Source organism: Nicotiana tabacum, chromosome 19 (assembly GCF_000715075.1).
Source record: "Nicotiana tabacum cultivar K326 chromosome 19, ASM71507v2, whole genome shotgun sequence".
NCBI lineage: Eukaryota > Viridiplantae > Streptophyta > Magnoliopsida > Solanales > Solanaceae > Nicotiana > Nicotiana tabacum.
In genome coordinates, this window is record NC_134098.1 from 15588586 (window position 1) to 15660674 (window position 72089).

At 38.3% G+C, this 72089-nt stretch overlaps 2 protein-coding genes across 6 annotated transcripts; one reads left to right on the plus strand and one right to left on the minus strand.

Moving 5' to 3' along the window:
- The first annotated feature begins 3635 nt into the window (after positions 1–3635).
- LOC107814816 (putative RING-type E3 ubiquitin transferase C3H69) lies at positions 3636–10450 on the plus strand. 2 transcript variants are annotated; one of them, XM_016640279.2, is made up of 5 exons: positions 3636–3777; positions 4908–4995; positions 5083–5615; positions 6175–6244; positions 10020–10450. In XM_016640279.2, the coding sequence occupies exons 1-5, from the start codon at positions 3767–3769 to the stop codon at positions 10209–10211; spliced, it is 894 nt and encodes a 297-aa protein (XP_016495765.1). In that variant the 5' UTR covers positions 3636–3766; the 3' UTR covers positions 10212–10450. The 2 variants fall into 2 exon arrangements, with proteins under 2 accessions (XP_016495765.1, XP_016495764.1); XM_016640278.2 differs by having other exon boundaries at positions 3651–3777; positions 4874–4995.
- Positions 10451–13807: 3357 nt separating this feature from the next.
- On the minus strand, positions 13808–35763 carry LOC107795010 (DNA polymerase eta). Of its 4 annotated transcripts, none has more exons than XM_075239702.1 (18): positions 35529–35763; positions 34823–34943; positions 34607–34718; positions 34362–34526; positions 33747–33911; positions 33507–33610; positions 33135–33254; positions 31387–31510; positions 31057–31170; positions 30734–30949; positions 28898–29006; positions 28681–28805; positions 25757–25814; positions 24839–24927; positions 16679–16739; positions 16429–16571; positions 15266–15371; positions 13808–14634 (listed from the first exon to the last, which is right to left on the minus strand). In XM_075239702.1, the coding sequence occupies exons 1-18, from the start codon at positions 35722–35724 to the stop codon at positions 14381–14383; spliced, it is 2382 nt and encodes a 793-aa protein (XP_075095803.1). In that variant the 5' UTR covers positions 35725–35763; the 3' UTR covers positions 13808–14380. The 4 variants fall into 4 exon arrangements, with proteins under 4 accessions (XP_075095803.1, XP_075095802.1, XP_075095805.1 ...); XM_075239701.1 differs by having other exon boundaries at positions 16429–16580; XM_075239704.1 differs by lacking the exons at positions 24839–24927; positions 25757–25814.
- Positions 35764–72089: the final 36326 nt, after the last annotated feature.

Sequence of the window (72089 nt, forward strand, 5' to 3'; positions counted from 1 at the left end):
TCTGATTAGTCCTCGAAAGATCTGAGGCCGATACAGTCGTATGAGGTGGTTCAGAGAAAAATCCAACCCCCCGGCTTTGATAGAGAAGAAACGCAATAAGATCACTATACGCCATATAGAGGGATGAATTTGGCCAAGGGTAACTTGATACCTTTTACAGTAATCAATAATCACCAGGTCGACGGGTCCCAGTATGAAGGGATAAGTATAAACACTTAAAAACCCCTCCACGTAAGTGGTAACACTCTCATCGAAAGATGGAATTTGCAACACGACCTCGGAATCCCAGTTGCAGTCTTTTCGGACGGCCTCGAGGTGATCCTCCGTTATAGAGCACGTATACATCGATACGTGTTCACATCGACCCGGAACGGAGGAAGGATTCTCCACCTTAAAATCGGTCTTCAGAGTGCACGGGCCAGGAACATAGTCATGAACTGACGGCTCCACCAGTGCCTTATCATCAGACGACCGTGAGGAAGAAGCTTTCTCCTTCTGAGGTACGGCTTTGGAAGTTTTCGCCATTGATATGAAAGGAAAGAGTGCAAAGGAAGGTGAAGAAATAGACATCACCAAAATTCTGGTATGGGCAGCCCCGTAGCAGCGAAATAGAGAGGATAGATAAGAAAGTTTGGAAGAAGAGAAGGCGCAAAAGTAGTAAAGGTTGTATGGAAAGACTATTTATAGACTGAGGCATGATGGTTCGGTATCAGCGGTGGCCGACCACCGTCTGACACACATTAAATGCTTCGGTAAAATCGAGTCGATGGGATAGCTATCACATGCGTCAAGATCGGGTTCGATAGAAACGTCAGCATAAATTTGATCGAGCCGCAGGGAAATTATATCGTTCCTCGCCACATCCTTTCCGAGAAACGAGGGGACTATCTGTGTACGGTCAAAACCGATTCTCAGTCATAATGACCGGTCGAGACAATGACGTTTCAATCGAAGGGTATCCACATGACAAGCTCGGATGAATTCCGAAGTAGGGACGTCGAGCTTCGCGCTATAAACGGCAAAACTCGATATCATTATCAAGCCCGTGTCCGAATCGGGCTACGGGACAACACCGATCGATACAGGCCCCGAATATCGATACCCCAAGGCAGAACCGAGCTCGAACCAAGACTGGGGGTTCGACCTAACACCGAGCTCCAGCCAGTGCCAAGCTCGTAGACAAGAGCCGTTACAACCGCACCGAGGGAGAGAATCTTAGCGAGAATCAAGGAAGAGACAAACCATCATGGGTCCTCCACTATATGTATTATTTTATTATGTTGTTATAGATAAAGCAGTGATCCTCTACTATAAAAAGGGGGATAGACTGCAATAGAGAAAAGTTCTCTAAGATACATTGAGATTTCATTGTGCTTGTTTTTCTATCTCATTTCAGTCCCCCCATCCATCATTCCCATTTTATAGCAAAAATACATGTATTATCATTTTGTATCAAAGGGATTCGCATACCCTTAGAACCATATCTAAATTTAACGTTATCCGATTTTTTGGGTAAACAATGTTGCGCCGTAGCATAAGTGATAACTCCATTAGTGGCGGAGCCAAATTGACCGAAAATGATTAATTAAATCTCTTTTGTTTGAAAATTATATACTGCATAGGTGAATTGAATTTTTACATACATATATATTAATAGTTGAATCCAATAACACAAGAAAAGCTTCTCGTTCTCTCTCTCTCTCTCTCTATATATATATATATATATATATATATATATATATATATATATATATATATATATATATATATATATATATATATATATATATATATATATATATATATATATATATATATATATATATATATATATATATATATATATATATATATATATATATAGCATTTCTTGAATTCCCTCGTCTCCAATCGTGTCTCTACTCTTGAGTTCCATTATGCATTAATCAGTTACCAAGGTTTACAAGGACATCATAACATAATTAAGTAAGAACCCTCTAGAAAATATTTTTTAATTTTTTTGTGTTCAGTTTAAATATTTTGAAAAATATTTTATTTATGAATTAAGATTTCTCCATCCCTACCATGAGGAGAAAAAATAATTTCAAAACACTATCTTTTAATCTTCCCCGCCCCCATCCTCACCCCCAGATCCACGCCCTCACCACCCTGTATCCTTTACCCCTAACCTACCACCATACACCCTCACAACCCTGTCACCCTGCCACGACACCCCCGCTCCGGCTTACATCCCCCTCCCTAGCCAACCTCTCTGCCCTTGGCCTAATACTCACTCCTCTCCCCGGATCACTTCCCCCGCCTCCGTCCCACCCCTTCCCCTCGCCCTCGACCCATAAACTCTCAACACCCGTCCCCCGCTCCCTCTCGAACTTTGGCATTTGAAACACGAAAATGTTATGGGGACACATTTCGTGGTTCAAAGTTTGGGTCCGAGGTCTAAAGTCAGAGGTCAAGGTATATAGTTCGTAGTCGCAATCAAGATCCGAGATCAAGGGTCGAGTGGTCTGGGTTTGAGATCCAGGGTTGGGTTTCGAAGTTTGGGAGTCAAGGTCTGAGGTCGAGGTCGAGGTCGAGGTTCGAAGTCGATTTCGAGGTTGAGGGGACGTTGTCGGGGGTTAGGACCTCAACCCTAACCTCGACACCGGACACTCGACCACGATCGTGGAACTTTGACCCTCAACTCTTGACCCCCAACTCTTACCCAAGACTCAAACCCCGACCCTCGACCCCGATACCTGACCTTGACCCTCGACTTGGGGCTCGACCCCAAATCTGACCCTGACCCTAAGCACGACCCCCTACCCCCGACACCCCACCTCGTCCCCAACCCTAACCACAATCCCGGCCCTCACCACGACCTCGACCCCAACTCAAAAAATGAAAAAAAAATCAGATGTTTCAAAATTCTTTACTTAAGACAAGGTTAATCAAATAACTACTAATATTATAAAGAAGTGTTCAAATTACTAGAATTTTATTTGGCAAATATTTTTATCTTTTGAAACTCTTCAATATAATGATATTATCCCTATCTTCTAAAAATATTTAAAAGTATTATATAATAAAAATTATAAACAAATTGAAACGTTATCTTCTTTTAAATTTTATGAAAATAAATGTGTGAAAAATGTTGATTTTTAATTTTAAATTGTCTTTTAATAGTTATATTTTATTTTTTAAAATTAATGGATATACCTCATAATGGGTGTACGTATAGAATTTTCATTGCATAAGGAGTGTAAGTATTTAATTTTATTAGTTCCCGTTTGGATATAGATTTAGCTATTTTTTTTCAAAAAAATAAAATAAAAATTGAAAGATTGTTTATTCATGAAATTTGATCAATTCTTGAAAAAAATTTGAAGAAAAATTTTCAAGTTCCAAAAACTGTTGGGGGCAAATTTTTGGTGAAAATTATTCTTCCACTAACAAAATTCAATATTTTTTAAATAAAATGTATAACTTTTATTTTTAAAAATTATTTTTCAATACAACTTTAAAAACTTTTTTTTTTTAAGTTTCAACTAAATTTATATCCAAAGGTTAGTTAAAATATAGCGTGTGTATCAGAAATTGAGTCATATTTATAAGTTGTTTAACGTAATTAACCCAATTAATTATTGATGAGATATAAAATAGAACAGAGACCAGTAATTTTTGAACAAAATAGAAACCGCCACAAGCCCTAGACTACCGTCCGCTGAACTTTCTCAATTCATCAGCAGTGGCCTGTTAGGGTTTCAACTCTCAATCAAAGGTCGAAGCCATGTCGAAAAGGTGAAAATTTAGGTTTGAAGGATTGGATTTTAAATTTTGTGTTTCCTGAGAGATTCTCAAACAGTAGAACTTGCTATTTTTATTGTTTTTCCTTTAAACTACACTGATTTACTTCTCCAAAATCACGTGTTAGTTCTGAAGTAGGTTTTCTTTTATGCTTTTAGAGCATTGAGATTCAGTTGACGATGCCTTCCTCGCCCTCTCTTTGCCACGGATGATTTATCTTTTTATTTTTTCCCCAAATCTATAAATTACATGCTTGAGTAATCTCTCTTTAACTCTTTTTGAAACTTTATTGTGGTGCCTAGCTTTGTCTGTTTGTGATGGGACTTCAGAAACTTGTCACTGAAAATGCCGTTAAGGAGCTTTAGTTTTTCATTTGAGATGGTTTATAAGGTAGGGATTATTTAGGATGTTTGCTTTGTTCTATTAAAAATTATTATACTATGTGTATTTTAAAAGTTCTTTTTAACGAAATAAAACATTGGTTAAAAGTGCTTCGCTTGAGCCGAAAGTTTATGAGAAACAACCTCTCTACCTTCACAAGTCAAGGGTTGTGTACACACTATCCTCCCCAGACCTTACTTGTGAGATTACATTAGGTTTGTTGTTGTTGTAAAACATTGGTTACAACATTAAGGATTACTTTTTTCATCTAATAGTTTTAATCAATGTATTGCTTATTCCCCATTCTTATCCACATTTTATCCCGCATAACGATGCGTAAAAGAAAAATGAACCAAACATTGTTTAAAATGATGCAATGATTGATGTGGAAAGGAAAAGTGAAACTAAACAAGTAAACATTGTATTAACTATGTTAAATGTTAAATTTTATGTGGGGATTTCTCTCCTACTCTCAACCAAACATCACCCGAGTTATTGATCGTGAAATGGGTGTTTAAACTAATTGTTTATTTTATGATGTTTACGACCACTATAACAGAAAAGAAATGAATTGCCTGCTGTATATAAGTAAAATCTTTCATTCTAGCATTTCCAGATCATTATCATTGTACTGTCTATACAATACATTGTAGTTGTTGGGGCTGGCGAAGTTTATTGTTAATCCTAAATGAACTTTTTTCTCTTGTAGATAGTCATATGCATTTTTTGAAAATCTTTTCCAGGGTTCTTTGCAAGTTCTTTGCACGTGGAGCATGTCTAAAAGGAGAGCACTGTGATTTCTTGCATGATTCGGAAGATGTTCCAAATAATGTAATGTTCTGAAGATTTTGGTTAGAGTGTAAAGCTTTGACTTGCTTCTTCATCATCTAATTGCTTTTACCTGATCTATTGTTGCAGGTGTGCACATACTACCAAAAAGGAATTTGTGCCTTTGGCAGCAGGTGTAGATATGAACATGTTAAAATTACTCGATCACAACCTTCACTTCCATCTTCATCAGCTAACATTGTTGAATTGAAGAGAGTTAATGCAACTGATCAGTCAATTTGCTCTTCCTCTACTGCTGGTAATTGTCCACAAGGGAAAAAAGAGGAGCATATGAAAACATGTGAAACAAGGGAAAATCAGCATGATTTATTGAAGCATAGTCAGGAGATAGAGTGTGGTGTATGCCTTGAGCGTGTTCTTTCTAAGACAATTATGGCCGAGCGGAAATTTGGGATACTTTCTGAGTGTGATCATCCATTTTGTATATCGTGTATCAGGAATTGGCGCAACAGTTCTCCTTCAATTGGGATGGATGTCAATTCTACTTTGAGGGCCTGTCCTATATGCCGAAAGCTTTCATATTTTGTAATTCCAAGTGTCATTTGGTACTCAACGAAAGAAGAAAAGCAAGAAATCATTAACAGCTATAAGGCAAAACTCAGGTTCCTCTAATTCTCCTCTTCCTATTTTTTTAATTATGTTTTTCCTTTGGATTCTGAACTCGAATAGCTTTAAAAGCTATGAGCATGGATGTGACTTGTTCCTAAAATGACAGACAACAGTTTCTGAAATGATTTATGCAAATTATTTATTGAAGAGCTCAACTCATGCATTAAGATATCATATACTAATTTCGATCGTGTTATATAAGTTTTGTAAGAGTATATATTGAATCTTCACTAGGATGGTATTCTATTTCAGGATAACACTTGTTTGTTGGTGGTAGTCTGATTTGAAAAATTAGCTTTTATACTTTGTGGGAGATCTTATTTATAAAATATCCATCCTTCATTATATGGATATCACGCAAGACTTTTTTATTTTTAATTTTCAGATCAAAGTAGTTCTGGATGCAGGGTGTATCTTAGTGTTGCCTGAAACTTGTGTATCTATAAAATGCTTCCCCCTTCCCCTTCTACCAGCGAAAGAAAGCTTAGAAGTGAACTCAAAGTGTATTTTGTTTTGTCTGAAGTAACTTCTTCTGTCAATCTTTGATTTCAGGTCTATTGATTGCAAGAAATTTGACTTTGGCAATGGGACCTGCCCCTTTGGAGCTAGTTGTTTCTACAAGGTACAGAATGTTAAGATATCTGTCTGTCTTTATATGCATCTAAATAGTAGTTGTATTTTTTAGATAGTAATTGTGAAAAACAATACAGGGAAGAAAAATTGAGAGAAATTTAGCTTGATTATTCCCTCAAGCTATTGGGGTTAAATAACTAAGTGTATATTTCCTAAGAAAGGAAAGAAATTCAAATTATCTAATTACAAGATCCTAGAATATATACAAGATTTTAATAAATATCTATAAGATTCTAACACTCCTTCTCAAGCTGGTGCATTTAAATTATATGTATCAAGCTTGTTTCAAATGTAGTTGATATGATGACTAGTGAAGGATTTGGTAAAAATATATGCAAGCCGAGCATTTGACTTCACGAATCTCATAATAGTGTCTCTTGAAAATATTTTTTATCTGATAAAGTGATGATCGATCTCAATGTGTTCAGTTCTCTCAGGAAACGCTGAATTTGATGCAGTATAAATAGCAGCTTGATTATCAATACAAGTTTCATTTGACTGATTTCTCCAAACTTCAGTTCTCCTAGTAAATATTTAATCCAAATTGGTTCGCAAGTTGCCACAACCGTTGCTCAGTATTGTGTTTCTGCACTCTATCGAGCGACCACATTTTGTTTCTTGCTCTTCCAAGATACCTACTTGCCTCATACTGGGACATAATATCTAGACGTAGACCGCTTATCAGAGGGTGATCTTGCCCAATTAGCGTCTGTGTGCCCAACAATTTGCTCATGGCCTCGATCCTCAAAAAGTAATCTTTAATTTTATATATCGATGAATATGAACAATTGTATCCCAGTAACTATCACATGGAGAGTCCATAAATTGACTTACAAGTTATAACACTCACAGGAAAGGCAATGTAGGGTCGAGTCGCTATGAAAAGTTCAACTTACTAACTAGTCACCTATACCTTCCAGGATCACTAAAGGGCTCCCCCTGTAGTGACAAAAGCTTAACATTCGGGTCCATAGGAGTATCAACTAGTCTATAGCTTGTCATACTTGTTTTCTCAAGAATGTCTAGGGCGCACACATGCTGTGAGATAACAATTCTTGATTTGGACCGAGTGACCTCAATGTGTAGGAAATACTTCAATCTGCCCAGGTCCTTCGTCTGGTAGTGCTAAAAGAGATACTGCTTCAATTCAATTATACCATCTTGATCATTGCCCGTAATCACTATATCATCAACATAAAATACCAAATAAATGCACATATTTAGAGCAATATATAGATAGAATACAAAATGATCAGTCTCACTACGAGTCCCGAGTCGTACCAAATTCCTGAATAACGTGCTAAATTTACCAAACCATGCTTGAGGAGATTGTTTTAAACTATATAAGGACCGACACAACTGACATACAAGATCACTACTCCCTTTGAGCAACAAAACTAGATGGTTGCTTCATATATGCTCATTATCAAGATCATCAGGGAGAAAAGTATTTTTAATGTCCAACTAATAAAGAAACCAATGGCAAACAACCGCCCTGGATCTAAAGAGATGGAAATATACTATTTTAGCCACGGGGAGAAATTATCACTATAATCAAGCCCAAATATCTGAGTATACCCTTTGACAACAAGGTGGACTTTAAGTCGATCAGTTTGACCATCTGTACCAATTTTGAGTCTTTGACTACATACATCCACCGTTAGATGGTAGATTTGCCTAGAGGTAGATGAAGAAGTTACCGAATACTACTAGCATGTAAAGCAAATATGTCTTCGATCATAGTTTGTTGCCATCCAGGATGAGATAACGTTTCACATGTGGACTTAGGGATAGAAATAAAGGATAAAGATGACACAAAATCATGAGTATACCCTTTGACAACAAGGTGAACTTTAAGTCGATCAGTTTGACCATCTGTACCAATTTTGAGTCTTTGACTACATACATCCACCGTTAGATGGTAGATTTGCCTAGAGGTAGATGAAGAAGTTACCGAATACTACTAGTATGTAAAGCAAATATGTCTTCGATCATAGTTTGTTGCCATCCAGGATGAGATAACGCTTCACATGTGGACTTAGGGATAGAAATAAAGGATAAAGATGACACAAAATCATGATGGGGTAACGACAACAACATACCAGCATAATCCCACAAGTGGGGTTTGGGGAGGGTAGTGTGTACGCAGACCTTACCTCTACCTGGTGAGGTAGAGAAATTGTTTTCGATAGATCCTCGGCTTAAGAAAATGTGAAAAGCGAGAGAAGGGAAGAAGACGAAGAAGAAAGAGGAAGAAAAAGAAAGAATAGGGAGACAAAGGACGATGGGGAAAAGGAAAAAAAGACAACAACAACACAAAACAACAAGTAAAAGAAAAAGTAGCATCAAATAGTAACAAATTGAAAAATACGAAACACGGAGCGAACGAAACAATAGGCAAATATTAGAGTTCAAAGAATACGAAAAAAACAAGAGCGCTACTAATACTACTAGAAAAGAACTGGGAACTCTGGACTACCTACTAGCCTTCTACCATAATCCTCGACCTCCACACCCTTCTATCCTGGGTCATGTCCTCAATGAGCTGAAGTAACGTCATGTCCTGCCTAATCACCTCTCCCCAATACTTCTTCGGCCTACCTCTACCTTTCTCAGCCCCGCCATGGCCAGCCTTTCACACCTCCTAACAGGAGCATCCATACTCCTCTGCACGTGCCACGAACCATCTCAGCCTCAACTCCCGCATCTTGTCCTCCACGGGGCCCACTCCCACTTTGTCCCGAAAAACATGATGGGGTGATGATAAAAAATGATAACTCAAACATCTTTAATGGGAATTGCAATTACGAGTGGATCAAATACCTTTTCGGAGTGCAATCGGAGCACTAGGAGGAGATAAGTCCGCATTAGGTGAAGGATCCAGTATAGGACGTGAATCATCTGGACCTGTTGTTGGACACTAACTGTATTGATTAGTTAAGAATGGTGGAGTTGCAGAAGGTTGAACTGGCTATAGGTGGGAACCTACGCAGTAGGTGGTGGAGTTATGGAGGAAGATGAAGGACAGACACTGGCTGAATCTCTGAAAGATGGAATTGGTAATGCCTCATAAATGTCGAGTGATCACTTGAACTTGTGAAGTATGGTTGGTTTCCAAAGAAGGTAACAACAGCAGACATAAGGCACCGCTGGAGGTCATGTGAATTACATTGATATTCCTTCTGCGCCCTCGAGTAACACAGAAATACGCATTTAAGTTAAGTGAATGAGGATTTAAGGTTATGAACAAAACACGTGCTCCCAAAGACATGAGGTGGAAGATAATACAAAGGTAAGTGAGGAAACAAAACAGAATATGGAACTTGATTTTGATTAGTTGAGGATGACATACGATTAATAAGATAATAATTTATATTAGTTTTGTTTAGGTTATATTTGTTATCTACTGTTCCTTTCATCAGAGTTTGTGTGACAGATTTTTTCTGTTGAATGATGTTTGACATAATGCTACAAGTAGTATCTATGGACCTTTATCAAGAATACAAAATATGAAATTTGTTTAACTACTCAGAACTTAAATGAATGTTTTCTTCATCAGTTAATTTCTAACTTCTAGCTTATTACCCCCTTTTTAAAATATTATATAGCGGGTGTTTGACTAGTTAAGTGTTAAAAAATGGAAGAAAGACTTTACATATTAGACACATGAGCTAATTATGTATAATATACCAAAAATATCTGAAGAATTCTATGGTCTGAAACATGTTATGCCATTTCCCAAAAAACTCTTTGTTGTCTTACAGCACACTGTCAAGCCAGGCTTAAAGCTGTGGAATTCTACACTCATGCCAGACTTACATGGCTCAAGCTTCTCAGACGCAGATGAAACGGAAAGCGGCTCTGATGGAGATATGGAAAGCTTCAGAGCTTTGTTTGAGGAAGCAATGGCTTTTATGATGTGGCTGCGCGATTATGATACAAGTGATGATGAATGATTGTTGGATCTAACTAGGGGTGTTCGTTGGTCGGTACAGTCCGGTATTTAGACATTTCGGTTCGGTATTCGGTTTCTTAAAATGCTATACCAAAATCGTACCTAATTAAATTCGATATGATTCAGTTTTCTCCTTTCGGTTCGGTAACTTCGGTTTATTCGGTTTGAATACTAACTAGTGCGTAGAATCATAGACTGTAATATTCTTAATTAAAGCACTCAGAAGTACAAAACTAAAAATATTTGTTGACAAAAGTTGTCCAAAACTAGCAAATATCAATCCAGAGAGAAAATTGTACATAAAATAATAAATTTGGTCATTAGAAATGTCTTGTTACTTGCTTAGAGTTAATTGATGAACTTATAAAATAAAGAAAGTAAAATTTTAGATTTTTTTATATTTATGTTATAGTTAATAATGTGTATTGTTTAATATAATATATATTTCTGTATAGTATCGGTATTTTATTTTCAAATGTCAAATACCATACCATACATAATACCAAATTATTTTTAAATATTAAACCAAATACCATACTGAATATCAAAATATCGATATCAAATACCAAAATTTTTGATTTCGTCATGTTAATTCGGTATTTATCAAATTATGCATAACCCTAAATCTAACCTATGTAGATATTGGAATTTGGGTGAAGGTGTTGTTAATTACTGAACAAATTTTAATCTGATATGAACCTTCGAAATTTCGCTTTTGGTTTTGGTTAAGGTAATGCTTATTGAACTTGGGTCTCCTAATTAGTTTATTTTGCCCCATGATATATTTTTTTTGCTTTTAGTTTCTCAATTGTTAGTTGCTCAGTATTATCATTATATCATCCTACTGTATTAAAAGTGGGAACACTCAAAGACAAAAATGCCCAGAAATAATTAAATGCCCATTTTACCCTTCACCTAAATACTGTTTAGACAAAATTAGCCTTGAAATGTGATGGACTTCAACGTATTTATGTAAACTAACTTATTCCTTCATAAATGGGTATGTCTCTTCGTAAGTCGTAACTCCCCAAAACTGAAGAATTTGAATAGTTGCAATTGATAAAACAATAAAAACTAAATAATTTCTACCTAAACAAGTACATTAACCAATGTTCTTTAAAACAATCTTATTCAGATTCATCTTCATGCTTGTGATATACTGATAGTTGCCCTTGTTGGTCCGTAATGACTGAAAAATAGAAAATCTGTGAGTGTTTTCATACTAATGTTTATTTTAATTTTTAACATTCATTTTTTTGCCTTTGCATGTTTGATATGTCATTCCCAATTTTTGTAATTTTATAAACAGTCTCCTACTTATAAGAAAATCAAATCTTGACGGGTTTTGTAAATAAATACCCTCATAAAGAAAGAGAACGACATTAGTAGTATGAAAAATGCACCTCTCAAAAATTTGAAAGTTATTTTAACACATTACTTGGTCGGGAAAAACCAATAAAGACAAAAAAAAAAAAAAACTTTTAGCATTTTCATTTTCGGATATTAATTTTAGGAAGATCACTTATAATTAACTTTAGATTTCATCATCTTATTTTTATTTCATCAGTATCTTTTCTCCTTTCTCAAAAGAAAAATATTAACGTATTCATGGATAGAACTAGCTTCCATCCTATTAGAGATCAAGAGAAAAAAGATGTAAAAAATATGAGATAAAAAAGATTTTACTGATTGATACAAGATACACGCGCAATGCACCATTAAAGTACAATTATTCTCATCTATTCCGAAAATAATTATTTCTCATGTAGGATAGTAATTCTCCTTACTTCATGAGAGTTCTTGTGTTTCCCCATTTCCTCTTGTTTTTGGTTTTGCAAGGGAATCGGACTACGTTCATAGATTGGTTTGATTTAATCATTTAAAGATATTTATCTGACACTTTTAGTATTCCTATTTAACCTTTTTTCTCAAATTCTCTTAAAAAATGTGTAACCTAATGAGCGTTAATGTCAGCATTGCTAATGATTTGCCCTTTCAAAGAACAGTGATTGTGCTAACTCCTCGACGTCCCACAAGATATATGACGATAATGGTTTGCATGTCAAATGGAGAATGTGCACTTTATTTTAAGGTCCAATTGCGTGCCCAGCCTAGTTTAGGACTTCAATTTTACTTATAAGAGGCAATAAAGATAACTAGAGTTTGTGGGTACTCGTGTAAAGAAATTGGCAAATTCTTCTAACTTTTTCTCTTGGCCATCATCTATAATTTACTCTGGCATCACTGTTAAGTGAGAATTACTAGAGTTCGAGGGTATTCTTGTAAATAAGCTGGCTATTACCCATCCTCTAGAATTTTTTTTGGCATCACTAGAGTTTGAGGGTGTGGTTTTGATGTTGAGAGTATCCTATAACTTCTTTTTTCTTTTTTTCTTTTTGTCGTTTTTCCTTCTTTCTTTCAGGTAATTTCAGTTTCTTTGTGTGATTTTAACAGAAAAACTATATGATACAGATGCAGGTTGCACCCCAATGTCAAGAGATCAGTTCTAATATTACAATATAAATACTCACTTCCTTCATTTTCAATTATTTCAATGACAAATTATAAGCAAATGAAAAAGGAGTCAAGCTTGGTGCTCTTTAAAGCTATAGCTTAAAGTTTTATTGACAATAATCTTTGGATGGAATCTGGCCAGAGGCGGAGAAAGTATAAGTTACGGGTTCGAACGAATCCAATAACTTTTGCTTAGACCTTATATATGTAATAGGAAATTCATTAAATATGTGTAAATATTCAATTGTAAACCCAATAACTATAATGAGCTATGGGTTCGGCGACAAGTTTAGAAACCATAAACTTCAAATTCTGGCTCCGCCTCTAAATCTGGGCCAACATTCCCCCCGCTGAGGATAGTAAAAATAGCACGGGCTAGCCAGTTTTCGGATTGGTAATTGAAAAATAACCAGCATTTGCAAAGTCATTGAAAAATAGTCACTATTTTGCTGCAACACGGACCGGTCCAGCATAATATATTGGAGATTGGTGCACCTGTGTATGAACTTCCAGCATATTATAATGAAATATTTTTCGAATTTTGAACAGTGTTTTCGTTCAGATTTATCTTTACATGAAAAGTGCTGAATTTCGATTACTTTTGAAACTGTGCCTATTTTTCAATTACCACTTGTAAATCTGGCTATTTTTAAATTTCTCCCCTAAGGATATCATGTAGACAAACAAAGTAGGTATTTGGACATAAGAATTGTAAAATTTCAAAATAGAGGGAAATATTTGAAATTTAGAGTTTGTTTGGGCATGAATATAATTTTGGATTGTTTTTGATGTTTTGTGAGTGATTTGAGTAAAAATTTTGAAAAATAATTTTTTGGAGTTTTTCAAATTTTCGAAAATTTTCAAAATGCATTTTCAAGTGAAAATTGAAAATTTTATGAACAAACACTGATTTCGAAAAAAAGTGATTTTTTTTTTGGAAAAAGGGAAAAAAATTCTTATGTCCAAACGGGCTCAAAATATACGAGCAACAAAATCAAGCCTTCAAATATCTGTAATAAGAAGCATTCACTACAAAGGCTCATAACTCAAAAAGAAGATAAATAAATGAAAGAACGTATCCCATTTAACAGAATAGAAATGAATAGAGCGCAAACTTGTCCATATAAGACATGACATAATAATATTTACATTTATTCATTTTCAAGAATATACATGCCCATCCTTCGAGCAAAACACAGCCTATAGCAACCTAATACGTATTATATTACAATATGAATAAAATTAGACAACTGATATAGCACGGCAGCTTCTTGATGTTGATCTCGAAGTAGTGCCAATCCCCAAGAACAAAGGACTATTCAACAACAATAGGATATTATATGTCAAGACTGAATATGATGACTAACCTAATAGTTACACAAATATTAAGCTCTGAATAACATTTCACTCAGTGATATTAACGGACATGCTTCTTCATCCTGCTCTCAAAGTAGTAATGACTTCTGCACTTAGCAATCCCGAGAACTAAGGAATATTCAACAACAATAGGATATAATATGTCAAGACTGAATATAATGACTACCCAACTTGTTAAGATGGCCTCCTCATTCAACAGGATCCAGCTCAATCTGGGCAAGAAGCTCCAGATAAGCCTCTGACATTAACCACCTCTTTAGAGGAATTGTTTGTTGGAATCTATTTATCCTTTGCAGGTAAGAAATAACGAGTAATACCCAAATCCCTTTTTACTGTGTTAGATCGCTTCTGAGGCCTGAGCCATGCACGTACCTCTTCTTGAATTTGTTTTGGTAACTCCTTCAGGACATCCTGGTCAATCTCATCAATGTCGTAACTCCAGGCAGGTCTTTTAAACTGGCTGCAAAGACGAGCATCGACACTGGACTCACCCCTTGTAAGTGAATTTTCTTGAGGAGGTTCACTATGAGGGTCTGCACAATACAAATAAATACAAAATAAGTAAGAAACCCAATACTCCCTGCTCTAAATTTATGACATCCTTTTCTATTTTAGGTGTCCCAAAATAGTTAACAACATTTCAAAAAATATTCTCTTACATTTGCCCCCTTTCATCTAACATGATGGTATTAACTCGACATGAATTTTAAGATATTAGGTTGAGTTATATATTATATTAGTGATGATGAAAAAAAAATATCAAAGTAATGTTTGAAAAGTTAGTTTGATACAGAAGCATCACGTCAAAGTTCAAAGTTAAATAATTTAAATATTTGAATTCTTGAAAAAATGTGAATGTTATACATACAAATGGAACAATGTGAAAGATTTTTGACGTCAAAAAATGAAAAGAGTATCATGTAATTTGAACAGAGAGAGCGCAACTTTAATTCATACAACTATTCAGATTTAAATTTTGATGTGATATGCTCATTTTAATCTAATTATCCAACTATTACTTTAATATTTTCCATTACCACCAAGTCAAATTAACACCTCAAACGCCATGTTCAATCAAACCACGATCATGTAAACAATGAGACGAGAGAGTAAAAAATGGAAAGCTAATTGAAAAAAAATTATATTGGCCGGTGAATCTGTTACCTGACAAGGAGGATGATTCGCTAAGATTAGCAGTGCTAGCATGCTCTATCTGTATGAGAGAGTCAGAGTTTTGACTTTGAAAATATCGCGAGATTGTTTGCATTCCCTAATATAACAATAGCAAAAAGAAGCTAAAAACAGTTTTCTGAAGCAATCAAAATAAAGATACTTTCAGTATTGGTAGACTGGACATTTATTCCAAGACAATTTTAAGGCATCCAATCCAAACATGGAATGTCACAATCTGAAAGGGATATAGGTGAAGATCATACAAATGACTCAGTGCTCTGATCATTGACGCCTGTTCCAGTGCAGAAAAGATGTGCATATACCTTACATGGTCTGTTTTATATGTGAAGCATAACATTCCAACACATACAAGGAGAGGAAAGATCTCTTTGATAATCTTTTTTATGAGGACAGATCTCTTTGATAAACGTTGTGATGCTTAAAATTTTTATTTGACCTCTTATGTTTAGATTATAGAAATATGATCTCAAACCAACCAACAAAGATCTATCAGCCTCATCATAGTAAATCTTTTACATGTTCTTAGGAGGTTGCATAATGATTTCTTTCTTTACTGCAATACATATATTGTTGAAGGTATAACACAACAACAACATACCCAATATTATCCCACACTGTGGGGTCTGGGGAGGGTAGTGTATACGCAGACCTTATCCCTACCTTGTGAGGATAGAGAGGCTGTTTCCAATAAACCCACGGCTCAGGAATATTGTTGAAGGTATAAATAATTTAAAAAATCTAAATCTTATTACTCGAGTGATAAGCTTTACTACAACATACTACGCAAAGTATAAATACTTAAACAAGAAGAAAGATGAAGAAAGGAAACCTAAATCTGACTGCTCAAACAATCTTTCATCTTAAAGTCAAGGAATAGCAAAAAAAAAAACTTAAAAGCAAAAAAAGAAAAAGTCAAGCAATAGCAAAATGCACAGTTCTTAAGGAAAGTACGGAGAGCAATCATATTGAAAAGGATAAGAATGGGGAAGAAAGAAAAGCCTGCGCATTTAAGGAAAGCTAAATGTGTAAGGAGAAACAGGAGAACACAGTCAATACACAGCTGTAATCCATGAAATAAGTAACTTTCTATTTTCTTAGATCAAGCAATGAAATAACAGAATGGAGTTTGAAACCTTTTCTTTATTGGACTTCCTCTTCCCTTCCTCCGACTCAAAAGTATCTCTACTCTTTTCAGTAAGGGAGACCCCACTTGATTCAGTCTGATCTTTCTCCCATCTCGGATACTCTTTCTCCCATTTCGGATACACTTCAGCATCTAAAGGATCTAAAAGTCCAATTAAAACAAAAATAGGGCAGAAGCAAAAGACAATTAAGGAAATATTGACCAAATTTTTAGCTATTAGAACCAATAGGAAGAAATACCTGGTGAAGAACATATCAAAGTCTCTTTATCTGGTAGCTGTTCAGGTGACAAAAGAAAGCCCTGCTCAAAAAGACCTAGATTATAAAGGTTTTATACCAGAGGATAATCAAAATGGAAAATACAGAAAGCAGGAATCTCACTGACAGTCTAAAGACCAGGTCTATTAAATAATTTATAGCACAAAATAAGTCATAGTACTGAAATTGTTATAACTGATATCCCAACTCAATTAAGCGGGCTTCTGGGATTACAATCAGTGTATATGGTTTGCTTCCTCTTTCTTTATTTACCAGTAACTCTTATGTCTCAACTTTTGTCTTCCCCCCTTCAGAAAAGGCTGGAGGAGTTTAAGATAACAAAAAGGGAAGACTTATCAACTACAAAATAGAAAAACAAAACTTTTCTTCTCTTTCTTTTAAGACCGACCGAACAGACCTGAAAACGTTATGCAGATACCAAATATCCAAATAACTCAAGCTAAAAGCATAAAAGATTCCTGTAGCCTATGAAAGTAGGAAGCTCAAGAATGTAGATTCGTGTAATGAGTAATGATGCGCACAAGATAGAACTGACCACAGCAAAAGATAGGAAGTTCAAAGATGTAGATTCGTACTAGTTAATTGTTTGCAGAGTAAAGAGACATTATTGCTTGAGGCCATTTTCATGATGAAAAAATGACAATATGCTATTAGCCACATCACGACTTAGCCCAAGCTCACTGTCAAGTAGGCCAGGTGGCAAGAGTTACTTGTTGAAATAACCCATAAATAGTGAAGATATCACTGTGCAAAAAAAGGAATAAGTGAGTGGACCACAGCCCACAAAGTTAAAAGACTAATGCTGGAAAGCTATAAATGGGGAAAGGGACGCCGGAGCTTCTGATGAAGCTGTAAAAGCAAGCCATGCAATATAGCTTTTTTAGAAGCCTTTCTCACGTGAAAACAGAGAGGAGAAGAGAGAGAGAGAGAGGAGAAGAAGAAAAAGAGAAAAATCATGCATTGTATAAAGCTTCAAGGTATATTTCCTTACTTTTATTTTATATTAGCATTATTAAGGCCCCATTTATTTCAAAGGCGTATCCGGGATTTCAAAATCATGGGTGCACTATGAGTGCCAGAGACCCGAGTTTTCGAGAGTGTCCGAGAGATGTGTTTTTGGTTTAGGAATTTTAAAGGTTAAAACGAAGACTAAAATAAGAGAAGGAAAAAAAGAAGCCGTATTACAAATATAAAAGGGAGAAAAAGAAACAAAAAATGTATTTAATTAGAAAAAAAGGCAGAGCACGATAATTTAACCCTATTTATTAATTAAAATATGATTTAAAAGAGGAAAGAGTATGGAATCGAACCCTGATTAAAAGATAGAAGGTGCACCTCCTTACCAATGCACTAAAGTGTTCACTTGAGTTTGGGCTCACCTATGTTAATTTAAATATTTGAGCTAAAATTTACTAGTGCTATACATGATTTCGGGGAGGAGGAAGGGTTCACATGAACCCGCCCCTTCCCATGTGCATCCGCCCCTGATTTATTTGCATTTAATGGAGGTATGAATTTGAATGGTTCAGACCTTAAACCATTTAATGAGTCTGGATAGATCTGAATCATTTAGATCATGAACCGTGGTCTTTGTTGAATTGTCCCACATCCGCGGGATTTGGGGTCCTTGGTCTCCTTATACGGTCTTGGGCAATCCTCACCTCATAAGCTAACTTTTGGGTTTGAGTTAGGCCCAAGGTCCATTTAACATGGTATCAGAGCCACTCTTGTGTCAGCTTTGCCGATGGTGGGTCAGAGTTCAATTGAGTTTAGGCAAATCACGATTAGGCGGGGCAAACCTCAGTGAGCCTAGGCGAATCCATGCGATGGGGCAAACCTCAGCGAGGACGTTGAGTCCATAAGAGGGGGTGCATGTAACCTACGTTGCTCGGACACGGGTGCAGGTGTCCGACACAGGTACAGATCTAGAGTTCAGATCCTTCAAGATGTAAATTCTAAGACGGGGATATGGATCCTAGTACGGGTGAGGGGATCCGGCTAAAAATAATTCAAAAAATAAAAATATAAAAGTATCTCTAAATTATGAGAAATACCTAAGTATAGCTTTTAAGTGTGAATATCTTTTTTATTTTCAAGTTGTAGATAAATAAAGGATTAAATTACTAGATAAGGTATGTTATTTTCTTCCCTAATTTTGATTCTAATTTCGGAAATCAAATTGTATCTCGTCTCGAATTTTTCCGTCCGTCGTGGTCAAAGTACCAAAATTATTTGACCAGATCCCGGACGGATCCCACACCCATATCCATACTAGTGTCGTGTCGACACGGGTGCGGCATCTAAACTGCCGTGTCGGAGCAACTTAGTATGTAACACCCCAAACTCTAGACAGAGTCTCACATCGGCAAAACACAAAAGGGAGGTTGGGTATATAAGTTAACAAGCCTTAGACCATAGTGACGCATTTTAAACTCATGAGGGCCTAGGCCCAGAGCAGAAATTTCACTAGCGAGTTGGGCTGTTACACATGGTATCAAAGTCAGGCCTATCCCAACCCAATTATTGTTACCGATGTTGGGCCCCCATATATATTGTCCACGCTCCAATTTGCAGGCTTGGGCGTGGGGGGAGGGAGGGGGGTTGAGTTGTCCGACATCGGTGGAATTTGAGGTCCTTGGTCTCCTTATATAGTCTTGGGCTATCCTCATCTCATAAGCTAACTTTTGGGGTTGAGTTAGGCCCAAGGTCCATTTAACAAGTCTTAAAAATATTAAGAGGTTAATCAAATATATTTGCGAAGATGGTCTTCCACCCAATCACCACCATGTAAGTCCTAGGGTGTCATGGAGCCATTACAATTGAAGCCTACAAGTTGGGTGTTCACGGTTCGATTAAACATCCATCCAAATCTGAGACCGAACCGATTTTCTTTTGGGTTTGTTTTTACATTTTAAAAAACTAATAATATTTGATTTGGTTTTATTAAAAAAATGAAGTAAAAATTGAACCAAACCGACAAAGTATGTATATATATATATATATATATATATATATGTTTTCATCAAAATTTTATCTACCATTAGTTTTATCTCTAATATGGTAATTGACTTTAGGCCATGAGCCCATTTCTTTAAAAAAATCATGAATCCAAACCCATTTTAAAGTTTAAAAAAATAACAAAAAACAAAAAACTTTTCGAAAAGTTACCAAACCGGCTAAGCCGTTTTTGTTTTTCGCTCATATTTCAGCTATCCCTTTTCAAAGAGGCAAACCAAAGGGCCAAAATCTACATCGATTTGCTACTATCCATCGTTGAAACTTGTCAAGGGGGAAGTCCCTTATTAATTTGCACATACATCATCCCCGCTAGAGGTATACTAAGGACCCGTTTGGCCATAAATTTTGCCAAAATAAACTTGGGTTTTATTTGGCAAACACATGTTTGGCCATAGATTTTGCCTACATTTTGGCCAAATCCCAAAACCCAAAACCAGCTCAATAACTGGTTTTGGGCCAAAATATCACTATTATATTTTTTTAAAATTGCCTCAAACTTTTGTATTTTATAAAAGAGCCCACCATTTATTATTTTGTAACGATGTTGCTTCGTCTTCTCGGTCTCGTCTGATAGTATATCATATAGTTCATTATAAAAATGATAATTTTGTATCAAATTTATTTATGTTCAGGACTATGGTTTGCGATAATATAATGAATGTTATTGATAATGGTATTGTTGGGTATTTGTGATAGTTTTTAGAACTTGTGGGTATAAGTCATGTTTCATATTTTTTCAAACCAAACTTCACCCAAAACAGATGTCCAAACACATTTTCATCTTCAAACCAAACTTCACCCAAATCAAATTTTTCAAAATAAATTTGGGAATCTATGGCCAAACGCTAGCTAAATCTCTCAGTTTGTCATAACCAATTTCTTACATGAGGAATTTGCAGAATATATTTGATGTAAAGTTTGTGAAATGTGACTATGGTCGAGGGTTGCTGGTGTAATCTTAAAAAGCAAAAATTATTATAGTGATATCTATCTTGCACTGAGTTCTAATAATTGCTTTTTTCATATGGAAACAATAAATGTTGAGCAAACTACACTAGCGCCAGTGATACCTTAATCACATGGTAACACTCCTATGTGCGCAATCCTCTTAAAAAGAAATACTACTTGTGGTCAAGACCCTAGCCATGGAGGAAGTGGTAGGGAAACATCTGAAATTTGGCAATACTTTTCAAAATCAATTGATAAAAAGGATGAACTGAGGGTAAAATACAATTACTACAGTAAAGACTTTGCTTGCCTTGGTAAGAATGAGACTTCAAAGCTATGCACACATTTAAATAGCAATTGCGGCAATCCCATCTCAAATTCACTTATAGGAAGTTGTCAACACTAAAACTTAAACCTATTAATGGAGGGGAAAAAGAAGTTGTGGATAGGGTTGTTTATAATGTTACTGAGGTTAGGAGGACCATTGTTGAATTTGTGATTCTTGAACAATCATTTAAAGTCTTGAGGGAGGAATGTTTTAAAAGATTATGGCAGTTGTTTTGCCTAACTATGAGTTACCTTCTTGCATTATTGTTGCTAGGCATTGTTTGAAGATTTATCTAGAGGAAAACTAAAAGCTTAAAATGCTTATTAAGATCGGTGTTGTCAAATACTCATTTAAGGCGCGCTTAAGCCCTGAAAAGCTTAGGGAGGGTGCTTCGCCTCACTAAAGTTGTGCTTTGATGTAGTCAAGTAACTAAGGCGGGTACCTCACTGCCCATAAGTTCTATCTTGAATCGAACAGTACTAAATAACACATATAATCGTCAAATAAGTGTACTTGTTTTAAGGAAAAAAACATTATGAATGACTTTACTACTTTTTCTTGAATAACATAGATATTTTTATCTTTTTTGCTTCATTACGCCTTTTTTACTAAAACCCAGACTTAAATTGCGCTTTGCACTTAAAGCCCCAATAGACCTTTAGCGCTTTGCCAATACTGATTAAGATCAAGGCGTGTCTTACTAGTGATACAAGAACATCAATCCAAAATTTGACTTATAAGGTCATTAGTGTCCATTGGATTGATGATTAATGGAATTTGCAAATGAAAATTATTAATTTTTTTCAAACTCAAGAATATAAGGGTGAGACAATTGCTAAGGGAATTGAGGCTTATTGTTTAGATTGGGGATTGAGAGCCTATTTAAAGTGACGCCAGATAATGCAATAACTAATGATGATGTAATCAAGCACTTGAAAGGAAGGATTAATGATGGGAAAGGCGTCTTCTTGGGAAATGATATTTTACATGTAAGGTGTAATGCTCATATTCTAGATGTAATTGTAAAAGAAGGGTTGGGTGAGCAAAATGAGTCTATTTCTTAGGTAAGGATAGCTGTGAAATATGCTAAAGTCTTCTCCTACAAGGTCAGCTTCCTTTAAATCATTAGTTGAGAAGGTCAAACTAGACACTCATGGCCATTTCAGGTTGGATGTTGAGACAAGATGGAACTCAACATATTTGATGCTAGATATGGCTCTAAAATTTTCAAGAGACTTGATAAAGACCTTCACATTCTGCCAATCATCTGAAGATGGATGCTTTGTCATTCCCCTCAATTCTAGACAATACCTAAAATACTTATGTTCATCAGTGTTGTCAAATGCGCGCCTAAGCGCACAAGCGAGGCTCCAAATCAGTTCGTCGCACCTCAAGCGAAACCCAAGTAGTGAAGCGTCGCTTAAGCGGAGTTTCGGGAAAAGTGCAAGGCTCTTGAAGCGTGGTCTTTTTCCAAGATTTTAAAAACATTTAAAAATTGGTAACTTTTCAGAATAGAGAATCAGAATTATAATTTAAAAAGGAAACGAAATCAAAACCCAACCTAAAAAGATTAGAAATAGGAAAAGGAAAATCAGAATCTTAAACAAAAAAAAGGAAGAGAAATCAGAAATCAAAACCCAATCCCCAAAGAAAAGGAAACACCAATGTCTTATAAATAGAGATGCAATCCACTAGAAAAAGACGCAAAAACTGAGAAGAATCTTTATTCAAGTTTTACTGGTACGTTGCTTCTTCTCTTCTTCGTTACCAGTAAAACTTGAATAAAGATTCTTCTCAGTTCTTGCATCTTTTTCTAGTGGATTGCATCTCTATTTATAAGACATTGGTGTTTCCTTTTCTTTGGGGATTGGGTTTTGATTTCTGATTTCTCTTCCTTTTTTTTTTGTTTAAGATTCTGATTTTCCTCTTCCTATTTCTAATCTTTTTGGGTTGGGTTTTGATTTCGTTTCCTTTATAAATTATAATTATGATTCTCTATTCTGAAAAAGTTACCAATTTTTAATGTTTTTAAAATCTTGGAAATAGCCCACGCTTCAAGAGCCTTGCGCTTTTCCCGAAACTGCGCTTAAGCGGCGCTTCACTACTTGGGCTTCGCTTGAGGTGTGGCGAAGCGGCGAACTGATTTGGAGCCTCGCTTGTGCGCTTAAGCGCGCCTTTGACAACACTGACAAAGATGTTTTTGAGATCATTGATCAAAGATGGGAATGCCAATTGCATGCTGGACATTATTTGATTCCCGAGTATTTCTATCAAGATCCGGCCATTAAGAATTGTAGAGAAGTAACGAATGGACTATATGCTTGTATTCAGAAATTGGTTCCAAGTATTGAAGTTCAAGATAAGATTGCATCTGAGTTACCATTATATACAAGAGCTGAGGGACAATTTGGACTTCCCATGGCAAAAAGATCAAGAGCAACGAGATCTCCAGGTATATGAAAATTCAATGTTTACAATTAACACTTCAAGGCTTCACGTTCAATATTTACTTACCACTAAGTCATATCTTTTTCAGTTGAATGGTGGAATCTATATGGAAATTCAGCCCCTCATCTCCAAAAATTAGCCATTAGAATCTTGAGCTTAACCGCTAGTTCAGCTGGTTGCGAGCGTAATTGGAGTGTGTTTGAACATGTGAGTTCTTATTAGACATTAGTTACATATAACTATTCGTTATTTTAATTTATTTGGTTAATTAATACAAACTTACAATTTTACTAACAATGAGATAAAATAATTCATGTGCAGATCCATAGCAAGAAGAGGAATAGATTAGAGCATAAAAGATTGAATGATCTAGTGTATGTCAAGTATAATCGTGCTCTAAGAACTCGCTTTGACTTGCGGAATATCATTGATCCAATCTCATTTGATCATATTGATCATAGTAATGAGTGGTTGGTTGGAGAAATGGGGGTAAATTTTGAAGCGGAAAATGAATTGGTGTTTGAGGGAGATGATGACTTAACTTGGGGCGATATGGCTAGAGCATCGGGAAGCGAAGATGCACAAACATACTCATACTCAATGAGACAAAGGGGACCATCAAAAACTTTGGCAGCCGGTGCTTCAAGCTCTCAAGTTCGACGTATTAATATAGATATAAATGATGTTGATTCTAGGGAATCAGAGGAAGAAGATATTGAAGGCTATAATTCTAGTGATACCAATGAGAGTAATCCTATTGAAGAAGATGATGACATTTTAGATACATATGATAATGCTAGTGATTAGAATTTAGAAGTAGAATAGTTGGTTTTGTTTAGTTGATAGTTTATCATATTTTTCACCATAATTTAACTACATTGATAAAAATAATACTACATTGCTCTAATTTTGAATATATTTGTCACTTATGTTTTTATTACGTGATCTGTAAATATATTGTACACTATTTGTTATATTGCGTTTTTTTGCACTAAAGCCCGCACTTTGAGTGCGCTTTGCGCTTTAAGCCCCAACAGCCCTTGTCGTTTTTTTGCGCTTTTCGCCTTTGACAACACTGATGTTCATTATAATACATCTAGAAAAAACATTTTCAAATTTTAGAGTTGCATCTAACATCAAATATGTTGGGTTCCACCTCGTCTCAACATCCAAATTCAAAAGACCATGAGTGTCTAGTTTGACTTTCTCAACATATGATTTAAAGCAAGTGGATCTTATAAGAAAAGACTTACAAATTTCACAATAATCTTTACCCGAGAAATAGATTCATTTTGTTCGCTCAATCCTTCTTTTATAATCAAATTTAGAATATGGGCATTACACCTAACTATATAAAAAATCATTTCCCAAGATGATACCTTCCAATCATTAATCCTCCATTTCAAGTGCTTGATTGCAACATCTACATCATCTAAGTTCACTGTGAATAGGTTCTCAACCCCACAATCTACAAAGCAAGTCTCAACTCCCTTAGCAATTGTCTCACACTTATCGTATGGAGTTTGAAAAAAATTAAAAAACTTCTTTGGCAAATTCCATTCATTATCAATCCAATGGGCAGTAATGATCATATAAGTCAAATTTGATTGATGTCCTTATATTACTAGTAAGATACATGTTTATTTTTAATAAGTCTTTTTAAGTGTTTTTTTCTCCTCTAAATAAATCTGCAAACACTATCTACAACCAGTAATACGAGAAAGGTAACTCATAATTAGGCAAAACAACTATCATTAATCTCTTGAAGCATTTTCCCTCAACAACTTTAAATGGTTTTTCATCAAGAATAACAAACTCAGTAATAGCCCCTCTTAATCTCAACAACATTATAAACAACCATTTTCAAAGCTCCCTGCTTCCTTCTTTAATAGGTTTTTCATCAAGAATAACAAATTCAGTAATAGCCTTCTTAATCTCAACAACATTATAAACAACCCTTTTCAAAGCTCCTTGTTTCCTTCTTTAATAGGTTTTAATTTTAGTGTTGACTACTTCCTGTCAATGAATTTAAAAGAGGCTTTGTCACACTTGATATTTAACTATGCACATAGGATAGATGTCTCATTCTCACTAAGACAAGCAAAGCAAAGTCTTTATTACTGTAATTGTATTTTGCCCCCAGCTCACCTTTTTTATCACCATTTGTATCAATAAATTTTGTAAAATGTTACCAAATTTTACCGTATCACTCTCTATGGCTAGAGTCTTGACAACAAGTAGTAGATTTTGTTTTATTTTTGGAGGATTGTGCGTTGTAGAAATATTAGGATCCTTACCGTGTGCTTGAGTTATCGCTGGCACTGGTGTACTTTGTTCAACCTCTATTGTTTCCAACTGGAAAAAAAATTAAAACACAACCAAAAAGAGATTTTACTGTAATAAACTTACTTTTTAAGATTATGCTGAACACCAACCACATTCCACCATAGTTGCATTTCACAAAATCTACATCAAAAATATTTTGTAAATAATAACCCTATGAAAGAAATTGGTGATGAAGAAACTAAGAGATTTGAGAGATGGTGTACAGTGGCGATGATAAATGATGGTTGTTGCCCATTGATAAGAGATGGATAGTAGCAAACCGATGTGGACTTTGGACTTTTGCTTCCCTCTTTGAAAAATAATAGCTGAAATGGGGGGGGGGGGGGGTTAACTTTTGTAAAGTTAAATTTTTTAGTCAAAAAATGGATTTGTTTTAATGGCCTTTTTTAAGAAATAGGCTTATGGCCTAAAGCCATTACCTTATTAGAGATAAAACTAATAGTAAATAAATTAATATATATATATATATATATATATATATATATATATAAGTTATATTCGATATAACAACAAACCTAGTGAAATCTCACAAGTAGGGTATGGGGAGGGTAGTGTGTACGCAGACCTTACCTCTATCTTATGAAGGTAAAGAGGTTGTTTCCGAAAGACCCTCGGCTCAAGAACATTAAATATGAAGCAACAGAGAAACAATAGCATCAAGGTAATGAGACAATGGAAGCAAATAATACGAGTAATGACAGAGATCCAGGGATACGAAACTACAAGAATAGAGCCAATCCTACTGCTAATAATGACTCACCGTTTAAAAACAAGGGACTAGGAATAGAAAAAAACCCGACTAGTACTACGACTGGTAAGACAAGGCGAAACTTAGACTATCTATCAACACACCATCCTAATTCTCGACCTCTACACCTTTCTATCGAGGGTTATGTCCTCGGTAAGCTAGAGCAGAGCCATGTCCTGCCTAATCATCTCAACCCAGTTCTTCTTAGGCCTCCCTCTACCCTCCTCTGACTCGCCATGGGCAACCTCTCGTACCTTCTAACGGGAGCATCAGAGTCTCTACTCTTCACATGACCGAACCATCTCAACCTCGATTCCCGCAACTTATCTTCCACACGAGCTACACCCACTTTATCCGTATATATTCATTCCTAATCTTGTCTTTTTTGGTATGCCCACACATCCATCTCAACATCCTCATTTCTGCTACTTTCATCTTTTGGACATGAGATTTCTTGACTGGCCAACACTCGGCTCCATACAACATGGCCGGTCTAACTACTGTTTTGTAGAACTTGCCCTTAAGTCTAGGTGGCACATTCCTGTCACACAAAACACCAGAAGCAAGACTCCACTTCAACCACCCGCACCTATACGATGTGCGACATCCTCGTCGATCTCCCCGTTACTCTGTATTATAGACCCAAGATCCATCTCTCTTGGGGATGAATTGTATATCAAGCTTCACATCCACTTCTACTTCATGCGTCCCAACACTGAACTTACACTCCAAGTATTCTGTTTTTGTGGTGGTGAAAATAGTGTAATACTGTATATATATATATATATATATATATATATATATATATATATATATATATACATACATACATACATACATACATACATACATACATATTTAGCTAGATTGTAAGGCCCCGGAAAAAGAAAAAAAATGTTATAGGTTTTTTTAAATGTAAAACCAAACACATGTTACCTTCTCAAAAAAAAAATGTAAAACCAAACCAAACCCAAAAAGAACAATCAGTTTGGTTCGGTTTCGTGAACACTCCTAGCAATATCTATATCCAATAGCCGCAGTAAGTTACTCTAATCACACAACGTTAACAGGCAAACTAGCATATCCTCCCAAACAGCATTCAGATAATCCTACTTCATTCAACGTACCACTTTGCCCATAATGTCTCAAAATACTGTAAAGAGTCAACAGTAGAAGGTTTTTGGGCCATACCTAAATATTTTTACTGGTACATAGCGAAGCCAGTATCATATCTCCAAGTAAAGATGTCCACTTCCATCAACTGATAGTTCGCTATATAGGAGGGTTGAGTAGCCTTTAAGTTTTCAAGCCAGCAAGTGGCTGTGCTTTGGTTTTTCCCCTAATGCTGCTGTAATGCTTTTATGTACTCTTTTACTCAATTAACCAACATCTTTTTAAATCTAATATATTGAATTTTCTGCAGTAAGCGAGGATTTACATAGCCTTTTAACTCCAACTCATTAGGGACTGAGGCATAACATTTGTAGTATATCGAATTTTCTGCTAAACCCAACCACGGCTCAAAAGTATCATATTTGCATCTATATAAGTTTTTCGCAAGTGCAAGTGATTGCAACCGAGGAGAGGAGTAGACAGAAGCGTAATCTCAACTGAGGTTGGTTTGCCTCGTGATTCACTTTCCACCAAGCAAAAGCAGTCCCCATGAAACATGCTTTACATTGTCTTGGACACTCCTATTGAACCTGTCTCTCAAAAGTTTGGGTAGGTTATGATCTCTTTTAAGCACTTCCCACAAGGTCAACAAATTTCGAGAAGTATTAAATTTAGCTACAAGCATAGAGAAAATCCAGGCACATATATTGCAGATAATTGCAGTCAAAGCAAATTATCAGTAAGACATTTAAGAGAAAAAGTGTAAAGAAAATACGTTCCATACATGCATCACTAAATTGATAAGGCATTCCTACCCACCCCCCCCCCCCCCCCCCCACACACACAAAAAAAAAAAAAAAAAAAAATCCGCACTAGCTTTTTGAAATATACCATAATTAATATTCAAAATAATCTGGATTTTATCTGAATCACGACTTGTAAACATTATATTGTATGGATGATGTTCTTGTATTAGACCAATGCAGATTGAAACAAACAAGAACGACATCAAACCTTTTCTTTGAACATCTCCTTGTCCTCTTCCTCTATGGAATGTTTAGTCTCTTTATCTTCCTCATGTCGAGCTATTCGTTCTGTTGACTGCAAAGTTGGATGACCTCCACTTCTTAGACAGTTCTCTGTAAATTCAATTCCAAAAGGTAAGACAATCAATTAACAAAAGAATGCCAAAAGACAAATACAGATGATAACTAGCATAGGGGCATACAACCTGAAGGTGACAAAAGTGGAGCATCTTGGATAAGCTTTTCGCTGGATAGTTTTACTTGAGGGTAAATTTCCTCTAGGTTTTGAAAATAATTCATGATAGACCGTGTACCCTGCCAATAGAATTAAATAGGAGAATTTAATACCATGACGCTAAGCATATGCTAGATGTAAAAATCAACCGGAGCACGAAGCATCTCGCATTCACGCAGGGTCGGGGGAAGGACCACACCCCAAGAGGTGTGATGTAGGCAGCCTAACCTAATGAAGCATTAGTGGCTGATTCCACGGCTCGAACCTGTGACCTATAAGTCACATGGAGACAACTTAACCGTTGCTCTAAGGCTCCCATTCAAGTAAAAAATCAACCAAGAAACATATTGAAAAATAAGTCTCAGTTAAAACGAAACAACAGGAAACCCTATACTCAAGTAAGATTGCGATAAAACATTTCAATTTTTTTTATACAATTCCTGTATGGGCCCAAGCTTCTTAATTGAACTGTCAAATAACTAGCCAGAAACATGCAGCAAAGAGCAAAGTTGGAGCTCTTCATTAGTAGCTCCACTCAGCTGCACTTGACCTACTTAAACTACCTTATTTAGCAACAGAGAAATTAAGTTTTTCATCCTTTCCTCTTCAAATAACCTCAAATTAAGTAAACTCCTTTTGTCAATTGGATGTTTATTTAGGATTATAATTTACCATAAACAGATCGCATGGCACTTCCTCTTGTTTATTTGATCCTTATAGACTTTAATCTGAGATTACCTTTTTGTTTATCTTTGCTTCCACACAACAAAATTTATAGGTAACTCAGCGAATACACGTAATATAGTTCACCTTAAAGTAACTTCTAGCACAGAGGATATTACTCATTCCATGGATATTAATTTGTTCAAGGTTATGTTTTAATAACTGTGCAATTTCACCCCACAGTTGCTTCAAGAAGCTGAACATATTTCAAACTGAGAAATAATCAATGAAAATAGAACATATGGTAAATCTGAAGAGGCTGCTTCGAGTTAGAGTAGAGTTTCATGTTCACTTGCAACAAAGTTAACCACCTTAATGTTATCAGCACTAATAAATGTAAACCAGATTTGGGAAAAACTGCCTGAGGCATATACACCGCAACAGGAATTCTGTCAGCAGCAACAATGCTGCCATTATGCAGGGAAAGTCATTTGACCATGTTCATTTATTAAAAAATAATTCCTTTCTGAAATAGAGACCTGTTAAGAACCTATGAGACAAGTAGCAAAAATGCGATCAACAACAAGCAAATTCAATTTGGATGGAGTCATGGAGTTCGGAATAATCAATTAGAGAAAGAAAAGCATCACAAAATAAACTTTAATAAGAATTAAGCCATTTACTGATTATATCCAAACTGTAACCTGAAAGAAGCAATCAAGAAAAGGAATTTATCATATCAAGTTTTAATAGTAGTTGTGCAATCCCTTTCTCATATATCATTACAACAACAACAAACCCAGTGTAATCCCACAAGTGGGGTTTGGGGAGGGTAATGTGTACTCAGACCTTACCCTACCTTGTGAACATAGAGAGGTTGTTTCCGGTAGACCCTCGGCTCAAGGAACAGTGAAAATAAAGCAACAAGCAATTGCAACAAGGTAACAAGGCAATGAACTTTCTCATATATCATTAAGAGAAACAAAAACCATCTTTATGAGCTTTCATTTGTTCATTCGGTACTTCGGTTTACTCATCTCAGAGGTTTATGAATTTATTCCATGGAGATTTGGACATAGGATAAAAATGTGAATGGAAAAGGATGAAAGAAATACATTATTGTTACTAGCAACTTAGAACTTACAGATGGTATGGCTACTATTTTACTGGCTGAAACAGAAAGACCAGTTATTCCCCACCCACAGTTTTGATTTCCTGAAGTCTTCACATTGTACTGGCCAAGATATTCACGCAATCCTGCTTGAAACAGGCTGAGGGCATCTTCCTTAATCTTGGCAGTCCCATACCTTAGTGGACATGACTTTGATGGAAATTTCTTAAACGAATCTGCGTCATTTGACTGCACATAGCAAATATTAAAGTATGCAAGTTCAGGAAACTCTAAATTGCTAGGGAACTTGCAAGTAGTCATGTCATCATGCTGGAGATATGACAAGAAAAGCCAACCTTGTGTGCTTGAGCATGTAGAGTAAGAGTATGTGCAATCCGCTTATTCTGTTCTAGATCAGACTGAAGACGTTCACTAAGTTCTTCGCAGAGTTCACTGAGCCACTTTTCAACCTAGAAACAAATCAATAAAGGTAGAGTAGGTCCAATTACAATTGGTAGATGAAACATTTAGTAACTCAAAACAAAATTCCAATGTAAATGTACACAAAGTAAAAATCAGAACATCGTTGCTTCTATTTTTCCCTAAATCAGTTATTTCTAACTGATACGAGTAAGATAGATCAGTGATCATGCAGAAGATGGATGTTCAGTTTGGGAAAAACTTACAGAAGCAACAGTTTTAAGAGCTCGAGGTCCAGGGAATGTCTTTCCCGAACCATGACTGTTGGGAAGAAGGCGTTCCTTGACCTCTTCCCCACTAATGCCCCTTGCTGTATTACATAACCAGGAACTGTACAAGTTAAGCACAACAAAGTCAGTAGGCCACAGAGGGGCTACATGGTAAGACTAAAAATTAAAGTATTAAATCTCAAGAACCAAACGTGTTGTCAGTAGACAACAAACTTAAGTTAATCAATTGTAAGGGAAAATTTTTAAGCTGATCAATCTTAAACTAAATATTGAAAGGTCAAGATGGTGGAATATATCATTAAATACAAAATTGATTTATAGTTGATTTTAGGTTATGCGAGCTTATTACTTGGTACTCCCTCCATCCAAGAAGAATTGCAGGGTTTGAATTTGAAGTACAAGCGTCAATCAACTTATCTAGTAAAATAGACTATTCATTTCTTAATATTTTTGTAAAACATTACATATTTAATGGGCTACATTAAAAACCATTCATTTCTTAATATTCAGAAAAAATTTCACATATTTAGAAAAGTACAGCAAAACCTAGGTAACATTATTTTAATAGTTAAAAATGTTTTTAAGATGTTCTGAAAATTATATTCAAGGAAAATTAGTTTGATTCTCCAAATAATAATAGTGGCATTCTCATTGGGATGGAGGGAGTAGCGTATAATTTCAACTAACTTCAAATGCTTACCAAAAGCTAATTTTTTGTATAACAGGAAAGCACCATAATGAAATACAGTTAATTTTCTCAACTGGTTAATATACGAAATAATAGTTAATTGTCAATTTGTCCATGTGCGGTTGCATTTTTCCTTTTTCTTTTATTTAATAATATTTAATCTCAACCCTGTTCAACTTGTTAGTGATAGAATCAATTTCTTTGACTTGCCATAGGATTTTAAATAGAGCTTTATGTATTACTCTTATCAGTTTTCTTATCTTATTAAACATGTCAAATATGTGGTCACTCAATAAATTCTAATTTCGAACGGTTGAATTAGGTTATCGAGAAATGACATTTTCAGAATGATTTTCAATCAACTTCACTAGTGTCTATCAACATATAAAAAGAACCTTATTGAAAAACCTAGAAATTTTTAGGATAAACATAATTGACCAATCTGATCACGAAATTGCAAGCAAGTGTTCTACTCTGTCTATGCACATCAAACAATTCTATAAAAACACTAAAAATTTATAAAACTGAAGTAGGCATATATATCAGCTCAGAAGCATAACACAAGAAGAAGTAACAGAAAAAATGATGAATTTAATTGGGAAAAAGTAAAATCAAGGTTATCAGTACACTGGCGTTTCACAAGACCTGTTTTCCTGTTTATATTACTTCCATTAGAAGAGAGAAAAAAGCATTCTACGAGGGTGTTTGGGCAAAGCGTAAAAGCTAGTACTGCTTAAAAAATTAGTTGACCAACTTTTTAGCTAACCCAAACGCCCCTATGAGACTAGACTAGATATGGATAATTCCACCTTAATTAGAAGCATGGGAATAATTACTAAACTGTAGTGAGTAAAGCTATCTTGAGACAGTTTGGTCATAAAATTCCTTATTTTCATTCTTTATTTTAATTCACGGTTTTAATTCAACTAGTGGTCTTCTTGCCTTTAAAAAAGGAGTAAGCCCCAACATGGGCAATGATAGACAGACCAAAGATTTACGAAGACTAACACATCTGAGACTGCGAGTAGATTATCACCCAGTATTTATTCCATAATACTCTTGTAGCTTCTCTTCTGAAAACTGGAGCAGATCCCCAACAGTGTTCACACCTAAGTCAATTTGCAAAGAAGTTCCAAGTTTTCCTCCAAGCTGTTTCCTGCGAACGAATTGTATACCAAGCCATGTTTAAATAAAAGTATTTACAAGAATATACAAGCCAAGAAATATCATTTACATTATAGAAACCATGTGCGACACCCTAGAGCAGTCAATGGAAAAGATTGAGAATAAGAATATAAAAAGAAAATAATTCAACCTCAATAAGACATAATTAAGCAGCCAGCATATTATTAACTATTCAAAAGATGGTAATAAGGTGTCAAGAGAGGATTTCTGTGCAAACCCCTACATTTTCTTTATAGGCAAAGTTTCAAGTAATTTGCTGACGGATGAGGAAGGCACCACAGTTTGCTGAGCAGGTTTATTCATTCCACTTGCTAGTTTGGCCAGCATCTGCTCACAATTTCATACTCAAGTTACTAAAAACCTTCTTCCAAGATAAATCATCAAATAAAAATTGATGCATTTTTCATTTAAACTGAGAACTATATCCACCTTATTATAGTTGCAAAATATTAAGTATTTCCACCTTATTATGAGCAATGCCTGCAGAACAAGTGAACTCAGTCTCTTCTAATACTTGCAGCCGAAGTTCTGCAACAATAAGGGCTCCACAGGCTAACAACTTATCACGGCGACTAGCGTCACTTCTAGTGAGCCAATGTCTGACATTCTCTCCGGGATCGCTACCAACCTGTGCAGGAACTAAGTCAGCAGATATCAGCAGAACGCGAGGGATATGGATAAAATACAAAAATATAAGTATAACAGAAAAAAGCAAAAATGTATTTAAGAAAGGCCAATACGAAAAAATTTGCAACATTATTTTGCAGAAGTCCATCATATTATGCAGGCCTGCCATATATATTTTCTTATCTCCGTTACTATCATTTCAAAATATAATAGAGTTTACTTTCTGTTCTAGCATTTCATTACTTGAAATGAGAAAATAGGCCTTGATTGATCAATGATATGCTCTGCTGATTTGTCGGAGTCTGAAACAGCCTTCTAAATGAAATCCAACTTCAATACCCTAAACTAATGTTGCTCTTGAATGCCATTACCCGATCGCACTAAAGTTTCTTGCAGTTAGGAGGAAAAACAAACAAAAAAAAAAACCGCTGCTTTAAATGACATCTACTACCTCAAGACCCAAAACATGTGATTTCACTGCTTCTTCACTGATCGTGTCCAGGCACTCAGGAGGATTATTTGCCAACATTGCTTCAGCAGCTATAGTGAGATCCAAATACACTTCATCAATTGAAGCACGCTCACATCGGCCTCTTCTTGAAAGTATGGCGACAACCTGCAATTATGTTATGCTATGATTATCAGCACACATTTTTCGTTCTTAAAGCACAAGGATAGCTTTCAGTATCAATGGACCTCTGAGCCTGCATTCCTGTAAGAATTTAGGTCAGCTTTACCACGGGCAACTGGGACTTGAACAAGATGAATCTCCGGACAAACTTGCTTTGCTTCATCACCTCGCATTGAGCTTAAACATGTAAATATTTCAGTGCTCAAACAATTGATGCGTATCAAAAGTTCTCCAAGAATAACTGGCTAACTACTCATACAGTCAAAGTCACACAGACTCACCGCTTCACCCCAAATTTACGAGCCTCATAACTGACGGCGATCAGCCCCCCACCTTGCCAAGAATTGTACTGCACAACAGCAGCGGGTTGACCTCTTAGACTTGGTTGCTTTCGCTGCTCCACTACAGATACACAGTGTGACCAGTTAGACAGACTATAAAAATGACATCATGGCGTAACGAAATTGCACAGCAATAAGGTAAATACACAAGAAAAAGCTGGTAGCATATCACTATTATTAAAAAACATGGTAACATCACTATCTCATGATCATTACAGAAAGAACTTCAATGGCCTAATGTGTACCATAGTGCATCTGTTCAGTACATAGATATATCAAAATGTCAAACTAGATTCTCAATATGAAGGTTGTAATGCGTACATACACCAATAAGCAGAGCATTATTTAGCCCTAACTGTAAGTGCGCATCATAGAGTCTTCGCGTACCTTAGTATTACAAGAATTCTTAATTTTCACAACGATTTCATATGTGAAATTCAACTTTCTGTGTTGTAGAGTTTCATCATAATTCCAAAGATGATTCGAGCAAAAAAAAAAAGGGGGAAAATTGTGATTTTTAAAAAGGGAAATTAAGGGAAACTATTTACAGTGTCAAGTCTGCTTATGCCCTAATATCAGTACAAATTAATCAAATGTGATGAAAATTCCAAATTTTTCAGGTAAATGGGAAGAGGAAAATGAGAACCTTGAACATAGAAGCAATCCATGTCGACATGAGCAATAACTCTAGAATCCGATGACTCAGGCCTTGCCACCGGCATATTTCTCTCTCCCGTCAATCGTCTTTTACTATTTTCCCCACCAATTCCTAGGCGGGTAACATTTGAACTTTTATACCCTAATACTAGAGGATGAGCATGGGCCGAAGCACTATATTGCATATGAGATCTTTTTTTCTCAATCCTTACATAAATAATTGATTGGATGCACAATTTACTTTTTTTATCGAGTATAAATAGATTATATATAAATACATATATTTGTTTACCCTTAAAACAATATAATTAAATTTATACGTGGTTTATAGACAAGTAAACTAATTTGATCCTAAAATAATAGATGAATTAGAAAAAAATGTAATATTTAGCCTTGAGACGAAGATAAAATAGCAGAAATTATAATTTCGGGAGCAGGGCTTCCGGGGACAATAACAACAAGATCAGTAAACAAGAAGATAAAATTATATTGAGCTTTAAATAGAGTGTAGCATATGTTTTTCAGAAAATTCGTGTCCTTTACAATGATAATAGAGCTCACTATTTATGGTTGTACCTAGGGAATAAGGTACTAGGATCAAGCTCCTCTATAATGACAATTATGAGGGCCATTGAAGAATGTGTAACGGCAGGCAGTGAATGTCATATTCCTTGTAATGGGCCGCGTACTTACTACTATGGAATATTACTCATTAAATACTACCGGGTGGCAGTCATTTTATTCATCTTTATGAATATCATTCCTTCTGGTAACAGACGGGATCGTTGCCTCCGGATTCGACTACCTTCTGACTTCGGCTCCACGTATCACTTCCTCATGTGATCATTTAATATAAACATATTTTACCATATACACATAGTCCCCCTACTTTTCGGTGGCATAACTTTGTGTCATCGGGAAGTCGGTAGAAACACCTTTTTGACGGGAAATTCACAAATCCCCTCTGAAAAGTTTCTGACGGTTGATTAGACGTACATCTCTCCGTATTTAATGCCTCGAACCGCGTCATCCTACGATTTAGCATCAATTTTGCCGGTTATCGAGGTAATTATGGTCACGATTTTAGCCGCCTATACCTTTACTTATACACATCATCTTCCTTCGTTTACACTTCATAATAATCTAAATTTTCTCAAACTTTCTTTACTCAACTCATACTTCGTCTTTAACATGTCTTTAGCTTTCTTCTTTGAGAGAAAAAAAACCTTCCTTCTGATAAAAAAATGGCCTCTTCTTCTAGAAACCCAAATTCTTCAAAGAACAAAGGTAAAGCTGATGATGCTGCTCCCCCCACGGTGAGCACCATTATCCCAAAGAGTCTAGTCATTACCAAAGATTTTGAAGAGAAGTTTCCTTCTGCTCACCCTCATACGTGGGCCGTTAGCGTATACCCTTCTTCCATCCGTCTTTTCAGTATCCCTGTTGTGAAGGAAGACTGCCAATGTCAAGATTTGGATATTATCGCCCCCGACCTGGCGGAGTGGATAGCCTTACCCAAGAAGAATGTTACGTATTTTTACATGTATCCCTTTACTTTGGGAGCGTTTTCTTTTAGTGGAGAGCTTAACTCCGTCATCGTGGAGTTATGCCTCCGCTGCCAGGTGTTCTTGGCATAAGTAAGTCCTTTCATGTGGAGGACAATTGCTTGTCTTCGACGCATGTGCCAAGATACGGGAGAAGAGCTAACCCTAGCTCGAGTAATGAACCTCTATTCCCCCAAGATCTTCCGCGGGGGAATGATAATTCAGCAAGTGCGACCACCATACTCTGCTATCCAGCATGGATGATGACAACGACCGTGGGTGGATGGAACGGTTCGTTTAGTCACCACCAGTGATATCATCCCAGCCACGACTCAAGCCTTTGCGAAATTATGGAACCACACTTGTAAGTATACCATTTGTTTTTTCTTCCGTTAAAGATCATTCCACATCGTTATTGACCTTTCTTCTTTTACTTATTTCAGCGACTCGGTGGATTCCACCTAGAGTTGAAGGTTTGGACCAATGGGTCCAAAATATTTTGGATGTTACTATACCCGAAACCCGCATGTGGAAAGAACTGTTCCTTAAATACGGATGGAAGGCCAAAAATCATGGTAAGTTGAACTCGTCTTAGTTTTTACCTTTTCATATAAGGAAGTCGTTTGATCATTCTCTCCTGTTGAATTCAGGCCTACCCCGGGGCTTAGTTGTCGTCCCCAAGGAGGGCATTTTGGCTAATCCTGCTGATGCGGCGAGGCTGCTGCATGAGGCTTTTACACAAATAGGTGTCTCTAGGCTTACTTCTAGTGTGAGTTCTTCTTCTCGGAGTCCTCGGCAGGAGAACAAACAACCAAAGAGAAGACGTTCCTCCGCGACCAGGAAAAATAATAAGAGAGCAAAGAATGTCACTCCCGAGTTGTCTTCGGAAGTTGTGGTGACGAGTCCCCCGCCCGGGCCAGCCATGGACATCGTGATAATTGACGATGATGGGGAAGCCAGCGAGGAGGGGGCTTCTCTACATAGAAGACGATGACCTTCCTCAACTCAACAAACTGCTCAATCTATTGAGTTATTTACACCAACCGAGGATGCTGCCTCGATGCTCTGGGGGGAGTTTGAGATGGTGAAAAATGCCAACTCCCGTTTCCGGATCCCAGTCACTATGCTTGTTACTGTGAGGCTAAGTATCGGGTCCCTGCTGTCTTCGGTTGACGAGCAACCAACAACCAACATTGCACTTACCACAGCCACTTCTCATCCTTCAACGCCATCAACTTCATCTACTTCTTCACCAACTCTTCCTTTACCACTAGCAACGGTTACATCATCTCCACCGGCCACAACTGTCCGAGAAGAGGATGTCCCTCTTCCACAGTCCCCAGCTCATGAGAGCTTGGGGTAAAATTATGCCGCCCCCTCAGAAGATTCGCAAAGGAGGAGGAGCGTTACTCTTTCGATCTCTACCTGATGCAACCTATTGTCCCAGCCAGTGGAACTTGCTAACTATCTGAAGCCTTTGGCTTCAGAAAAAGATAGAGAAAAGATATAAGCTCTCTTGGGAGAGTGTTTGTTGAATAATGCTATGCGCAACGCTGTATCAGTATATTCTTCATTTCCTTCGTTATCTCTTCTATCTTTGATATAGTAGTATTTTGAGTTTGCACTTTTCGTTTTGCATACCAATTTTCTTGCTTCCAAGGGCCTCCAAGGGTTGATTCGAGATAAGGAGGAACTTACCTCCGAGCGGGACCAAACTACTGCTCGCCTCTCAGAACTGGAAGCTAAAGCTGCTAAGGCAGTTGTGTTAGAGGCTCGGTTGCAGCAAAGCGAGCAAGAAGTTGAGACCCTTAGCCGAGAGATCGCCCCGTTGAGGGTTCAATTTGAAGATGCTTTGGACAAATGGGTTGAAGTCCTTAGTGTCATCATTGATGCACCGATCGCAAGGCTGTCTCCGGGGTGAAGTATGCCCAATTGGAGGAGAAGAATAAGAAGACCATTGAGCATAATAGACTTTTCAACTCTATTGTCCGTGATCTCGATGTCAGCCTTCTGTCTGTTAGATTCGCGCGGGAAAATCTTTCTTTTGAGGTCGATCAACTTAAAGAAGAACTCAAGTGCCGAGTGGCTTCCCTCGTTGTTGAATAAACATATGATATGTACAACACGGGGAGAAAAACCTTGGAAGAGGCTAAAGTGGGTGTCATTGACTTTGATGCCGAAATCGCTAAAGCCCGCGAGCTGGAGTCAACTGCTAAAAGTGGTCTTCTTGCCAGGCCTGATGCTACCGATTCTTCTAGTTCCAGTTCCAAATTCTCGGGAACTGAAATGGAACCAGAAGGTGATGAAGCTGAAGGTCAAAATGATGAAGGCCAAGACATCGAACCGGCGGCGGATCTACCCACTTTTCCTGGGGGCGCGGATACTTCTCTTCCTCCGGGTTCCGGAGATGCAACAACTTAGTTTTTGATTTCCTTTTCCACTTTTTGTACTTGTGCCGTTTGGCACATTCATTGTAAATAAAAACACTTTTTCTGCTCAGGTATTGTATGAGTTTTCCTTTCTGCGTAGTTCCGTTTAAACATTTGTGCAAGTTTGATCTTTGTGTCCTTTTTATTTTAAGTGTTTTGCGCAAGTCTTACTATTTATGTTTGATCATGCAAGGCCTCGAGTGCATTTTTCCCCGAAGGCATTTGGATTCCGGGCGTAAGTCCATCCGAAACCAACCCTTTAACGTGAGGGTTTTCATAAAAGAGGACCCTCTTGTGTTTACAGTGCTCTTGAAGAGGACGTCTCTTGTTCATTACGACACTAGCATTTAAAGTACTTGTTTAACTTTCAAATGACAAAATCAATTCATAGTTCATACAAGAAACACGATAGAAATAAAATGATTTTACTTTATTCCTTCCATTTTCAGAAGTACATAAGCATTCGTCATGCTACAAAGAAATTGTCATTTTTTGTGGCTAAGTTGTACAACTTGTTTCTACGGGGCTGGTCGCGCAGTCCCCGGTCCCGATAATACAACTATGCTTCCGGGTTTTGTATTTTGGTGTAAGCGGCAGTCGTTGTTGTCGTATCCTCATATCATTTCCCCCTAGTGTTCGAATGCGAAGAATACGTATTTGAACACTGGAAGTTTTATACCTTCGAGGATTCCACTAGCGAATTGCTAGATAATCTTCAGTTCGGTAACAAACTTCACTTCCCCTTAGGAATTTATGCTATTGAGTCAAAGATTATCTAACAACCCCCTAGTGGCTTGCACTTGTGAACTGTCGGGTAATCTTTGTTCGATAGCAAACTTAACTTCCCGATAGGAACTTTGCTATCGAGCAAAAGACTATCTAACCGCTCTATAGTGGTTCTTCGCTTGTGTGCCTTGTCATTAAAAGGTCTTATTGTTGTTGTTGAAACTTCCTTCGTAATATGCTTTCTGTTGCTGCCTCGTTAAAAACCTTGCCAAAAAAACCCAATTGGTACAAAAACTGGACGGAGGGAAAAATAGTGCAGCACATACTTTTAGTACAGGTGATGTTCATCATCAATAGTATCTCTTGAGGTGTGCCACGTCCTAGTTGCTTTGCAGCTTTTCTCTATCTTGATTCTCCAACTCGTATAATTCTTTCCCGGTGACAACTGAAACCCAATAGGGGCCTTCCCATGTCGGACCTAGCCTCTTTGCATTGAATTCTCGGGTGTTTTGAGTCACTTTCCTTATAACCAAATCTCCCACTTTGAAATAACGGAGGCTAGACCTTCGATTGTAATATCTTTCTATTCTCTGTTTTTGAGTTGCCATCCTTATATACGCCAATTCCCTGCATTCATCAAGCAACTCCAAATTGACCAACATTGCTTCATTGTTTGTTTCTTCGTTCGCCCGGAAGTATCTCAAGGTAGGCTCTCTTACTTCCACCGGATTAGGGTTTCTGCTCTGTATACAAGGAAAAAAGGAGTCTCTCTCGTGCTCGATTTGGCCGTTGTTCGGTACGCCCATAATACACCTGGCAATTCCTTAGGCCATTTACCTTTAGCTACTTCCAATCTATTTTTGAGATTTTGTATAATCACTTTGTTCGTTGATTCAGCTTGACCATTTGTGCTTAGATGCTAGGGTGAAGACGTGATCCGTTTGATTTTCAAGTCTTCAAGGAATTTTATGATCTTTGCGCCTATAAATTATGGCTCGTTGTCGCAGGCTATCTCTTTTGGTACCCCAAATTTTACCAGGGGCCGGTGGTAGCGGTCCGACAATATCCATTCCCTATTTTATAAACTGCCATGGATACAAAACTGAGTGCAATGGTTCTGCTGGTTGATGTGCCTACGGTGTGTAACATTGGCATTTATCGTATTTTTGAACATAAGCTTTGGCATCTTATTCCATTCGGGGGCAATAATATCCTGCACTTACCAATTTTAGTACTAAGGAATCTGCGCTCAAATGATTTTTGCAGATACCTTCATGGACTTCTCGCATAACATAATTAGCTTTGGAGGCTCCCAAACATCGGGTCGGCGGGCCTTGGAAAGATTTCCTATACAATTGACCTCATTTGAAACTATATCGCGCTATTTTAGCTCGTAGCGCCCGGGATGCCTTAGGCTTCAGGCAACTTTCCGTGCTCGAGGTAATCAATGATCTCATTCCTCTAGTCCCAGACCAAATTAGTCACATTTACCTTGTAATAGTTATATGCGTCCAGAATCGAGTGCATAAGTTGTACGATCGTACCAGAGTCCGATCCATTCATTTTTGTAGACGAGCTAAGGTTAGCTAATACGTCTGCTTCTGTATTTTCTTCCCTTGGGATATGCATAATTGACCACTCCCGGAACCGAGCAAGCAGAGCCTGAACCTTCACTACGTATTGCTGCATGCGTTCCTCTCTGGCCTCGAAGATCCCGTAGACCTGATTTACCACCAGCTGGGAGTCACATTTGATTTTTATGACCACGAAATCTAGTCCCCAGGCCAATTTGAGCCTTGCAAACAAAGTGTCATACTCCACTTCATTGTTAGTTAGAGGAACCGTTCTTATGGCTTGACTTAGGGTTTCTCCTGAAAGCATGATTAATAGTATGCCAAGCCCAAACCCTTTTACGTTGGAAGCTTCATTCTTAAATAGGGTCCAAACTCTTGATATCGATTCTGACACCATCACTACTTCTTTGGTTGCCAATGTTAACAATCCCGGACTGAAATCAACCACAAAGTCAGCCAAAACTTGTGACTTAATCGCAGTCCTGGGTTTATATTCTATGTCAAAGTCGCTCATTTCGACTGCCCACTTAGCCAGCATACCCGAAAGTTCGGGTTTATGAATGATATTCTGTAGGGGAAAGGTGGTCACCGCAGCTATTGGGTGACATTGGAAGTAATGCCTTAGCTTCCGAGCAGCTACTACGAGGGCTAAGGCCAGCTTTCTCCAGATGTGGGGTAGCGAGTTTCTGCTCCCGTTAACATTCTACTAACGTAATAAATGGGAGATTGCGTAACTTTGTCCTCACGGACCAAAACGACGCTTATCGCTATCTCTGAGACCGCTAGGTAGATTAGCAATTTTTCGCCTTCCTCCGGCTTTGATTGTAACGGAGGACTCGACAATACCTTTTCAAATCCCTCAAAGCCTGCTGACATTCCGGGGTCCATTCGAAATTGTTCTATTTTTTAGTAACAAAAAGAAATGATGGAATTTCTTTGAAGACCGGGAAATGAACCCGCTCAAAGCGCTCAATCACCCCGTGAGCCTTTACACTTATTTTACGTTTGATAGCTGGTCCGGGATATCTTCGATGGATTTGATTTTTTAGGGGTTAACCTCAATCCCCCTTTTTGACATCAGGAATCCTAGGAACTTGCCGGAATCGACCCCAAACGCACACTTCTCGGGGTTAAGCTCCATGTTATGCTTCCCTAGGATGTCAAAAGCTTCTTGCAAGTTTTTAAGATGATCACTGAAGTTCAAAGACTTAACAAGCATATCGTCTATATAAACTTCCATGATTTTCCCTATTTGTTTTTCAAACATATTGTTTACGAGCCGTTGATAAGTGGTTCCGGCATTCTTTAGCCCAAGGGCATCACATTATAGCAATATGTGCCAAAATTTATTATGAACAAAGTTTTTTCCTGATCCTCTCGGTTCATTTTAAGTCCTTATAGTCTACGCACATGCAAAATTTATTCTTATTCTTTGGAATACTACTATGTTCGCTAGCTAGCCTAAATACTTTACCTCTCGGATTGAACCGAGTTACCTCTTCTTTGACGAATTTGTTTTTGTCCTTGGCGATAGGACGTTTTTTTCTATCTTATTGGAGGAATGCTGGGATCTAAGTTTAGCTTGTGTATGACCACTTACAGTGGGATACTTGTCATATCCGCATGCGACCATGCAAAACAATCGACATTAAATTTTAGAAATTCAATAAATCCAGACCTTAGTTCGCGGTACAATCCTGTCCCCAAGTGGCATTTCCTCTCCAAGAACTTTTCGAATAATGCGACTTGCTCAAGCTCTTCCGCTGTGGATTTTGTTATGTCTGTCTCTTCTTGTACCTAGAAATACCTTGACACCTGATAAGATTCTGACGCCTCATCCCCCTGGTTGACTTCGCTTGACTCGGGAGCAAGCGCTGGCTCTTGTAATTGCTATGCCGCATGTTCCTTCCCTTTGCTACTGGAGATTGAAATTGCATTCATATCCCTTGCCGCTAATTGGTCACCTCTTATTTGTTTAATTCCCTTGGGAGCTGGGAATTTCAGCAACTGGAGACTGAAATTGCATTCATCTCCCTTGTCGCCAATTAGTCACCTCTTATTTGTTTAATTCCCTCGGGAGTTGGGAATTTCAGCAATTGGTGATATATCGATGTCACAACCTTCATCTCGTGCAACCATGGTCTTCTCGGGATAATATTGTAGCCCATATCACCATCCGCCACCTCAAAAAGGGTCATCTTCATCACCCCTTCTACATTCGTAGGCAGCATAATCTCTCCTCAGTTTGTCACGTTTGTGAGGTTAAACATGACGATGAGTTTTGTGGCCAGAATGATTCTTTCAGTGAGTTTGGCTTGCTTCAATACCCTTCATTATATAATATTGGCCGAACTCCCTGAATCCACCAGAACACGTTTAATTTTAAAATCTAATACATTTATAGAGATTACCAATGCGCCATTGTGAGATAGTAATAATCTATATGTGTCCCTCTCAGCGAAAGTGATGTTGTTCTCAGCGACTTCCCGAAGCCTCTTGTTGTGGGTTACTGACACCTTTGTCTTTTCTTTCCACCGAGAATGTAACCTCATTAATCTCGTTCCCCCCGAAAATCATGTTGATCGTCAGGCGCGAAGGATATTCTCCTGCTTTTGAGAGTTATGTGTTGTCACGATTGCGGTCATAATTGTTTTTAGCACGGTCACTTAAAATTTCCTGAGATGGCCATTTTTCAGCAGTGTCGCCACCTCTTCGGGCAGATGCCGGCAGTCCTCGGTCTGGCGACCATTTGTCCCGTGGTATTTGCACCACAAATTAGGATCCCTCTAACTGGGATCAAATCTCATTGGCTTTGGGAACCGTGCTTCTTTATTCATTTTTCATAGCCGATACCAACTCTACTACACTGATGTTGAAGTTATATTCTGAAAGTCTGGGGTAGGAAGAAACTTGAGAACCCGACGTCTCTTATTCCTGTAACGACCAGTTGATCCGGCCTCGATCAGTTCTTCTATCGGTAGTGAACTTATCCACCGACCGAAAACCTCTGTCGCATCCCTCAGCCCGTTCATAGGGCAAAAATCGGCTCCTCGAAGACCATCAATCTGTGTCGATATCGTCTTTTAACTTCTCTTTATTTTTCTCCAGGTCCCGACTCTTAATCGACGCCGGGAAACCGAGTTGATCATCCTCAATCCTTATCTTCGACTCGTACCGGTTGTGAACATTCGCCTAAGTTGTCGCCAGGAACTCGAGCAAAATTGTTTCAAGTTTCGAGAGGTATCTGAACTTCTCTATAATGACCTGACTAGTCATTTTGAGAATCTACGTTCCGTTCAGTGACTTAAGGTCCCGAGCAGCTTTGTAATGTGCATTATGACTTGCATGTATGGTCGATTTTGGTTTTCGGATGATACATGATTAAATTGAAAGAACAATTCTCATTTTGAAGCTTAATTGAAAAGAGTTTAACCGGAGTTTGACTTTTGAGAAAATGACTCCGAAAATAGAGTTTTGATGATTCTAATAGCTCTTTATGGTGATTCTGGACTTAAGAGCGTGCTCAAAAATTTATTTGGAAGTCCTGAAATGGCTAAAATAGAAATTTAAGTTTTGAAGTTTGATCGGGGAGTTGAATTTTTGATATCGGAGTCGAAATCCAGTTCTAAAACTTTTTCATAACTTCTTTATGTCATTTATGACTTGCGTGCAAAATTTGAGGTAAAGCTGATGATGCTGCTCCTCCTACGGTGAGCACCATCATCCCAAAGAGTCTAGTCACTACCAAAGATTTTGAAGAGAAGTTTCCTTCTGCTCACCCTAATACCTGGACCGTTAGCGTATACCCTTCTTCCATCCATCATTTCAGTATCCCTGCTGTGAAGGAAGACTGCCAATGTCAAGATTTGGACATTATCTCCCCCGACCTGGCGGAGCGGATAACCTTACCCAAGAAGGATTTGATGTATTTTTACATGTATCCCTTTACTTTGGGAGCGTTTTATTTTAGTGGAGAGCTTGACTCCATCATCGTGGAGTTCTGCCTCCGCCCACATGTGTGCTTGGCATAAGTAAGTCCTTTCGTGTGGAGGACAATTGCTTGTCTTCGACGCATGTGCCAAGATACGGGAGAAGAGCTAACCCTAGCTCGAGTAATGAACCTCTATTCCCCCAAGATCTTCCGCGGGGGAATGATAATTCAGCAAGTGCGACTACCATGCTCTTCTATCCAGCATGGATGATGACAACGATCGTGGGTGGATGGAACAGTTTGTTTAGTCATCACCAGTGACATCATCCCAGCCACGACTCCAGCCTTTTCGGAATTATGGAACCACACTCGTAAGTATACCATTTGTTTTTTCTTCCGTTAAAGATCATTCCACATCATTATTGACCTTTCTTCTTTTACTTATTTCAGCGACTCAGTGGATTCCACCTAGGTTTGAAAGTTTGGACCAATGGGTCCAGAATATTTTGGATGTTACTACACCCGAAACCCACACGTGGAAAGAACTATTCCTTAAATACGGGTGGAAGGCCAAAAATCATGGTAAGTTGAACTCATCTTGTTTTTACCTTTTTATATAGGAAGTTGTTTGACCTTTCTCTCCTGTTGAATTCAGGCCTACCCCAGGGCTCAGTTGTCGTCCCCAAGGAGGGCGTTTTGGCTAATCCTGCTGATGCAGTGAGGCTGCTGCAGGAGGCTTTTACACAAACAAGTGTCTCTAGGCTTGCTTCTAGTCCGAGTTCTTCTTCTCGGAGTCCCAGGCCGAAGAACAAACATCCAAAGAGAAGACGCTCCTCCGCGGCCGGGGAAAAAAATAAGAGAGCAAAGAATGCCGCTCCCGAGTTGTCTCAGGAAGTTGTGGTGACGAGTCCCCCGCCCTGGACGGCCATGGACACCGTGATGATTGATGATGATGGGGAAGGCAGTGAGGAGGGGGCTTCTCTACATAGAAGACGACGACCTTCCTCAGCTAAACAAACTGCTCAATCTATTGAGTTATTTACACCAACAGAGGACGATGCCTCAGCACTCTGGGGAAGTTTGAGATGGTGAAAAATGCCAACTACCGTTTCCGGATTCCAGTCACTATGCCCGGTACCATGAGGCTAAGTATCGGTTCCCTGCTGTCTTCGATTGACAAGCAACCAACAACCAACATTGCGCTTGCCGCAACCACTTCTCATCCTTCAACGCCATTGGCTTCATCTCCTTATTCGCCAACTTTTCCTTTACCACTAGCAACTGTTATATCATCTCCACTGACCGCAACTATCCCAGAAGAGGATGTCCCTCTTCCCCAGTCCCCAGTTCATGGGAGATTGGGGTAAAATTATGCCGCCCCCTCAGAAGATCCGCAAAGGAGGAGGAGCGCTACTCTCTTAGTCTCTACCGGATGGAACATGTTGTCCCGACCGATGGAACTTGCTAACTATCTGAAGCCTTTGGCTTCTGAAAAAGATAGAGAAAAGATATAAGCTCTCTTGGGAGAGTGTTTGTTGAATAATGCTATGCACAACGCTGCATCAGTATATTCTTCATTTCCTTCGTTATCTCTTCTATCTTTGATATAATAGTATTTTGAGTTTGCACTTTTCGTTTTGCATAGAAATTTTCTTGCTTCCAAGGGTCTCCAAGGGTTTATTCGAGATAAGAAGGAACTTACCTCCGAGCGGGACCAAACTACTGCTTGCCTCTCAGAACTGGAAGCTAAAGTTGTTGAGGCAGTTGTGTTGGAGGCTCGGTTGTAGCATAGCGAGCGAGAAGTAGAGACCCTTAGCCGAGAGATCACCCCATTGAGAGTTCAATTTGAAGATGCTAGGGCCAAATGGGTTGAAGTAAATAGTGTCGTCATTGCTGCATCCGATCGCAAGGCTTCATCCTCTGAAAGATTAAATAATTTAGAGGCGACCTTGAACTCCAAAATTGAAGCGCTTGTTGCTACCGGGGTGAAGTGTGCTCAATTGGAGGATAAGCACAAGAAGACCATTGAACATAATAGACTTTTCAACTCTATTGTCCGTGATCTCGATGTCAGCCTTCGGTATGTTAGATTCGCGCGGTAAAATTTTTCTGTTGAGGTCGATCAACTTAAAGAAGAACTCAAGTGCCGAGTGAATTCCCCCGTTGTTAAATAAATATATACTATGTACAACACGGGGAGAAAAACCTTGGAAGAGGCAAAAGTGGGTGTCATTGACTTTGATGCCGAAATCGCTAAAGCCTGCGAGCTAGAGTCAACTGCTAAGAGTGGTCTTCTTGCCAGGCCTGATGCTACCGATTCTTCTAGTTCCGGTTCCAAATTCTTGGGAACTGAAGTGGAACCAGAAGGTGATGATGCTCAAGGTCAAAATGACGAAGGCCAAGACATTGAACCGGCGGCGGATCTACCCACTTTTCTTGGGGGCGCGAATGCTTCTCTTTCTCCGGGTTCCGGAGATGCAACAACTTAGTTTTGATTTCCTTTTCCAACTTTTGTACTTGTGCCGTTTGACACATTCATTGTAAATAAAAACACTTTTTCTGTACAGGTATTGTATAAGTTTTCCTTTCTGCGTACTTCCGTTTAAACATTTGTGCAGGTTTGATCTTTGAGTCCTTTTTCTTTTAAGTATTTTGTGCAAGTCTTACTATTTTATGTCCGATCATGCAAGGCCTCAAGTGCATTTTTCCCCTAATGCATTTGGATTCCTGGCGTAAGTCCATCCGAAACCAACCTTTTAACGTGAGGGTTTTCATAAAAGAGGGCCCTCTTGTGTTTACAGTGCTCTTGAAGAGGACGTCTCTTGTTCATTATGACACTAGCATTTGAAGTACTTATTTAACTTTCAAATGACAAAATCAATTCATCGTTCATACAAGAAACAAGATAGAAATAAAAGGATTTTACTTTATTCCTTCTATTTTCAAAAGTACATAAGCATTCGTCATGCTAAAAAGAAATTGTCATTTCTTGTGGCTAACTTGTACAACTTGTTTCTATGGGGCTGGTCACGCAGTCCCCGGTCCTGATGATACAACTATGCTTCCGGGTTTTGTATTTTGATCGAAGCGATAGTCATTATTGTCGTATCCTCATATCATTCCCCCCTAGTGTTCGAATTCGAAGAATACGTATTTGAACACTAGAAGTTTTATACCTTCGAGGATTTCACTAGTGAATTGCTAGATAATCTTCAGTACGAGCAAGCAGAGCCTGAACCTTCACTATGTATTGCTGCATGCATTCCTCTTTGGCCTCGAAGATCCCGTAGACCTGATTTACCACCAGCTGGGAGTCACATTTGATTTCTATGACCACAGAATCTAGTCCCCAGGCCAATTCGAGCCTTGCAATCAAAGCTTCATACTCTGCTTCATTGTTAGTCAGAGGAATCGTTCTTATGGCGTGCCTTAGGGTTTCTCCCGAAGGCGTGATTAATACTATGCCAAGCCCAGACCTTTTTATGTTGGAAGCTCTGTTCTTAAATAGGGTCCAAACTCCTGATATCGATTCTGACACCATCACTACTTCTTTGGTTGCCAATGGTAACAATCCCAGACTGAAATCGACCACAAAGTCAGCCAAAACTTGTGATTTAATCTCAGTCCTAGGTTTATATTCTATGTCAAAGTCGTTCATTTCGACGGCCCACTTGACCAGCCTACCCAAAAGTTCGGGTTTATGAATGATATTCTGCAGGGGAAAGGTGGTCACCGCAGCTATTGGGTGACATTGGAAGTAAGGCCTTAGCTTCCGAGCAGCTACTACGGGGGCTAAGGCCTTACTTCTCCAGATGTGGGTAGCGAGTTTTTTGCTCCCGTTAAAATTCTACTAACATAATAAATGGAAGATTGCATAACTTCGTCCTCATGGACCAAAATGGCGCTTATCGCTACCTCTGAGACCGCTAGATAGATTAACAGTTTTTCGCCTTCCTCCGACTTTGATAGTAATGGAGGACTCAATAATACCTTTTCAAATCCCTCAAAGCCTACTGACATTCTGGGGTCCATTTGAAATTGTTCTATTTTTTAGTAATAAAAAGAAATGATGGAGTTTTTTTGAAGACCAGGAAATGAACCTGCTCAAAGCGGTCAATCACCCCGTGAGCCTTTACACATCTTTTACTCTTGATAGCTAGTCCGGGATATCTTCGATGGCTTTGATTGTATTGGTGTTAACCTCGATCCCCCTTTGTGACACCAGGAATCCCAGGAACTTGTCAGAACTGACCCCAAACGCACACTTCTCGGGGTTAAGCTTCATGTTATGCTTCCCTAGGATGTCAAAACCTTCTTTCAAGTGTTTAAGAAGATCACTGAAGTTCAAAGACTTAACAAGCATATCGTCTATATAAACTTCCATGATTTTCCCTATTTGTTTTTCAAACATCTTGTTTACGAGCCGTTGATAAGTGGTTTCGACGTTCTTTAGCCCGAAGGGCATCACATTATAGCAATATGTGCCAAAATTTGTTATGAACAAAGTTTTTTCTTGATCCTTTGGGTTCATCTTAATTTGGTTGTACCCAGAGTAAGCATCAAGGAAACTCACTAACTCATGTCCGACCATTGCATCAATCATTTGATCAATGTTCAGCAATAGGAACGAGTCTTTTGGGCACGCCTTATTTAAGTCCTTATAGTCTACGCACATGCAAAATTTATTATACTTCTTTGGAACTACTACTATGTTCTCTAGCTATCCTGAATACTTTACCTCTCGGATTGAATCGATATCAAGCAGGCGAGTTACCTCTTCTTTGACTAATTTGTTTCTGTCCTCGGTGATAGGACGTTTTTTCTGTCTTACTGGAAGAATGCTGGGATCCAAGCTTAGCTTGTGTACGACCACTTACGGCAGGATACTTGTCATATCCGCATGCGACCACGCAAAATAATCGACGTTAAATTTTAGAAATTCAATAAATCCATACCTTAGTTCGCGGTACAGTCCTCTCCCCAAGTGGCATTTCCTCTCCAAGAACTTTTCGAATAATGCAACTTGCTCAAGCTCTTCCGCTGTGGAAATTGTTGTGTCTGTCTCTTTTGATACCTAGAAATACCATGACACTTGATAAGATTCTGACGCCTCGTCCCCCTAGTTGACTTCGCTTGACTGTGGAGCAGGCGCTGGTTCTTGTAATTGCTATGCCATACGTTCATTCCCTTTGCTACTGGAGACTGAAATTGCATTTATCTCCCTTGCTGCTAATTGGTCACCTCTTATTTGTATAATTCCCTCGGGAGTTGGGAGTTTCAGCAACTGGAGACTAAAATTGCATTCATCTCCCTTGCCGCCAATTAGTCACCACTTATTTGTTTTATTCCCTCGGGAGTTGGGAATTTCAGTAATTGGTGATATATCAATGACACAACCTTCATCTCGTGAAACCATGGTCTTCCTGGGATAATATTGTAGCCCATATCACCATCCACCACCTCGAAAAGGGTCGTCTTCATTACCCCTTCTGCATTTTAGGCAGCAGGATCTCTCCTCGGTTTGTCACGTTTGTGAGGTTAAACACGACAATGAGTTTTGTGACCAGAATGATGCTTCCGGTGAGTTTGGCTTGCTCCAATACCCTCCAATGTATAATATTGGCCGAACTCTCTAGATTCACCACAACACGTTTAATTTTAAAATATAATACATTTAAAGAGATTACCAATGCGTCGTTATGCGATAACAATAATCCATTTGTGTCCTTATCCGCGAAAGTGATGTCATCCTCAGCGACTTCCCGGATCCTCTTGTTGTGGGTTACTAACACCTTTGTATTTCTTTCCACCGAGAATGTAACCTCGTTAATCTCGTTCCCCCCGAAAATCATGTTGATCGTCAGGCGCGAGGGATCTTCTCCTACTTTTGAGGGCTATGTGTTGTGATGATTGCGACCGTAATTGTTTTTATCATGGTCACTTAAAATTTCCTGAGATGGCCATTTTTCAGTAGTGTCGCCACCTCGTCGGGCAGATGCCGACAGTCCTCGGTCCGGCGACCATTTGTCCCGTGGTATTCGCACCACAAATTAGGATCCCTCTAGTTGGGATCAGATCTCATTGGCTTTGGGAACCGTGCTTCTTTATTCGTTTCTCATAGCCGATACCAACTCTACTACACTAACGTTGAAGTTATATTCTAAAAGTCTGGGGTAGGAAGAAACTCGAGAACCCAACGTCTCTTATTCCTGTAACGACCAGTTGATCCGTCCTCGATCAGTTCTTCTATCGGTAGTGAACCTATCCACCGACCGGAAACCTCTGTCATGTCCTTCATCCCGTTCATAGGGCAAACACCGGCTCCTCGAAGACCGTCGATCTGTGTCGATATCATCTTTTAACTTCTCTTTATTCTTCTCTAGGTCCCGACTCTTAATCGACGCCGGGAAACCGAGATGATCATACTCAATCCTTATCTTCTACTCGTATCGGTTATGAACATCCGCCTAAGTTGTCGCCAGGAACTCGAGCAAAATTGTTTCAACTTTCGAGAGGCATCTGAACTTCTCTGTAACGACCCGACTAGTCGTTTTGAGAATCTACGCTCCGTTTAGTGACTTAAGGTCCCGAGCAGCTTTGTAATGTGCATTATGACTTGTGTGTATGGTCGATTTTGGTTTTGGGATGATATAAGATTAAATTGCAAGAACAATTCTCATTTTGAAGCTTAAGTGAAAAGAGTTGAACCAGAGTTTGACTTTTGAGCAAACGACTCCGGAATAGAGTTTCTAATAGTCCCGTATGGTGATTCTGGACTTAGGAGCGTGTCCAAAAATTTATTTGGTAATTCGTAGCTAAATTATGCATGAAATGGATAAAATAGAAATTTAAGTTTGGAAGTTTGATCGGGGAGTTGAATTTTTTATATCGGAGTCGGAATCCAGTTCTGAAACTTTTTCATAGCTCCGTTATGTTATTTAGGACTTGTGTGCAAAATTTGAGGTCAATCAAAATTGAATTAATAGGTTTCGGCATCGAATATAGAAGATGGAAATTCTTAAGTTCCTTAAGCTTGAATTGAGGTATGATTCATGGTTTTAGCATTGTTTGATGTGATTTGAGGTTTCGACTAAGTTCGTATGATGTTTAGGACTTGTTGGTGTATTTGGTTGAGGTCCCGAGAGCCTCTAATGAGTTTTGGATGGTTAACAGATCGAAATTTCGACTTAAAACAAATGCTAGAATTTTTCTGATGCCTGAATCGGGGACAACAATCTGGGGCAGCGATCGGGGGCAGTAATCGGGGCAGTGAACGGGGCAGCTATCGAGGGAATATATCAGGGGAAGTGATCGGGGGCAGTAATCGGGGACAGCGATCGGGGGCAGCGCCTGGACAGATACTTTAAGTTATAAAAAGAGGACGTCCCATTTTCCATTTTTGACAAATTGGAGCTTGTGGAGAGGCAATTTTCGAGAGATTTTCAAGGAAAACATTGGGCTAAGTGATTCTAACTCAGATATGGTCAATATACATGAATATATCATTATTTTTATCATTTAATTAGCGTTTTGAGATGAAAATTTGGGGAAAATTGTAGAGATTTCATAAAATGAATTTTTGAGATTTCGATGTCGATTCGGAGTCGGATATGATTGAAACTAGTATGGATGGACTCGTAATTGAATGGGTTCTCGGATTTTGTGAGTTTTATCGGATTTCGAGATGTGGGCCCCGCGATCGATTTTTGAGTTAAATTTCGGATTTTGTTGGAAAATTAGTATTTTCATATGGAATTAATTCCAATAATTTGTATTGATTGAATCAAATTAATTGTGACTAGATAGGAGACTTTCGGAGGCCAATTCGCGAGGCAAATGCACATTAGAGTAAAAAATTTCATGGTTTGAGGTAAGTATCTTGCCTAACCTTGAGTGGGGGAAATTACCCCTTAAGCACTGAGTCTTATGTGGAAATTGTGTAATTGAAAATCATGCACGCGAGGTGACGAGTATGTACTTGGTTTATATGTGTAAATTATATTGGTTGAAATTCGTAGACGCCCTTATGTGTTAAATTAGAAATTTGTTTAAATTCTTTATGTGTCATGCCTCATTCCTTATTTGCCGAGTTTGTTTTTATATGATAATCTGGCGTGATTGCCACTTGGATTTGTATGTGAATTCTGTGTGTTTGTTGATTTGATATTTCTTGAAAATAATCACCTTATGGATTTTTCATCGATAAATAAGTAATTAAATGAGTTTAAATTGAGGCATTATTATAATTATCTAAAAATTTAGATTTAAAAAGGCATTGTTCCTTGATTAATTACTTTCCAATTCATATGGCTGAAATTGCTTTTGAGTTGTAAATGCCGTAAATCATATTGAGGCAAAGTGTTAAATTGTGAAATATTATTCTGTTGAATTGTTCACTCCCGTATATTTTGTTAAGATTTTGTGCACATTATGGTCGATCCATATGCTCCTTATTGTGAAAATTAATGTATTTTTGATTTCTGTGGCAAGTTGTAATATTTGAGCATTTGAGGTGCAATTTATGAGATGTTGTGATGTTGGCACGTGATATTGTTGTGAGGTTTGTTCGGGTGTTTGCATGAGGTTTCTGCCGTGCTATTGTTACTATTGATTTATGCACATGCGACGTGACAAGGCGGGCTATATATGTGGGTTTGCGCATGTGGCGAGACAAGGTGGGAATATTATTATGCGTGTGCGGCGAGACAAGACGGATATTTACTTTATTATTGCGCACGTGGCGAGACAAGGTGGGCTATGTCGAGGATTGATTTATGATGACTTGTGATAGCCTGAGGGCATTGTTGTTGTTGTTGTTGTTGTTATATATGAATTGGGACTACGAGGCGATAACTCGGGAGTGACCTTTTTTGTTGATATTTCTCTATGGCTCCACTTACCTTTTTTTTATTTTTTTTATTTCGTAATATGTAAATTCCTGTGTTCTCCGTGATGTATTAATTGACTTAATATTAAGTATTTTGTATTGCTTGTAGTGTTGTGTTTGCTTTGGCTTTTTCGTATGAGACTTTTGAGGATTTGTATTTCTGGTTGGTACTTGTTCTTGATAATTGATTTGATTTAAATAAAAGAAATTACTATTACGTTTTACATCTAAATCAGTAGCTCATCTGATATTTTATTTAAATTGAAATATCATTTTTTTCACTCAAACTATTTCTAAAATAAACTCATTTCTTTGTTGAATTCTTACTTGGTTTAAAATTGTAGCCTTACTTTATTGAAAATAAATTAATCATGCGGATTTTATGTATTGACATATTTGGCACGAGAGTTGTACATGCGGTTGTGATATAGATATGGGCACGAGGTGTCATGAGAATATTAAAGGAGGTTGAGAACCGTATTTTATGATTATGATATGAGATATTTATTTGAAAGAGTTTTATATTCGAAGGATACTTATTTGAAGAAATATATTTGGAGGGAATTTATTCGAAAGAATTATATGTGAAAGATTTATAATTGAAGGACATGTTTAATTGGTTGTACTTGTGTTTCTTATTTATCCGAGTAATAATTATAGTGTTCTTGCTGCCATACTATTTATATCACTAGTTGATTATTGTTGTTATCACTGCTATTTATTTTCGATTGTTTTTATGCTATATTGCACAGGTTATTTGACTAGTGCGTGTTTTGACTGTACATCGTCACTACTCAACTGCGGTTAGTCTTGATACTTACTGGATACCGACTATGGTGTACTCATACTACACTTCTGCACATTTTTGTGCAGAGCCAGGTAATTTGGAGTGAGTTGACCGCTAGCTAGCTGTACGGATATTGCTGTAGAGATTCAAGGTAAACATGTTGCTGTGTTCGCAGGCTTCAGAGTCACCTTCTGATATTATTCTCGCACTGTTTTATCTCTACTTCAAAACAATTGTATTTATAGGATTTCTAGTAACTCAGTAGAGCTTATGACTTGTACTACCGGTTTTGGGATGGTAAGTATTGTATAGAGATTTCTACTTCGCATTTGTCCATCGTTAATTAATATTATTATTATTTCTGTAAATGTTAGGCTTACCTAGTCCCTAAGACTAGGTGCCATCACGACATCCTACGGAGGGAGATTTGGATCGTGATAAGTTGGTATTAGAGCTCTAGGTTCATAGGTGCTATGAGTCATAAGCGAGTTTAGTAGAGTCTTGCGGATCGGTACAGAGACGTCTATACTTATCTTCGAGAGGCTACGAGACTATTAGGACAGTTTCACTTCCTTCATTCCTATCGTGCGAGTTTATTGATCTTGGAGTTTGAGTTTTACCATTCTATTCTCTCACAGATGGTGAGGACACGAGCTGCAGTTACCGATGACGCTGCTCCAGGAGCAGGTAACGCCAAAGGCAGAGGTAAAGGCCAAAGGGGAGCACATGCCACATCTAGGGAACCTACTAGAGCAACAGTTGAGGAGCCACTAGTAGCTCCGGTTGGGGGACAGGTACCAGAGGCGCTTGCTTTTACCCCTGGACTTCAGGAGACCTTAGCACAATTCCTGAGCATGTTTGGTACATTAACTCAAGTGGGGTCGATTTCGGTCATACGCTACTTCACAGACTAGGGGAGGAACTCGGACCCCTGTCGCCCATACTCTAGGAGTCATGGCGACTCAATCTGCAGTCCCAGTTCAACCCATGGTTAGGGCCGCAACATCTGAGGAAGAACAACTTAGACTTGCAAGGTTCAAGAAGTATGACCTTCCTACCTTCAGTGGTTTCGCTTCAGAGAGTGCAAAGGGCTTTCTAGAGGAGTGCCATCGCATTCTCTGCACTATGGGTATTGTGGAGATGAGTGGAGTTGCTTTTATTACGTTCCAACTTAAGGGAGCGGCATATCAGTTGTGGCGGGCGTATGAGTTGGGTAGCCCAGCCGATGCAGCTTCACTTTCAGTGGCTTAGTTTTCAGAGATGTTCCTGAGAGAGTTTGTTCCTTAGTCCCTTCGGGACGCATGCCGCGTGTAGTTTGAGCAACTGCGCCAGGGAACTATATCAGTATCAGAGTATGATGTTAGATTATGTGATTTGGCAAGACATGCACTTTCTTTGGTCGCTACAGTTAGAGAGCGAGTCTGTAGATTCATTGAGGGGCTCAGACGTGATATCCTATTCAGCATGGCTCGGGAGTTGGAGTTAGATGTTCCATTTCAGCAGGTGGTGGGGATCGCCCGCCGATTAGAGGCATGTGGGACAAGGAGATAGAGGACATGTGGGGTCAAGAGAGAGGACAAGGAGGCTAGGTGGCCTCGTAGATCGAAAAGATCTACTGGTCCATATTTTGGAGGCAGAGTACGTCATGGTAGAGGTTTTGTAGGTCAGTCAGTTCAATTTGCACTTCAGGCTTCGCACGGTGTCCCAGTGCCCATGGGTCTCAGACTACCCGTACCGCACAGTTTCCACAACCACGTCATCAGAGAGGTTGCTTCAAGTGTGGAGATACCAGCCACATGGTGAGAGATTGTCCCAGACTCCGGACAGATGTATCACATCGAGGTATTCGGGCGAGTAGAGGGTGCCCAAGAGGAGGAGGCCCGACCCATTGATAAAATTGCTATGAATTGGCTGAGGTCGCTACACCAAATGGTGGCGTTACAGGTACGCTCCCGATTTGTTATAAAAGGATAATTCTCCTTAATTTGATTCAGTTCTGGATATCGAGGCGAGTCCTCCTATTATGCTACACTTATGGGTGAGCTTCGTAATTTTGTGACTCACTTATATGTTTATCCCTGTGGGGAGATTTGATGGTGTTAACCCGTGTCTATCATTTTGTTTTGCACACTATTGAGGGCTATGCGTCCAAAAGCGACTTTCTATTACTCACTACAATGGATTTTGATATAAATTCGAGGTAGTGTGATTAAAAATTTTGTAAATCTTTTGCCCTACCGGTATGGGGGTTTATTATGTGTTGTGAAATTGTCTCACAAAATTAATTAAAGAGAAGAAAGAAAAGAAGTGGAAAATTTTAGTTGGCACAGTGTGCAAAGTACTTATGATTCAGAGTTGAGGACGAGATCCTCGCCTTTTTATACGATGTGAAATATTTAAACCGGGCTACAAGCCGCGGTGGAAGTTAAATAAGGACGAGGTCCTTGTGATGAAAATTTATGTGTTTAAATTCTCTCTTTGTGAAATTTAATTTGTACTATAGTACTAATATAGAGTCATGTCTATTAGGCTTATTTGATAATTTTTGTATGTGTTTTTCTGTGCATATTTAGCCTGTTCATACTGTAATTATTGAGTTTTAGCCCACGAGGTGAGTGCCCAGGTGCGTTAAACGTGACTCGTTAAGTCGGATAAATAGTTATGAGGTCTTCATGCCTCGCGTTTTGCTGTCGGTGTTGTGAAAATTCAAAACGAGATTTTGGTTAATATGAGGTTAATTGACGATGCTAAAATTGATAATAAATAAATTTTATGACCATAGATGTGGTTATGAGCATACGTGTGATTTGTGCATAAGGCACGAAATTTCTACAATTGGTTGAGACTAATACCGTGCGTTGATATGAAAAATCAGGCTGTTTGAAAATGTTTGGAGTGTAAGAAATTGGTTTTAAAGTTTATAAATATGGATAAAAGAACTAATCGCAACTGAGATGGTGTTGTCGGACCATGTTAAAATTTCGGCGATGTGGACTCACCGCGAGTAGGTGTGTAATAGTACACTCATTAATTTATTGTCCTCCGAAAAATATTCTTGGCATTTACGAGGACGAACGTATGTTTTAAGAGGGGGAGAATGTAACAACCCGACTTGTCATTTGGAGAATCTACGTTCCGTTCAGTGACTTAAGGTCCCGAGCAGCTTTGTAATGTGCATTATGACTTGCGTGTATGGTCGAGTTTGATTTTCGGATGATACAAGATTAAATTGAAAGAACAATTCTCATTTTGAAGCTTAAGTGAAAAGAGTTGATCGGAGTTTGACTTTTGGGCAAATGACTCCGGAATAGAGTTTTGATGATTCCAATAGCTTTGTATGGTGATTTTGGACTTAGGAGCGTGTCCGAAAATTTATTTGAAAATTCGTAGCTAAATTAGGCTTGAAATGGCTAAAATAGAAATTTAAGTTTGGAAGTTTGACCGAAGAGTTGACTTTTTGATATCGGAGTCAGAATCCAGTTCTGAAAATTTTCATAGCTCTGTTATGTCATTTATGACTTGTGTGCAAAATTTGAGGTCAATCGGAATTGAATTGATAGGTTTCGGCATCGAATGTAGAAGTTAAAAATTCTTAAGTTCCTTAAGCTTGAATTGGGGTATGATTCGTGGTTTTAGCATTGTTTGATGTGATTTGAGGTTTTGACTAAGTTCGTATGATGTTTTAGGACTTGTTGGTGTATTTGGTTGAGTTCCCGAGGGCCTCGGGTGAGTTTCGTATGGTTAACGGATCAAAATTTGGACTTAAATAACTGCTGGAATTTTTCTGGTGCCTGAATCGGGGGCAGTAATCGGGGGCAGTGATCGGGGGCAGCGCCTGGACAGAAACTTTAAGTTATAAAAAGGAGACTTCATCCTATTTTCCATTTTTGACAAATTGGAGCTTGGGGAGAGGCGATTTTCGAGAGATTACATCGAGGTAAGTGATTCTAACTCGGATTTGGTCAATATACACAAATATATCATTATTTTCATCATTTAGTTAGTGTTTTGAGATGAAAATTTAGGAAAAATTGTAGAGATTTCATAAAATGAATTTGTGAGATTTTGATGTCGATTTGGAGTCGGATTTGAGTGAAACTAATATGGCTGGACTCGTAATTGAATGTGTTATCAGATTTTGTGAGTTTCATCGGATTTCGATATGTGGGTCCCACGAGCAATTTTTGAGTTAAATTTTGGACTTTATTAGAAAATTAGTATTTTCATATGGAATTAATTCAAATAATTTGTGTTGACTAAATCAAATTAATTGTGACTAGATACGAGGCTTTCAAAGGCCAATTCGCGAGGCAAAGTTCACAACAGAGTAAAGAATTTCATAGTTTGAGGTAAGTATCTTGCCTAACATTGAGTGGGGGAAATTACCCCTTAGGCATTGAGTCTTATATGGGAATTGTGTAATTAAAAACCATGTACGCGAGGTGACGAGTACATACTTGATTTATATGTGCAAATTACATTGGTTGAAATTCGTAGACGCCCTTATGTGTTAAATTGAAAATTTGTTGGCATTTATTAAATCCTTTATGTGTCATGCCTCATTCCTTGTTTGCCAATGTAATGACCCGACCGGTCGTTTTGAGTTCTAGTGCATCATTCGGCAGTTTAAGGCCAGGAGTAGCTTCACTTCGGATATTATGACTTATACGTGTGGTCGGAATTAGAATTCGGGAAGTTCGGGAAGTTCAAAGTTGATTTGGAGAGAAAATTCTAAATTCAAAAGCTTTAAGTTGGAGGAATTGACTAAGGGTTGATTTTGAGTAAATGACCACGGAATCGGGATTTGAGGTTCCAACAGGTTTGTATGATGATTTTGGACTTGGGAGTATGTTCGGATCGGGGTTTGGATGACCCGGGAGTATTTCGACGCTTATTACGGAAGGTTGGCATTTGGAAGAATTTCATAAATTTGGGTTGAAGTGCATTTCAATGTTATCGATGTCCGTTTGGAATTCTGAGTCTGGGAATAGCTCCGTATGGTGATTCTGGCCTTAGGAGCGCACCCGGAAGTGGATTTGGAGGTCTGTAGGTCATTTTAGGGTCATTTGGCAAAAGTTGGAAATTTGGATAATTTTGTAAAGTTTGACCGAGAGTGGACATTTTGATATCAGGGTCGAATTTCGATTTCGAAAGTTGGAGTAGGTCCGTAATGTCAATTATGACTTGTATGCAAAATTTGAGGTCAATCGGATGTGATTTGATAGGTTTCGGCATCGATTGTAGAAGTTTGAAGTTTCAAAGTTCATTAAGTCTGAATTGGAGGGTGATTCGTATTTTTAGAGTTGTTTGATGTGATTTAAAGGCTCGACTAAGTTCATATGATGTTTTAGGACTTGTTGGTATGTTTGGTTGGGGTCCTGGGGGCCTCGGGTGAGTTTCAGGTTCTTAACGGATTTATTTTTGAACTAAGGGAATGCTGGAATTTGCTGGTTGTTGGTGGAATCACACCTGCGGAAAAAGGGCCGCATGTGCGACGCCACAAAAGCGGCAAGGCAAGCGCAGAAGCGGAGGTTGGCCAAAAGGCCCGGGGCCGTAGAAGCGGGCACAAACATGCATATGTGCATGAGGATCGCGGAAGCCCAGATGTGCTGCATGGGGCGGCGCATATGCGGGGACTGTTGGGCCGAGCTTGAACCGCACCTGTGATGGAATTTTCACATGTGCGGACTCGCAAGAGCGGCTATTTAATCGCAGAAGCGGAAATCGTGGCTGGGCAGTGAGGTTTCTTAATAAAACGGGGTTTGGCCATTTTCATTTTATTTCCTCCATGAGAGCCGACCTTGAGTGTGACTTTGGAGTGCCATTCTGTCATCCTTTATGAGGTAAGTAATTCCCACATATTGTGAGCTGAATACATGGTTTATATATGGATTTAAGCATAAAAATTTGTAGAAATTTGGGATTTTGAAGGAAAACCTAAAAACTTATATTTTTAGATTTTGACAACGAATTTGGGCATGGAATTGAGAATAAATCATATATTCGATTTCATGATATTATAAATAGCGACTGCCTCCGAAATTTTCAGAATCCGAGCACGTGGGCCCGAGGGTGATTTTTATCGACTTTTCAAGGGGAGTTAGAAATTATTGTAAATTGAATTATAATGAGTATTAGAGTATATATTTATGGATTTGCATATTTATTGACTAGTTTTGGAGCGATGGGCATCAGTTTGAGTTGTTGGAAAGGCTTTGGAGTTGGTTATGGAATTTTAGAGCGAGGTAAGTCTCTTTTCTAACCTTGTAAGAGGAAATTAATCCCATAGGTGAATTGAATTAAAATGTGCTTCTATTTGTGGGGGCTACGTACGCACGAGGTGACGAGAGTCCGTACGTAGCTACTAATTATGCTATTGTCCGGATAGTCTAGGACCCATATCATACTATACTTACAATGTTTGTACCCTACTTGTTAACTTTATTGCTTAAGTCTTCTAAAACCTGATAAAAGAATTAAATTTCACTTACTTGAAGTTATGAATAGAACACTTGACTGTTATTGAGAATTTGTGTTTTCCTTAAAATATTTTCTATTTGTGGAGCGGGCCGAACGCCTCGATAACAGATAGATGCATCTATGGTTCGTACTGTTCGACCCTAAGCAGTGGACTATTTAAATATTATGTTGGATCAGACCATATGACCTCGACATAATTTGTGCATGATAAATCTTTGGAACCAATTATAATTGATATTGCTTCTTTGGCTTGAGATATAAATTGTTAAATGATGAGAATAAATTTGGAAAAAAAATTCCTATTAATAAAAGAATTGTCCACTCACTTCTTGTTATTGAGTTTCTAGTTGTTTCATACAATCCATGCTTAAGTATAATATCAATATTTATTGTTAGCCCATAGTAAGTGTCGGAGTCGACCCCTCGTCACTACTTCTTCGAGGTTAGACTAGATACTTACTGGGTACGCGTTGATTTACATACTCATACTACATTTGCTGCACATTTTTGTGCATATATATATATGTCTAATGGACTTGTGGGCGCAGAGGCGCGGTTATTGCAGGGACTTAGGTAAGCTGCATTCTATACTACGATCCGCAACCATCAGAGTCTCCTTCAGAGTTATTTATATCTTTCCTGTCTAATTTGTATTTCGGACATATGCTGTATTTTATTTTACTCCCTAGTGAATGCTCATGCACTTGTGACACCGGGTTTTGGGAGTGGTTATGGGTTGTTCGTATATTAGTTGCGGAATTATTATCATTTACTCCGTAAGTCATATCTTTTACTATTTAATTGAAGGAAGTTACGATTTGAAAATACTAAAATGAGTAATTAAGTTAATTAATTATTATTGGCTTGCCTGACAGCTTGTCCGGCGCCATCACGGCCTTTAATGGATTTTGGGTCGTGACAACATGGTATCAGAGCACTAGGTTCACTTAGGTCTCACGAGTCATGAGCGAGTCTAGTAGAGTCTTGCGGATCGGTACAGAGACGTCTGTACTTATCTTCGAGAGGCTACAAGGCTATTAGGAGCACTTCCTTTTCTTGATTCCTCATCATGCGATTTGATTCCTTTGAAGCTTGTGCCTTTATTTCTTTGCTACTCAATCTTATGTGACGTGAAGCGATTGTTATCAATTGGGAATCGAGGAATTTTAATGGTACTACAGGTGTGGTGCAGGATGTTTCTCCCTGCATAATTGCTTGGGCTATGGTCGTCGCCTTGTGGAAGGCTGTCCTGTCGTTTCAGCTCAGTATCAGTAATTTCTATGCTTTTGAAGTTGGGCACTGGTTGCTGATTCATGAGTGGTTATAGCACAATATTGATATAATGGTAGGATACTTGTCTATGTGTCGGGGCAGTGAATGATTCGAAAGGAGGTTTTTCTCAATGCATGATTCAGAGGTTCAATGTTTTATTTCCAGTGGAGGAAAGACGATCAGACTAAGAATGGCTAGGTTTGGGTCGATGGGGTAACGAGACTTGGTATTTTCGAGCGTGGTGGAATTTTCATCTGTGATGTGGTGTCGTCGTCCTTGTTGAATGCATTAAGTTCGCCGGTGTTATGTTCTTCTTCAATTCACCTTCAGGACAGGGTATTGTGAAATAGTGTCGGGGAAGCGTCTGTCAGATATCGCGGTGTGCAGTGGTTCAAAATCGAATTGGTGTTCCTAACGTTAATGGCTTGGGAAGGATGATCTTCAGAGAGGTTTAGAGTGGTAGCGATCTATTGGTTCAAGTGCTACAAAGATGGATTTGATTTACGGCCACAACTGGGCATTTATGAGGAAGGACATGTGGGAGGTGTCTTGTGGTGGTTAAATTTCTAGGAGGCCAAATGTGAGAAGCAGAAGTCGAGTAGTTGCTTAAAGGAGAGGGTTTGACCAAAATGGGAGAGTGACAGAGTAGCATATGGGTTTTGTGGTAGGATAACTACACGGCTTGAGGAAAGTTTGAAGTGATTTGGGATTCATGGTGGATAGTGACTAGGTCTACAGGCTTAATTTGGAATATTGGCTGCTATACGGAGGAAGGTTGGATACGACGGAAAGGAGTTGCATGATATGAAAAAGGATACAACATGACTTTGGATTGGAATGTATTGTCGCCCCTTTAGTTGATGTCCATAAGGAGTGAACGAACTTGTACAACTGGTGAATGAGCACGGGCTCAGGATAGTTTATTGGTTTCGTGGTAATTGTACTCAATTCAACGTTGTTGGAAGATATCAACATGGAATTTCCACAGGTGCGTTATTTCTGGTGAGAAGGTTAACGGTTGCGTGGTGTTGACGAAGCTTCTGCGAATAATTCTACTGGCTACCCGGTATGAGGTAGAACATGTGAATGTGGCTAGGGATTCAGAGGGTTCATGAAATGGTTAACAAAAAGATTTCGAGGAATTTGGCGGGTCGATTGCGCGAGGTCATGTCAGTGAAGAAGAAGGAATCTTGGTAGGTTCTAGGGTTATGTAATTGTAGCTTCAAGCTTAGTGAGAGCCCCCCCCCCCCCCGGCCTAAGATTGGATTGCATGGTTTTCTACTTGTGAGGTTTCTGGTTATCGACATATTGGTGGGTTATTACGACTAAGGAAAGAGAAAATCAATGGTGATTTGATCAAAGGATTTAAGGAATGTATGCTACAATTGGCCTTATCGATTCATGTTCAGGCTTTGGGAAGACTAAGGATTTATGCTTCGTGTAGATGTGATGTACAAGGAAAGTGATTCAGCCGGGTGCTTCCTTGAGAGGGTGTTCATGTGCTAGCAGATCCTTGGAGTCGATTATATTTGGGACCAAGCCGGTGTGGGTGACTCTCAACAACGGTCCTAGTGGATTCAAAAGTTAAAGTGCGGTGCCTCAGGATTTCGAGTCTGTAGTATGGTTAAGTATCGAGCTTTTGCAGTGGATTGTGAAAAGGGGCTTGGAGTGTTCTATATGATCTTCGATCTGCGGTGTAGCATTGGAGGAATGGGAGAAAATAACTTCGGATTCATGGAGAAATTATCAGAATGGGTGTACCAGTTGAAGATGCGAATGTTCGCATAAGGAGGGTATGAGATGGTTTTGTGGGTTTTGAGACAACGTGGTCTCATGAAATAAGGTTACTCAGGATGAGTGCGGATTTGGGTTCGTTATGTTTTGAATGGAGCTATTATTATTCCTAAGGTAAGTCCAGAGTAAATTAGAAGAGGTCAGATCTGTTAGCAATGGTTGAATTAGCATGATGGTGGTAATGATCAGTTCCTTCAGTGTGTTAAGTTATGCAGGTGATTTGTAGCGGTACGTGCGAGGCTTGACGGTTGCCGTAATTTGATTTATTTGGAGGTATTCGATTATAATGGCCTATTATGTGTAGATGGATCCCGGAAGAGTTATGGTGGTTTAAACCACTACTTGAGGATTGTATTTTCTGCGGTTATGTGAATTCAGTCGCGTGCTGCAATAGTTCTCCTGAAATGAGTTAAGTGAAAGGTTTCTATATGATGGAGTGATTATTCTATTAGCAGTTCAGGAGTTATGATGAAATTATTATACTCTCACGTATTGGTATGCTAGATGCAGTGAGCGGCATGGGAATTTAAAGTCAAGGATCAAGGTTGCAGTTTGGTGTCGACAAGGGCATCACAAGCTTGGATGAGCAAACAAGGATTCAGATGGTTAGAGTAAGCCGATATTGTCTTTAGCATCACCTGAGATCGATGTCATGTGTAAGAGGCTTTGGGTACTGATTGTGGATTCTTGATTTGCTTTACAACATTAGTGTGGCCGGTGGTATGGATGTGCATACTTGTTACCTGGTGTGGAAGGTCGCGGGAGTGTGTCCCATGGGGAGATTGTATAAGTGTGACATGTAGTCACCTGATTGATTGAATATTGAAACCAAGTATGGGGATTGTGTACTATCGCTAATTTGAGAATTTGTGCCTGAAGGGTGCTCAATTCATTTGATTGTGGATTGTGGAAGTTTGTTCCGGATTGGACGACTGTTCTTATGTGTCATGAATAGGGTTGTTCTGGATCCTTGAAAGGTTATTAGCTTAGTACAGTACGATCAAAATGGGTTTGAGGTCCGTTGATGGATCCAAATGTGGATGTGTACTCTACACCAGCCTGGGTGTGTTCATTCAACATATCATTCCTTATAGAAGAGTCTTCGGGCCTGGGATGTTATTTCCGTCGTCAGCTATCTAGTGTAATCTCTATCGTGCCATGTGGATTATGAGGCAGTTTGATTATTCGCACTTGTATTGAGATCCCGTGTAGCTTGTGGTGTTGTGAGAGCAGGATGACTCTCAAGATGCAAGTCATTTATTGCACCTTAGTTGTGCTTGAGTTTCGTAGCGTATGGCACTACCTGTCTCCCCAGGATTTGAATTATGCACTTCACGTGTTTGTGGTTGATATTCGGGTATTTCGTAGGTATAAACATTTCTAGCTTGATGGGTATTTCCCTATTTATTATTATGTGTGGATCGGGTGGCACACTGCCATGGATATGTTGTTTGGATCGGGTGGCATGCTGCCATGGGTATCATGGTTAAATCGGGTTGCACGACGCAACGGTATCATGTGTGGATCGGGTTGCACGTACATCTATTATTGTGCCTTTTGCTTTCCATTTCGTGAGGAAGGTTCATAACATCTTATCGGTTGTTTAAATTAGTTGCGTGGGTTGAGCAGTTCTTTCCAGAGTTCGTTTTCCTTATGTACCACATTCGAGTTTGTGGATTGTTGGCACATTGTGGCATCCTATGAGACTTTTGGCAGTGTTTGAGGTGGCTTATTGCCTGAGCAGCTTGTACCGGGTGAGACGAGATTATTGGACCTGGGATCAGTGCGATCAGATTTATATGAAGCATATTAAAGAGTAAATATTCTTATTGAGTCTAGAATGAGGTAATGGTTCTTGTCGAGAGGATAAACTTAATGATTTGTTGACTCGACAGTTGGTTATGAATTTCTACACGTCTTTTCCGCCGTGGTAGCATTACAAGAGTTGGAACAAGACTTATATGTGTCATGATGTGTGTTGTGGGCATCAAATTCGTGGAATTTCAGCTATTGTTATCGGAGGACATTATTATGGTTATGTGAATTATGCGGTGCATGGTGTGAATTCAGCAAAGGTATACAATCATGTATTGGTGGATCTTGTAGTGATTGATACGATATTCGTATGTTGGAAACATGCCTGGTGGAGAATTCCGGATGTTGGAATTTGACTCTAAGGCTCAACTAAATAAAGGGGAAGATCTTTAGACTGGCTCAAGTTAATGTGCTCAACTGGGTTGTGGTAGCATGGGTAGGTGCACGAGGTGTTAAACAGTTATTTCAGACAACTCCAGAGCAGTTCTTAGCACGTTCGAGGACGAACGTATGTTTAAGTGGGAGAGAATGTAATGACTAACCAGTCATTTTGAGTTCTAGCGCGTCATTCGGCGTTTGGGACCATGAGTAGCTTCACTTCGGATATTATGACTTGTACGTGTGGTCGGAATTGGAATTCGGGAAGTTCGGAGTTAATTTGGAGAGAAAATTCTAAATTCATAAGCTTTAAGTTGGAGAAATTGACTAAGGGTTGATTTTGAGTAAACGACCTCGGAATCGGGATTTGAAGGTTCCAACAGGTTTGTATGATGATTTTGGACTTGGGCGTATATTCGGATCGGGTTTTGGATTACCCGGGAGTATTTCGGCGCTTATTATGGAAGGTTGGCATTTGGAAGAATTTCATAAATTTGGGTTGAAGTGCATTTCAATGTTATCGATGTCCGTTAGGAATTCCGAGTCTGGGAATAGCTCCGTATAGTGATTCTGGCATTAGGAGCGCGTCCGGAAGTGCATTTGGAGGTCCATAGGTCATTTTAGGGTTATTTGGCGAAGGTTGGAAATTTGAATAATTTTGAGAAGTTTGACCGGGAGTAGACTTTTTGATATCGGGGTCGGATTCCGATTCCGAAAGTTGGAGCATGTCCGTAATGTCAATTATGACTTGTATGCAAAATATGAGGTCAATCGGACTTGATTTGATAGGTTTCGGCATCGATTGTAGAAGTTTGAAGTTTCAAAGTTCATTAAGTTTGAATTGGAGGGTGATTCGTATTTTTAGAATTGTTTTATGTGATTTCAAGGGTCGACTAAGTTTGTATGACGTTTTAAGACTTGTTGGTATATTTGGTTGGGGTCCCGGGGGCCTCGGGTGAGTTTCGAATGCTTAACGGATCGATTTTTGAACTAAGGGAATGCTGGAATTTTCTGGTTGCTGGTAGAATCGCACCTGCGGAAAAAGGGCCACAGGTATGACGCCGCAAAAGCGGCAAGGCAAGCGCAGAAGCAGAGGTTGGCCAGAAGTCCTGGGGCCGCAGAAGCAGGCACAAACGCGCAGATGTGCATGAGGATCGCGGAAGCGCAGATGCGCTGCATGGGGCGCATATGCGTGGACTTTTGGGCCGATCTTGAACCGCACATGCGATGGAATTTCCGCAGGTGCGGAGCTGCATGAGCGGCTATTGGACAATAAAAGCGGAAATCGTGGCTGGGCAGTGAGGTTTCTTAATAAAACGGTGGCCATTTTCATTTCATTTCCTCCATGAGAGCCGACCTTGGGTGCGATTTTGGAGTGCCATTCTGTCATCCTTCATGAGGTAAGTAATTCCCACATATTGTGAGTAAAATACATAGTTTATATATGAATTTAAGCATGAAAATTTGTAGAAATTTGGGATTTTGAAGGAAAACCTAGAAACTTATATTTTTGGATTTTGACCACGAATTTGGGCATGGAATTGAGAATAAATCATATATTCGAGTTCATGATGTTATGAGTAGCGACTACCTCCGAAATATTTTGGAATTCGGGCACGTGGGCCCGAGAGTGATTTTTATCAAATTTTCGAGCGGAGTTGGAAATTATTGTAAATTGAATTATAATGAGTATTAGAGTATATATTTATGGATTTGCACATTTATTGACTAGTTTTGGAGCGATGGGCATCAATTTGAGTTGTTGGAAAGGCTTTGGAGCTGGTTATGAAATTTCGGAGCGAGGTAAGTCTCTTTTCTAACCTTGTAAGAGGGAATTAACCCCATAGGTGAATTGAATTAAAATGTGCTTCTATTTGTGGGGGCTACATACGCACAAGGTGACGAGAGTCCGTACATAGCTACTAATTATGCTATTGTCCGGGTAGTCTAGGACCCATATCATGCTATACTTACAATGTTTGTACCATACTTGTTAACTTAATTGCTTAAGTCTTCTGAAACCTGATAAAAGAATTAAATTTCACTTACTTGAAGTTGTGAATGGAACACTTGACTATTATTGAGAATTTGTGTTTTCCTTAAAGTATTTTCTATTTATGGAGCGGGCCGAACGCCTCGGTAGCAGATAGATGCATCTATGGTTCGTGTTGTTCGTCCTTCAGTAGTGCACAATTTAAATATTATGTTTGATCAGGCCGTACGATCTCAACATAATTTGCGCATGATAAATCTTTGGAACTAATTATAATTGATATTGCTTCTTTGACTTGAGATATAAATTGTTAAAGATGAGAATAAATTTGGAAAATAATTTCCTATTAATAAAAGAATTGACCACTCACTTCTTATTATTGAGTTTACAGTTGTTTCATACAATCCATGCTTAAGTATAATATCGGTATTTATTGTTAGCCTATAGTAAGTGTCAGAGTCGACCCCTCGTCACTACTTCTTCGAGGTTAGACTAGATACTTACTGGGTACGCATTGATTTACGTACTCAGACTACACTTGATGCACATTTTTGTGTAGGTACATATATGTTTAATGGCCTTGTGGGCGCATAGGCACGGTTATTGCGGGGACTTAGATGAACTGCATTCTATACAATGATCCGCAGCCAGCAAAGTCTCCTTCAGAGTTATTTATATCTTTCCTGTCTAATTTGTATTCAGTACAGATGCTATATTTTATTTTACTCCCTAGTTAATGCTCATGCACTTGTGACACCGGGTTTTGGGAGTGGTTATGGGTTGTTCAGTATTTTAGTTGCGGAAATATTATCATTTACTCTGTAAGTCCTATCTCGTACTATTTAATTGAAGGAAATTAGGATTTGAAAAATACTAAAATGATTAATTAAGTTAATTAATTATCATTGGCTTGCCTGACAGCGGTGTTAGGCGCCATCACCACCTTTAAAGGATTTTGGGTCGTGACAGCCGAGCTTGTTTTTATATGATAATTTGGCGTGATTGCCACTTGGATTTGTATGTGAATTATGTGTGTTTGTTGATTTGATATTTTTTGGAAATAATCACCTTATGGATTTTTCACCGATAAATAAGTAATTAAATAAGTTTAAATTGAGGCATTAATATAATTATCTAAAAATTTAGATTTAAGAAGGCATTGGTCCTTGATGAATTACTTTCCAGTTCATATGACTGAAATTGGTATTGAGTTGTAAAGGCCGTAAATCATATTGAGGCAAAGTATTAAATTATGAAATATTATTCTGTTGAGTTGTTCACTCCCGTATATTTTGTTAAGATTTTGTGCACATTATGGTCGAGTCATAGGCTCCTTATTGTGGAAATTAATGTATTTTTGATTTATGTGACAAGTTGTAATATTTTAGCACTTGAGGTGCAATTTATGAGATGTTGTGATATTGGCACGTGATTTTGTTGGGAGGTTTGTTCGGGTGTTTGCACGAGGTTTCTGACGTGCTATTGTTACTATTGATTTTTGCACATACGGCGTGACAAGGCGATCTCTCTCTCTCTCTCTCTCTCTCTCTATATATATATATATATATATATATATATATATATATATATATATATATGTGTGTGTGTGTGTGTGTGTGTGTGTGGGGGGGGGTGCGCATGTGGCGAGACAAGGTGAGAATATTATTATGTGCATGCGGCAAGACAAGGCGGGCATTTACTTTATTATTGCGCATGTGGCGAGACAAGGTAGGCTATGTCGGGAATTGATTTGTGATGACTTGTGATGGCGTGAGGGCATTGTTGTTGTTGATATTTATGATTTGGGACTACAAGGCGGTAACTCGGGAGTGCCCTTTTTGTTGATATTTCTCTATGGCTGCACTTACCTTTGGGTTTTTTCCCCATAATATGTAAATTCCTGTGTTCTCCGTGATGTATTAATTGACTTAATATTAAGTGTTTTGTATTGCTTGTAGTGTTGTGTTGGCTTTGGCTTTTTCGTACGAGATTTTTGAGGATTTGTATTTCTGGTTGGTACTTGTTCTTGATGATTGATTTGATTTAAATAAAAGAAATTACTATTACGTTTTAATTTGATAAGTTTTACATCCAAATCAGTAGCTCATCTGATATTTTATTTAAATTGAAATGTCATTTTTTTCACTCAAACTATTTCTAAAATAAACTTATTTCTTTGTTGAATTCTTACTTGGTTTAAAATTGTAGCCTTACTTTATTGAAAATAAATTAATCGTGGGGATTTTATGTATTGACATATTTTGCACGAGAGTTGTACGTGCAGCTGTGATAGAGATATGGGCACGAAGTGCCGTGAGAATATGAAAGGAGGTTGAGAACCGTATTTTATGATTATGATATGAGATATTTATTTGAAAGAGTTTTATATTCGAAGGATACTTATTTGAAGAAATATATTTGGAGGGTATTTATTCGAAAGAATTATATGTGAAAGTTTTATAATTGAAGGACTTGTTTAATTTGTTGTATTTGTGTTTCTTATTCGTCTGAGTAATAATTATGGTGTTCTTGCTGCCTTACTGTTTATATCACTAGTTGATCATTGTTGCTATAACTGCTATTTGTTTTCGATTTGTTTAGTGCTATATTGCACATGCTATTTGACTAGTGAGCGTTTTGACTGTACCTCGTCACTACTCCACTGAGGTTAGTCTTGATACTTACTGGGTACCGATTATGGTGTACTCATACTATACTTCTGCATATTTTTGTGCAGAGCCAGGTAATTTGGAGTCAGTTGACCGCTAGCTAGATGTACAAATCTTGCTGTGGAGACTCAAGGTAAACCTGTTGCTGTGTTCGCAGGTTTCAGAGTCACCTTCTGATATTGTTCTCTCACTGTTTTATCTCTACTTCAAAATAATTGTATTTATAGGCTTTCTAATAACCTAGTAGAGCTTATGACTTGTACTACTAGTT

Coding starts and splice junctions, on each gene's coding strand:
- LOC107795010 (XM_075239701.1), bottom strand. CDS start 35,724: ATGCAATATAGTGCTTCGGCCCATGCTCATCCTCTAGTATTAGGGTAT. Junction 33,912..34,361: donor CACATGTTTTGGGTCTTGAG/GTAGTAGATGTC, acceptor GTTCCTGCACAG/GTTGGTAGCGATCCCGGAGA. Junction 31,511..33,134: donor TATTATGGAATAAATACTGG/GTGATAATCTAC, acceptor TAACTTGTACAG/TTCCTGGTTATGTAATACAG.
- LOC107814816 (XM_016640278.2), top strand. CDS start 4,882: ATGCATTTTTTGAAAATCTTTTCCAGGGTTCTTTGCAAGTTCTTTGCA. Junction 4,996..5,082: donor CGGAAGATGTTCCAAATAAT/GTAATGTTCTGA, acceptor CTATTGTTGCAG/GTGTGCACATACTACCAAAA. Junction 6,245..10,019: donor GAGCTAGTTGTTTCTACAAG/GTACAGAATGTT, acceptor GTTGTCTTACAG/CACACTGTCAAGCCAGGCTT.